At 33.9% G+C, this 70,852-nt stretch overlaps 7 protein-coding genes across 8 annotated transcripts; 2 read left to right on the forward strand and 5 right to left on the reverse strand.

The window, feature by feature from the left end:
• Nucleotides 1-2,224: 2,224 nt before the first annotated feature.
• LOC145581532 (uncharacterized) lies at nt 2,225-5,027 on the reverse strand. Its single transcript, XM_081638536.1, has 3 exons — nt 4,780-5,027; nt 3,963-4,264; nt 2,225-3,073 (listed from the first exon to the last, which is right to left on the reverse strand). The coding sequence occupies exons 1-3, from the start codon at nt 4,991-4,993 to the stop codon at nt 2,225-2,227; spliced, it is 1,365 nt and encodes a 454-aa protein (XP_081494662.1). The 5' UTR covers nt 4,994-5,027.
• Nucleotides 5,028-11,753: 6,726 nt separating this feature from the next.
• LOC145582656 (uncharacterized) lies at nt 11,754-18,320 on the reverse strand. Its single transcript, XM_081639642.1, has 10 exons — nt 17,881-18,320; nt 17,467-17,558; nt 16,024-16,131; nt 15,119-15,201; nt 14,710-14,843; nt 14,106-14,155; nt 13,834-13,926; nt 13,471-13,562; nt 12,582-12,688; nt 11,754-12,109 (listed from the first exon to the last, which is right to left on the reverse strand). The coding sequence occupies exons 1-10, from the start codon at nt 18,136-18,138 to the stop codon at nt 12,068-12,070; spliced, it is 1,059 nt and encodes a 352-aa protein (XP_081495768.1). The 5' UTR covers nt 18,139-18,320; the 3' UTR covers nt 11,754-12,067.
• A 3,432-nt stretch (nt 18,321-21,752) lies between these two features.
• LOC145582657 (putative methyltransferase PMT2) lies at nt 21,753-30,334 on the forward strand. The gene is made up of 7 exons (XM_081639643.1): nt 21,753-22,295; nt 22,850-23,498; nt 23,624-23,834; nt 24,056-24,347; nt 28,544-28,918; nt 29,050-29,127; nt 29,701-30,334. The coding sequence occupies exons 2-7, from the start codon at nt 22,857-22,859 to the stop codon at nt 29,933-29,935; spliced, it is 1,833 nt and encodes a 610-aa protein (XP_081495769.1). The 5' UTR covers nt 21,753-22,295; nt 22,850-22,856; the 3' UTR covers nt 29,936-30,334.
• Nucleotides 30,335-34,485: 4,151 nt separating this feature from the next.
• On the forward strand, nt 34,486-36,464 carry LOC145581533 (protein PHYTOCHROME KINASE SUBSTRATE 1-like). Its single transcript, XM_081638537.1, has 2 exons — nt 34,486-35,482; nt 35,624-36,464. Exons 1-2 carry the CDS (start codon nt 34,706-34,708, stop codon nt 36,329-36,331), a joined length of 1,485 nt encoding a protein of 494 aa, XP_081494663.1. The 5' UTR covers nt 34,486-34,705; the 3' UTR covers nt 36,332-36,464.
• A 2,177-nt stretch (nt 36,465-38,641) lies between these two features.
• Nucleotides 38,642-46,064, reverse strand: LOC145582658 (sphinganine C4-monooxygenase 1-like). Its single transcript, XM_081639645.1, has 2 exons — nt 45,523-46,064; nt 38,642-39,618 (listed from the first exon to the last, which is right to left on the reverse strand). The coding sequence occupies exons 1-2, from the start codon at nt 45,757-45,759 to the stop codon at nt 39,064-39,066; spliced, it is 792 nt and encodes a 263-aa protein (XP_081495771.1). The 5' UTR covers nt 45,760-46,064; the 3' UTR covers nt 38,642-39,063.
• A 1,928-nt stretch (nt 46,065-47,992) lies between these two features.
• On the reverse strand, nt 47,993-51,052 carry LOC145581534 (origin of replication complex subunit 6-like). The gene is made up of 10 exons (XM_081638538.1): nt 50,867-51,052; nt 50,729-50,775; nt 50,536-50,640; nt 50,373-50,453; nt 49,975-50,086; nt 49,807-49,869; nt 49,629-49,716; nt 49,470-49,540; nt 48,507-48,606; nt 47,993-48,413 (listed from the first exon to the last, which is right to left on the reverse strand). The coding sequence occupies exons 1-10, from the start codon at nt 50,984-50,986 to the stop codon at nt 48,334-48,336; spliced, it is 867 nt and encodes a 288-aa protein (XP_081494664.1). The 5' UTR covers nt 50,987-51,052; the 3' UTR covers nt 47,993-48,333.
• A 3,193-nt stretch (nt 51,053-54,245) lies between these two features.
• On the reverse strand, nt 54,246-61,301 carry LOC145581536 (uncharacterized). 2 transcript variants are annotated; one of them, XM_081638539.1, is made up of 9 exons: nt 61,167-61,301; nt 59,518-59,640; nt 58,662-58,859; nt 58,232-58,310; nt 57,117-57,262; nt 56,422-56,535; nt 55,534-55,665; nt 54,615-54,728; nt 54,246-54,508 (listed from the first exon to the last, which is right to left on the reverse strand). In XM_081638539.1, exons 1-9 carry the CDS (start codon nt 61,218-61,220, stop codon nt 54,482-54,484), a joined length of 987 nt encoding a protein of 328 aa, XP_081494665.1. In that variant the 5' UTR covers nt 61,221-61,301; the 3' UTR covers nt 54,246-54,481. The 2 variants fall into 2 exon arrangements, with proteins under 2 accessions (XP_081494665.1, XP_081494666.1); XM_081638540.1 differs by lacking the exon at nt 58,232-58,310 and having other exon boundaries at nt 58,682-58,859.
• Nucleotides 61,302-70,852: the final 9,551 nt, after the last annotated feature.

A 70,852-nucleotide genomic window follows, 5' to 3' on the forward strand; every position in this document is an offset into this window, starting at 1 on the left:
CCCCAAATTAAAGAGGGTGGTTTCGGGGGAAGTTTCATGGTAGGTTAACATCGAAAAATTATTGGTCAAAGGTAATTTTTTACAACTCTTTACCTTTTATTAGATAGTTTCTTATAACATGTTTTTTATTGGATAGTTTCTCATAAATTTTGGATTTTATTAGGTATTTTCTGACCAAAAAATCCTAAAAATAATCCATTTTTTAAGACTCCACGCACCTATTGTAGATCGGAGCTCCTCCATTTATACTCTATACATAATATTTAAAAACATAAACCAAAGCTGCCACATGTCTTTCTTTCCTTTTACCTTTCCTCATAATCATTTTTTTCCTTAATCCCTTTTTCCTTATCTTTTCAAAGAACTTCTCTTCATTTCCCCCTTTATTTCTAGTAATTTTTTTAACCTCTATTTTAAATCAACAAATTGAATTTTCTTAACCTTCTCTTCTTCTCTCTCCATCTTTCAATTCAATTTACTCACATTCTTTAATCAATTTATTGACCCCTTATCTTCCATAATCCCTTATATAGATACAAACTTCCAATAAAGCTTTTTTAACATCACTTAATTATAACTATACGTGTTATAACTATTCGCTCAGAAATATTTGATCATCATTATGTAATTATATTTTTGTTTTTCAATATGATTTTTAGGGTGATACTTTCTCATAAAGATTGTTATTACTAATGTATCAATTTAAAAAAAAAAAAAAAAAAAAAAAAAAAAAAAAAAATTACTAATGTCAAAATTTTTGTTTTTGAAACATTTTTTTTCTTATTTTTTGCTCAAAATTGTTAGCTATTTTTTTCTATTCTAAGTAGTTTTTTTTTTTTTACCTCTTTAGAAAAAAAAAATTTATCAAAATTAATTGATTGAATTTTTTTATTTATTTCCAATTTTAGCTTGATTAAATTTTTTAATTAGAATATACATTACATTAAAGTGATTTGACTTTATGGGGTAATTTAAGTAGTTTGATAGTTGGATATATATCAAATTTTCACCATCTTTTCCATTGGTTATATATATAAAACAACAATTCCTTCGATTTTCCATTTATAAGGATAATACGCTACTCCTACATTTTTTTTGTCTTTAAACTTTTAATTGGATTATTTAATTTTTCTATCACACAAGATCTGGACCATCGCCTTGGCCCCATGGCCATGTTTTCGTTTTGTTTTGTCTAAATTTTAAATCACTTTTTTTGACATGTGGATTCTACATCACTTGACAAAATAAAGAACATGCAATCTTTAAATAAAACACGTTTTTCATGATATATCAATATCAGTCTACTACGAAGGTTTTATCTAAATTCTACATCACTGAACAAAACAACGAACAATTAATCATAAATTGCATTCTCTAAAAAAACACATTTTTCGTCCAACCAATTGCAAACAAAGCCTTACACGTAGACGATTATCCAAGTTGATCGATTACACAACCAACACAACTAGGAACATAAAACCCTTCTTAATCTATACTTAGTATTTAAAAACTATAACCAAGAAACTAAGAAAGACGCATGTTCCCATCCATTCTATTACACTTCTCTAACCATAGTGCCACATGTCATCTTACACTATTAATTTTTTATTACACCATTTTTTTTAATTCTTTCATTAAACTTATACTTCATCTTTCATATACACTTCATCTCTCCCCTTTAATTCAACCTTTTCCTATTCTCTCTTTAATTTTAGCCCTTCCACCTTCTATTTAAGCCTCTTTTTCGATTAAAGTTCCAAAATTTTAATTTCTTTAATCATGTTTCCGATTACATATTATACCCTATAATGACTTACTGATATTTCCTCACTTATCTCTCAATACAATTTTATATGAATAACCCGTGCATTGCACGGGCCAGAAGGCTAGTTACTACTTACTACAATCAACCATAGAGAAATTAAACTACCCTATCAATAAAGATCTTAATTAAAATTCATCACAACTCACAACATAAATACATATCAAACCTTGACAAGTTTTGAAGGCAGAAATGGACCTCCTGAGCTTGTTCTTCTTAATTAAATTAAAATTCATATGCAAACAACACAAGTAGCATTTTATCACAACTAAACTACTGGTTTATCTCATATATATCTCATTAATCGATCAAAAATTAAAGAAGCAAAGAATAATTAAAATGATGTTACAACTTCTAAGATCTAACAAAACTACTATTACACTACTTATTATGACATTTTTACTATGACAAAGGTGGTGCACAATCCCATATCAAAGAGGAGGATGACTTCCACGTCTCAGGCATAGCCAACGGTGGCAACAAGTCCGCAATCGGAATTGAACCAATTGTCTCAATCCCATCCCATTGATGACCATTATCGTCAGCATACAACATACTATTCAAATTTCCCAACAAAGTACATGAAAAATCTTGTTGATCATCACCGCAAAATTCATGAATTCGTTCATCTTCGACGTTCACACGTTGCATGTGTTCTTGTGACAATGTAACCGGTGAAAAATCATGGCATGGTCCATTTACATTAGGCACCATACCAAATTCCACGTTCCCATTTGAATGCTTATCGTAATTTCCTAGAACTGAAGATGACATGTTTGGTAACATCGATGAGATATCGATGTTGTTCGATTTATTAGACGGATCAGACGGGTCCTCAAGTTGAGGCAAGGTGTAACAAGGTGGAAAATCTAACAAGGTTGCTATATTCGCAAACAAGGTACTATCGTTCGATATTATTGTTTCATCGGTGTTATAATTACTAGTAGTAGGGTAAATTGGTTTGAAAGTTGGTATTTGATCTAAGAATGATGAGTAATTATTAGGTGACTCCAAAAATTGGTCTAATTCATTTATGTTGCTAGAGTTTGGTTGTTGCATGGGAGAACTACAACTAGTGTTGATCATGTTATCAGGGCTAAAATTAGGGTTGTTGCAAGAACTAGATGGGTGTAAACGAGACGTAAGGTTCGGGTGAGTCGGGTCAGGTGAAGGAGATACCCAAGAATGGGAATGGGTCCTTGAAGTTATAGGACCTGTTTTCTTGAATATCCTGCATATTGCCCATGAATCCTGCATGTTTAAACCAAAAGAAATATTAGCTTAATTATTTAATTAATTTAATTAATTGTTTTAATTATAATCAAAATAACATTTACTCTAATTTTTATGGTCTTTCTCTTTGAGATCCATGATATTTTAACTAATTTATTTATTATTAGTACGTACTTCATTTGAATTATTTGTAATTTTGTTTCAATCAAGAAGTTTAGGTGAGCATGAAAAAGAGAAAATAATTATAAACTTGTATTAGTTCAAACCACAAAGCTAAGTTTCACGAAATTTCTGGGGTATCTTGGTTATTGCTCCATGCAAGGACGATTGTTAGGTTTATACCGTAACTTTTACTTGCAACGGTCATTTTTTGTCCATAATATTTACCCTTGGTTCTAGTGCTTTTTTACTTGTTTATCTCTTTTCAAACTTGTTTGTTAATTTATCTCTTCCTTATTATGAATCAACAACTTCCGTTTTTACCTCACCGACTCACTATTTCCAGTAAAACGTCGTTAGTACTTTAATGTTTGACGATAACAATAATAATGCATATACACTTACATGATATGTAAAAAATTAAAAAATTTGGTAACTTATTTTACACTCATTCTCAACAAAAGGTCCTAAACAGTGCGTTACATAATTTCTTTGCAAGTTAAGGTCGGTTTAATTAACTATGGGAGTATATATAATTTTCTTACATGTTACTAAAAATATAATAAGTACATAAGATACATTTATATTGACTAATAATTTTATTTTTTATCACTTCAATCCCCCAACAAAATAAAAGAGAATGAAATAACTCTCTTTGATCGAGTAGGATTAGTTTTACCATACTTTCCTCCATTGATCATTAACAAAGTAATAGTAAATATTATTAACATTGTATAGAAATACTTACATTAGCAGGAAGGTTTTTATCCACGCATCTTTTTGTAAGCGTAGCGTCGCCAAGAGACGGGAGGCGAAACTCGTGCATCATCCAATCAGTCTTGACCCCCTTGGCAGCTCTACCTTGGTAGAACACCAAGGACTTCTTTAACCCTATGCACTTGTTTCCCTCCGATGAGTAGATCGGACGGTCCGTTCCGGTTGCTTTCCAAAACCCTGCTCCGGTGACCCTATTAGGCCTTGCACTATTTCTATATTTTCTGTCCCTTGGACAATAGAAATACCACTCTTTCTCACCAGCAGATGCAAACTCTGCATGCAAAAACATAAAGTAATTGGTTAATCACTTTATCAGTATTATACTTTTTTGCCAATAAATAGAAGTTATATAATACAGTACGTAGTATGTTGATGTAAAAAAGATTTATTACATACTTATTAATCCACATTATTTTATCATCATTTTACTATACATAGAACATAAAAGTAATAAGTTTTCAACTTTCCTAGAGATAAATAAAATATAGTAAAAAAATAAAAATCCTTAGCATAAACGGATTGAGTCATAGATAAAAGGGGAAAAAACAGTCAAGATATATTTTCAAAACATAATATAGAACAAGTCTAAATAAGGTTTAAGAGTAGATGATAGTTATGAAAAAAGAAAACTAATTAAGAAAAATATATAAGTAAAACATGCATCAAGTTTATTAATATCATTTGATTAGATCTACTAGGTTTTTTTTTACTTTCCTCTTTAATTACAATAACATGAAAGGTACATACATTATGTAATATAAGTTGATATTTGATAAAATATATCTTACTTGGAAGATCCCATGGGTCAAATTTATATATATCAAGTTTCTTGATAAGCTCAATAGAAAGAGGACGTTGTTGAATCTTCCTCTTAAGGTAAAACCCTACAAGCTCCTCATCGGTCGGATGAAATCGAAACCCGGGAAGAAGAACCTCGTCTACCTTCTCTCCTTCATTTGTTTTCTCATTCGTACTATAATCTTTAATCATTGTCTCTTCCATTACTTTGGACTGTCTAATCCGTCAAATTAACTTTCCTTAATCTTTAAGGTATCTAAGCTATGAGAAAATGTTTAAATATAAATTTTTGATCTTGAGGAGAAGGTTTGTTTTAGAAGCTAAGAGTTTTTATAAGTCAAAACATATAGCATGAAACACTCTAAAGAGTGAGAAAAAGAGTGAAAGAAGTACTAAGTAAGAGTTAGCTTTGATTTCTAGAATGAGTAAACTTTACAAAGTTTGAAGCTCATTATATGCTTCCTTCTAAGGGAGCTAGCCCCGAAGTATCAGCCGCCTTTTCTGGTGACTTTCATGAAATTTTCTATCTTTTTTTTTTTTCTTCTTCTAGTTGTGGGCTCATGGGGTTAAGTGACAACTACCAAGAAACCGACTTTAAGTCAAATGAGATTGAAAACATAATTTGTACTAACTTACTTATTACTTGTTTCTAAAATAATTGTCGCATGTATTCAGGGTTTGTTCGGCAAAACTAGCTATAAATTTTAGTAGTGTTAAGGATAAAACTAATTTCGAGTGAAGAGAACATATATGATAGTTCTCTTGTTCCTAGCTAGTTATTTGTCTATATAACCAACTTTCTTAGTTCATAGTCTGTATTATTTATTAGATTATTTATAAATATAATTATGAATTTCCCTTGATTTAGGGCATGTTATGATTGACTGAACTGAACTGAACTGGACTGAACTGAACTGAACTTAACTTATTGGAGCTGAACTGAACTGAACTGAATATTTTATGAGATAAAGAAATTAAGAACTAAACTAAACTAAACTTATTGGAGCTGAACTGAAAATAATCTAAAGAGAACAGGCCCTTAGTATACATTATATACAATTCTACGTCTATACTAATATTAATATAACGTACGTGCATAGTCAAATATTATCTATCACTTTATCAGTTTTATGCGCATCGTGTATGATCGACAATACATATTTCTTCAAATTTATGTCATCTCTTATTATTACTCCGTACTTCTTTTTTTTTTTTGGTTAAAATAGGTAATCATCTCTAATTATTAATTCATATTACAATAAGCTATGTAACAAGTATTTAATCACTCATTTAATAGATAGAGGGAATCTTATGCTTCAAGTTTACACTATAACACGCATATGTACTTATGAACCTATTTATGTTTTTCCTTCATAAATGAAAAAAAAAAATGTTATGAAATTAATAATCATTCAATGGATGGTTTCAAAAAAAAATTATCATTTAATGGATGAAACAAGCAAATAAACAGCTCATTGAAATCACCATTTGTGTCAATTAGTACACAATAATTAATTTTTTTACATTCAAATTCTGATAAATAATTAAGGTTGCATCAAGACAAAGCAATCTCAGGAGAGTAATAAATAAAAATTTAATATAACCTAAGCTTTGAATATTAATTATAAGTGTGATGGTCTAAGGGTACGTGGACTTTGAGACACAAGAAGCCAAAAATCATAACCTAAATTTATTCAGTTCCACGTACTCTTGAACTTATGCTAAACGAAAAAATTAATATTAGTTAATGCCTTTAATTAATTAACTAATTACAAAATCTAAATTAATAGGTAGCTAGATATGAGTTTCTCAAGATCCGAAAATTTCCATTTCTATTCCATTCTTTCAGAGCTTCTATTCCACTGACTTGTCAGATTATTTGACCACTTTTATTTATTTATTTAATTATATCTGTCAAATTACTTCAGATTCCTTGCAGTGAGTTATGAGAGGTGTAGTAAAATATACAAAATTAGTTAATGGGTGGTAAGAGTGGCCCACAAATTACTCTCTTAAGCACATAAATAAAGAGTTATTAGTAGCTAATACAAGGGGTTTGCAGCAAATGACCTATGCTGATGCTAGTAAATAAATTAATTAGCCTTTGGGTTTTTGTAACTAATTACATAATAAAAATTAATGCTATTATAACTACCACCCCTCATGAACTGAGTTATATGGAGTATCTATATATTTATATAGGCAAGTGGAGTTGTTAATTCATGCAGATTATTGATTCTATATATTTACATCCATTCTTAAGTAATTGTATAAATAAATAAATATTATGGGCGATAAATAAATAAATAAATAATAATTGGTGGGTGTCTTTCCGACTAATATTGCTCGACCTTCGCATGGTGTTAAGTTGCTTGGTGGTACCGCTAGTTCCGATTCCGGTTTTGGAGGTGAGCTTGTGATGCAGAGGGTGACCAAGACCATTAGGCTTATGGATAGGGTTGCTAAGCTCGATGATTCTCAGTGCGAGCTGTTGCTTAGGGCATGTATCGGAGTTTCTAAACTCTACTTTGCTTTACATACTTGCATTGTCGGCCTCCTAGTACTTTTGAGGTGGCTCAGTGCACATTCAACGAGGCTCTTCGATCTTCCTTGGAGTGTGTCGTCACTACTTCGGGGCCTGGGTTAGGCGATTGAAAGTGGCGGCTTGTCACCTTACCATTTGCATTTGGCGGGCTTGGTGTTTATTTCGCAGGCGATGTTCGTCATTATGCTTTTCTTGCTTCTCCATTATAGTCTGTTGGGTTGCAGACAAAGCTTCTACGGCATATTGGTGTTGTTGGCCTTGGTCGAGCCTTTGAGGATGCGTTGAGTTTGTTTAATAGAACGGTGGAGCCTGATATTTTGAGTAATCTTAGTGAGGTCGCTGCCCTTAAACTCGACAATCAGCATTGTGGAAATTGCAGCAGGGAGATCACACCTCTGCTTGGTTTCGGGTGGTTCCTATTTCGAGGTTGGGTCAGATTATGAATGCAAAGACTTACCGATGTGTGTTGTGCTACCGGTTAGGTGTTCCATTGTTCATTGTCTCGACACCGTGCTCTGCTTGTTCAAGGTTTTTTATTGGGGTTATTTTCGGTGAGCACGCAGTGTCGTATTCTAGAATTGTGGGTATTAAACATCGGTATAATGTTAGTTGGGATACCCTTGTTGATATTTGTTACAGGTATGGGATTTCAGCGAGAAAGGAGGTTAACATTGGGTTGTCTGGAGAGAATGATGGGGCCCTCAAACCTGCAGATGTGTTACTTTATTCCTAGGATCATGGTCGTCATGTCTGTGTTGATCTGACAAGGTCTTCTCCTTTGATACAGTCTAGGCTATCTGATTTTGTTCCTTGACGCATTGTGACTGATGCGACTCATCGAAAGCAGGTCAAATATGAATCTAATTGTCGAGCAATTGGATATGGATTCCTTCCTTCTCCTTTTCTTAACTTGGGAAATTAGACAAGGACGCTGTTGCGTTATTAAAGCGGGTTCAGAAGTTCTCGATGACTCAGGATGTTGGGTCACGAGTTGCTGCTCATATTTTCACAAGCATAGGATTTGTTATAGCTAGAGGAGTGGGGCCCAAATTGTATCTTGGCTTCCCACTAATTAATTGTAGGTCGTATGACTTTGTTTGTTTTTGAGACATAATAATAATAATAATAATAATAATAATAATAATAATAATAATAATAATAATAACAATAACAATAATATAATTGATTGGAAACTATTTCTCACACAACAAAAAAATTAAAATAAATAAATAAATAAATAATAAAAATAAAAAATCTTTATGATATGTTTTAATTAGAGAATGCAAATAAATTGGGAAAATGGAAGAATTTGCATTCATTTGATTAAAACTAGCATAATTGCAAAAAAGAAAAATTAGGTTTTTTAAACAAAAGTCTCTAGCCACAAGAGACTGAATCTTGAAAATTTCTTAAATCGTGCATCGCTCGAGTATTAATCTAGTTAGATTTATTAAAGTTTCCTCATCATCATTAAAATCCCTTTATCCTCAAATCAGTGATTCAAAAATGGGCCACAACAAACAAATATAAACAGAGAGAGAACAAGATAGCTTTATTACGAGGCCGAGTTTCTGCTAAAAGTTTTTATACTTATTCTAGCAAAATAAGTGCATCGTTCACTTGATATATTGCGGATGAGCACAATTTATAATGGTAACTTTGATTGAATATTATTACTACTCAGTCTTTCCATTCCTATTTGTTAGTTACATTTAAAATCATTTTGTGAGAGAATGAACTATGATTAAAGATTCAAAGCGTAACCAACAAAAAGAGACGGGGGAGTAATATTTAAATATTTTTGTTATTATGTACGAGTAAAATCTTAATGGATTATTACAATTCAAAATTTCGTTATTTAAATTTGTACACTTCACTCATAAGCTTAGGTGAAGGTTCCAAAATCATAGAATAACTAATTTATGAATTAAAGGTAAAATGATTCACACCCAAGGTCTTGAAAATGGTTGACGAAACCAATTAATTAAGTTAAACAAATTATTGATTTGGGCATAAGTCAACTTACACTTAATTTGGTGGGCTTTGGAAAATGACCCATAAATGGCATGGGATTCCTCACATCGATTATACCAATTTCACATAACCCACATCATTATCGATTAATCGTACCAATAAGTTTGAAATTTCATGGTTAGATCAATTATAGTTAATGTTTGAAATTTTGTGTTTTTGCACTCCAATTTCCTCAACAATCACATTTATTTCATAAATATTTCTAGTAAAATGCGAATTTTCCAAGTAATAAACAATTATCCAATGGGTACACACCAAGTGTAGTACCAAAAAACCAAACATATTTAATGTGAAAATTAGACCCGGTTTAGTCAAACGGACCCAAACTTGGGAACTTCAAATTTTTTTATATTTGACAAAGATCTATGCCCCTCGTTTGCAACCCTTTTTGTCTGTTACATGAACCCAAGCGTGCAACCGAGTTTAAATATTGGGTCAAACTCTTGAATTCCAAGCATTTCTATTATTGATCTCTATGTAATTTCATTGTCTCATGTTTATTATTTAATGTCCAAATTATATGTCCAAGTCCATTTCCTTTTTGATTAAACCCGATTTGTCAAAGGAGTAACTCCATTCTTTTTATATTTTGATAAGTCAAAATAATTAGTTGGTTCATAATTACTCTCTATGTTCTTTTACAATACTCCGTACGTATGTTAAAAAAGGTAAGTGTGTGTAAGATAAAAGAAAGTAGAATTATGTAAGGCCCCATTCTTTTAGACTGAGATTTGCTGAACTGAATTTCTGCAGAGAAGTCTAAAAGAACAGGGCTAAGAATGATAATGTTAAATGGTGAGTGGAGTATAGGAAAAAAGTGAATAATAAAATAAAAGCTAAGCAAGTGTGTGTAAGAGCAACTCCAAATCTCTAATGACAAGCTAATTGTCAAATTAGCTTTTCATGCCGCATAAATTTTTAATCTAATTGTCAAATTAGCTTTTCATGCCACATAAATAAAATAAAGTGAGTAGAGCAATAAAGAACTAAGGGAGTTTTTCTTTTCTTTTTCTTCTTCTTCTTCTTCTTCTTTCTTCTTCTTCTTAATTAAGGTATAATGATTTAACTTTTATATTATCTATGTATAACTTTAACCGTAAACTTTTTTCTCAAAAAAAAAAAAAATTACCATAAACTTTGATTTACTATTAAAGACATCAAAATTAATACATACTTTAAATATTCAAATACTAATCAAACAATAAATCACCAAACTATTCAATGAATAAACATATTTTGTTAGTGTTTTAGACTTTTAGACGTATTAATAATAAACTACTTTATCGCTTAATATGTTTAGAATACTCAAGATAAAGGAGATATTTTAAAAAAGGTAAAGTGAAGGATCTTGATCAAACCTCCTTCACAATTTTTATAGTCTCGAACTTGCAGGTTAAACACTTTAAAAGTGAGGGGAAGGATAAGGAATATCCACCCTTTACGTGTTCCTAGTGAAATTGAAATCTTTTCCACTAAAATAAGCCTAACTTAATATAAGATACAAGAGTATGAAAAGGGTTAGTTTCTATCTATCCATTATACGTAGTACAACACATAAGTAATTAAGGGTTTATTCTGATTGACTGAACTGAGCTGAATTGAACTGAACTTATTGAAGCTGAATTGAATTGAACTGAATATTTTATGAGAGAAGGAAATTAATAACTGAATTGAACTGAACTTATTAAAATTGAACTGAACTGAACTGAAAATAAGCTAAAGAGAACAGGCCCTAAATATGGTGGTAAAACTCCACCTTCCCCATCCCAATAAAAAAACATTGAATATTAGTGAAATCCACTTGGGGTTTTTTTTTTCCTACTTTTTATTAGCACAACATTTATTGGGCCTACAAAATATGGAATGGGCTTTTGGCTTCCAGTTAGAGCCCATCTTTGTTACAAGTTTATTAGTGTAAACCTTCCTGCCGGAAATAATAACTCAATAAGTACGCAATAGTGTCAACCAAAAACTCCTTGTCTATATCCATTGAAAAGGAATTAGTGATATGTTCCAAGACTAGAAGCTGATTATAGGGTAATTTCAACATACTCTCCTCCTATGTGCACTTGTGCTCCGCCCAATAAAATTTATCAAATACCCAAGTAAATACGAAATACATTGTAGTTATATAAATAAAATTTGGCAAATGACAAGAATGAATTGTATATACATATGAAGTATTTGACCAACTTGATACACACCAAAGGTTGGAGCAAATATGAAATGTAAACCAGTACTTCAATTGATCCGCATGTTGGAAATTTCGATCTGAAGGGCCAGCATGGCATGGCAGCATATGCTTAAGCAAGTAAACTGTGGTTAGTTATGGATGAAACAAATGGGTCAAATATCAACTCTGACCAAAGTTCAAACACCGCCTCATAAAACAATAATATTGTACAATTAGGGCAATATATGACTTATTAGGCCACCAACATGAAATTTTCATGTACACCTGACTTATTAGCAGTATATACTTATCCATATACAGGTCTTGGCTTGAAAAAATAGTAGGCTGCCAATTAGATTCGCAACATAGCAAGATCTAAGAACAAGTACAAGACATGCACTTCACCTAAGTACGAAAGTCAAACGACCAAAGAAATGTAAGACCTAAGAAATTCAGGTAACCAAGATTGAGGTAGGATTGGCGTGAAAGTAGCGGTGTTGCACACCTGTTTCCCTACTGTATTTCCTTACTGAGACTGCAAAAGTTCTTTGATATCATAGCCTTGGAGCTGCAAAGAATTAAATATAAAAAAAAAAAAATTATGACATGGGAATGGAAAATATTAAAGATCCAAGACAAAGAGGTGTTCTCTTATTATCATTGCCCCAGTGATTTACATATTTGACTAATGACTTGCGAGTTTATCAAATGTTGTTCCATTCAACAGAAAATACAGAATGCAAGAAATGAGAAGATTCTTCATCTACAGATACTACTTCAAAGAATACTACATTTTCCCTATGAATGACTACAGATCCACGCTCTACTGTACAGGACACAAATTCAGTGATTCTGTGAAGTAATAAAAAATGACAAAGCACAACTTTTTTTTACTAGAGATAAACTACCTATGACAGTCTCTGAGGATATACTAAAATCAATAGCACCACAATGGGTAATTTATTATAAACATGAGCCCTTTTTTTTTCAGTCGAACCCATCAACCAACCATAAAGCAAGAAAAGGCATGCAAAATGTACCTGAAGAAATGTAAGGAGCAAGATAACACCAGAATTCCAGAGCGAATGAATGGTGATGGGAGTCAGCAAATTGCGAGTTTGAGCATATGATAATCCCAAAGCAGTACCTGCAAAAATATGCAAACTTGAGATGTATATTTCTCACTTGAGTAAAATTCAGCATCTCGATATAATTGAAGTTCTAGATGAATAGAGCAAAAAGGAGGCCATTACAAAAACCTGTTTATGCAATTAGTCGTGACTGATTTTTCCCCCATAGTCTCTAATCTACCCCGAGATTTGGCTATTCAGCATTTATTTTTATTTTTTTCAAAAAGCAACATCAATAAACATAAAGGACATCCTATTTGATTACCTAGAACACTATATATGTGAATATATATGAACTGAGAACATCCGTGGCACGCCAATTTAAAGCAACGCAGGAACTGAAAAATTATTGCTACAAAATTCAGAAAAACTGAAGGACTGCAATCTTCCATTTAATACACAGGAACCTTTTCTCCACAATACTAGGTACAGGTACAAATTGTAAAGGATTATGATGACTTACCATTATTAGTTGCTGTTATAGTTTGTGTAATCCCTTAATTTACTCATTTAGGTTGATAGTCAAATTATATCCCCAAATCTTAGCTGTTGTACCTAGTCAAATGTAACTAGTCGTATTTTATTGCGTACTCATGTACTATAGAAACTCATAGAGTCACATCAATATTATTAAGCTTTCTCTCATTCTCTCTCAGCTTTCCAACATATGGCATCATCTGAATCAATTACTTTAGAGCATAAACCACATTCAAAAACCATGGATCTCACAATGTATGACTATAGTTTGGCCAACGACATGAGTAACCATAGATAAAAATTGAGATAGGATGGGACATACCAAGAACAAACAATTGGGGAAATTCACCAGGAGTCAAATGAGCAAGTGCAAATACAGCAGCACTAATTACCACAGCTACCGGGGTTGGGATCCTGCAGCCAGTTAAAAAATATAAAAAAGACAATTATTTGACAGCTTCCTATATAAACAAGATAGAAATAAAAGCAAAAACCATCCTCAATTGTTTTATTTTTGTAAGGGGCCAAAGAGCCATTACATACTCACTTTATCAATTTAAGCGTAAATATCAAATATGCGGCATAAGTGCTAAAACAAATTATTCTAGCCACACATATCCAAAAAAGGAATAGAATTATTGAGTACTAAAGAAGCTGGAAGTCTAGAGAAATAAGTCCAGCATACCATTTTGTCATGGCTACCATAAAAAATCCTCTAAATACAGTTTCTTCAAGTAGTGGAGCAAGAAAGCCAGTGACTCCCAACAAGCAGACTGTGCTGAAAACAATTGGGAAAAAATAATAAATTAATGAAAAGGCAATAAATAAGAAGTTCAAAAGTCAAGGCTCTAAAACACAGATTTTGTGCCTATTAGACCATCCAGAAGTACAGCACTCCTGAATCATCATCACATAGTACAAGAGAAATATGATTAAGGTGCATTTTCTGAAAGTTACCTAACTTCTGACGATCCAATCAATGGCAACAAGCGAACCAGAGCATCAGTCTGAAAAAAGAACGTAAATTGGTAAGCATTCCTATAAAGATCAGAGTTATAATAACTATAAAAATCATGAGAAATATAATGAAGTCTCAAAATAATAAAGAAAGGCATCCAGCTTCCAGTAGGGTTATAACAGAAGGAACTATTGTGCAACATGAAAGCATGCCCCCCCTTGCTTACCTAATCATCATATAAGGTCATACAAAAATCTATAATTAAGCAATCATGAATGCAATAAAAAAAATGCAGGAGTATAACATACAAGAAATATTAAATAATAAGAAAAAAGTTAAAATAATAACATACATAAGCATTTCAGTTAGTTTGCAAATACGAATACTATTTCGATTCCAATGTGTCCAAGTTAACATTTTGATCAGCCCTACGAATCTTTGAAATAATGATTAAATTAGCATCTTAAAGACCATGAGAAGTTCAATGAGACAAATATAGTTTGATGAATGGAGAACAAATAAAGTAGCACTTCACTTCGCAGTTCAGGTGAGACGAGAAATTTAGAAATTACAGCAATATACAACATAGCATATAATTCTAACCTCTCTTTGTGGGTTCTCACCACTAAAGAAGGACAGAGCTACTCCTGTCAATGCAATGGCTCCAAGAGCCCCAGCAAACCCAATCCCAGCCCATAACAGCCATCCTTTTTGTAGATTGAACGGTTCTCTCAAATCTGACAGCATTCATTCACACAAAACTCTGAGTCTGACAGATACCAGAATATTATGATCTCATTCCAAATTAAAGCATCATTTCAAAAATCAGTGAAACAGAGTCTTAATCTAGAACATATATTCGAAGAAAACAGTAACCAGAAAAAAAAATTCTTATTTAAATATTTTAATCAATAAAGAAGCTTTTGTAGATCCAAGGAATAATCTTAGTGGTTAGATTCACTAGAGCCGACTAGAACTTGTAGATGCCAAAGAAAGAAAGTAAAAAGAATACCATATCGATAGAGGTCATCAGGAAGTGGCTGAAAGGACTTGGTAAGACTGAAAAGGACTCCTAAAACAGCTGCTGTAGTTATGCTGCACAATAAAGAAATGTCCTACATGTGAAAATCATTGGTGCAATTGAATTCTGAGATCACAAAGAGAAACCAAAATTAGAATCAATGGAAGTTCACCAAATGATTTTTTCAACCACAGGGTTCTCAACTTCTTTTCTCACCTAATTTTAATGTCTCAAGTCTCGACCTCACAAGGATCTAACAATTTGAATTTGAAATGGTGTAGGTATGACATTAAATTCATAAATGCAGCCATGCATTTATTTGCTATCTATACTTGCCAAGACCTACATATTAGTACCTGTGCAAAACTATCAAATCCGATCCGCATCCAATCCGATCTTTTGGATATCTGATCCGAGTTTTCATTTCAGATTGGATATCTGAACCAAAGAAGCAGATATCGAATGCGGATTCAGATATTAATTTCCAAATATTCAGATTGGATCCCAGAATTTATTTGATCTATTCATTGGCAACTTGATCTATTTTTAGATATTACTTAGCTTACTTTAAACTCTAATTCAAATGTTTTATTATTAAATATCCTTAATTGCATTATTAGGCCAGAACTTGAAATTGTAATGTAATGATGTGACTTTTCAGTAAGTAATGCACTATAGCAGCAACTGAAGACCTTCAGTTGAAGTTTATTGGTTCATATTTTCCTGCTAGATTTGTAGAATTGTAGCAATATGCTAAATGCTCAATAGAATAATGCTATACAGCTAATCATGGTTTTATGTGAAACAGAAAGGCCAACATAATATCGGTAGCAGAATACATGATACAAAGTTACAAACAGTGATATATATTCAATGATATATTTTCAAATTCTTACCCTTGATCCAGAAACAGTAGTTCTGCCTTTTCATCTAACGTCAAATCCCCAAAGTTAAATCCAAGATATGGCAATGCTTGAGCCTCTATCAAACCTGTTACCACAAAACTGCCTAAAATCACATCAGTTACACATTCACGTAAGATATTGTAGTAAATGAATGGTGAAATTCCACTGGATGCACATGAGCTTTTTTTTTTAATTATTATTTGATAAGTAAAAATTTTTAGGAGAACTACACAGAATAAAGTACAAAAAGAGGACAAGATGTCCTCAAGTAACTGAAAAATCCCCAACTACAATAGCCCAATATCTTTGGTTTTCCCAGCAAAATATATTGGGAGAGCCCCAACAGCCTTAGCCCACAAAGAAGCTTAACAATCTAACTTTACGCCACAAATTATCACATGTGACAGCCTTGTCATAGAAAATACATCGATTCCACCCTAGTCACAGTCCACAAAATAGCCATGCATATATGCAGCATGATTAACTGCCACTCTTACCAAAATAAAATTGACCTCAAATTCTCAATCAATGGGATTTTACATTTTACACAAATGATGTGGATATATGAAATTGAAATTCGGAGATCTACTTTAAACAGATTTCTGATAGAAACATCATTTCAATCACAAACCAGCCTAGGCTTTATCAATTGTATTTTCAACTCTATTCTTTCTATTTAAAAAGGTCAATAACAATACAGAAAATTCCATTTTGCTCCAAAATTAAATACTGTCATTGTCCTTACTCCGGAGTCACTAATGACTATCAGTCTTTCTGTTCTCTTCTTCTTCTTGTAAACATTATCTGTCATTCTGTCCACAAGAGTATCAAGATTTTGGCCACATTTTGTAATAAAGAACCTTTCCAAGTGTATTTCACATAATCACAGTTTCTAATTTCCATAGTAGTTGTTCCTTTACTCAATGTGCCCCCTCCAAGCAATTTGCATTAAAAATGGCAATGAAATGGTATAGATTCCAACACTCCATTACACCTCCTCAACAAAACACACACACACACACACACACAAAACAAAAAAAAAAAAAAAAAAAAAAAAAAAAAAAAAAAGGCATTCAACAAAAAGAGACTACCATGTAACTCCATAATATATTGACCTAAACACATGTACACATGGAAACAGACACCAGTCCAAATAGATACATCATCACCATTCACCTATCAACGTATGCGGTTGGGTCATAGCAAAGTAGCCTAGTGCCTTGATTCAATGATCTACCACATAACTTCCTTTCCAAAACCATTAATACCTTTGTCATCTAATTATCTCTTTCTCATGACATCCTCCAATTCCTACTAAAAGTGCATTTCTCCTCCACCACACCCCACTCCCCAAAAATAACACAACACCCACACCACAGAATATAATTCATAGATCAAAATTTAAAAGGGCATGAAGAAATGGGGAAAAACAACCTTATTCCACAAGCAAGCGACGTAAGCGAAACAGTTTGCCATGGCCAAGGCACATCCCAACGCTTCAAAATTGGCCAGTCCAATCCACCTCCCTGCATAACAACAACAATTACTAAAATTTCACTACAATGCCAAACTATCTAAACACATACACACCTCAAATAAGATTTCAATCCCACAACCAATCAAATTCGACATCGTCCGAGGTTATATACTTACATGCACATTCAAGAACACTTAATAATCAATCAATATATCCCACCAATTAAACAAACAATTCCTAAACCCAGAAACAGAAACAACTCCACCAAATTCCTCAAAATTTTATCATACATAATCCAAAAATTAAACAATTGAAACAATTAATCAATGAGGGATAAACTAATAATCAACATTTGATTAGGGTATGGATACCTTTGGTTGAGGATTGCCGTTTTGGGAATTGTAAGAGCAAGAAACTGATAGCAAACGTGATGAAGAACCCAGCTTTGATCTTCCATTAACAGTGAATTTGGGAAGTAAGAAGCTCTGAGGAGGATATGGATAAAGGGTGTGAAAATGGCGGTTAATAGAAAAGGGGGTGCATAGTTTTGGTCGGATTATGGAAGAAGTTGAGTTTAGATTGGATGAGAAATTGCAGGAAAAAGTAGAAGTTAATGGGGTTGACGCCATTAATGGTGGAAAGTGGAGGAGAAATTGATATGGAAGAAGAGTGGATGGCTGATGAGTGATGAATCAACTGGTGATGACTCTGGATTTGAAGTGCAAAAGGAAGGAAGATAAGGAGAGAATATACCAACTAGGCAACTAGTACTCTGAAGAATCGTGAGAGTAGTAATGAGCCGAGCTAACCCGAGTTTTACCCTGTTTTGGTTCAACTTCATTTAGCTTAGGTATGTCCAAATATGATTACAGACTTTCAAATGAGTTTAAAAATCTATTCAAAGCTCGATTCATTTAGAACATTATAGTGTTCGCAAACTGTTTGTGGACAGCTCGTTTGTTAAACGAGTGTTTTTAATGAACAACCTTATTTCTAAATGAACTTCTATAATAAATGAGCTTTGTACTTTTGACATTTGAAAATCTTAAAACTCGCATAATAATTAAATCTTAATTATAAAATTTAATATAAATTAATACTGGCTTGTGAATAAGTTAATAATTCATAAAATAATCAATTTATATCAAAGCTTTCACGTAAAAACACTATATATGCGCCTTTGAGATATCATATTTTATCACATAAAACGCGTAGCTCATGAACATAAATAAACGAGTAGTTTCATGAACTTATTTGAACGAGTATACCTTTGTTCGTGTCCAAGCTCATATATTAAATGAGTTTTAAAATTTGTTCAAGCTCAACTCATGTTTTAAATAAACAAATATGAATGAGTTTCAACCAAGCTCAAAACCCGAGTAGTTTATTGATCGGCTTCAATTCATTGACACCCCTAGTTAGACGGTCTCTCTAAAAATGTTGTATACTCCAAGTGTGTGATAGATCTACCACCGTCTACCATAGTGCAAGATCAATTTAATGATCATGGCTATAATAAACTAAAGGAAACCTTCATTTGATTTGTTTGTATGTATTTGTTTAATTTAATTTAGAGTTCATTTGTAAACTCCAGGCCTGTTCTGATTGACTGAACTGAACTGAATTGAATATTTTTATAAGAAATTAAGAATTGAACTGAACTTATTGGAGCTAAATTGAACTGAAAATAAGCTGAAGAGAACAAGCCCTTCATATACTAGTTTTTTTAAAGATAATTTTAGATAAGATTAGATGCATCACTGTATTTAACTAATAAATCTCTCTCATATCACATAGGCTCTTTTTATTTATTCTCTTTATCTCTTTCTACTCCAAAATTGCTTAGGAGACCATAATATCAAAAGTGATGCATTTTAAAAACGGAGGAAGTTAAAAAAAATACAATAATAATAATAATAATATATTAATTTACCATTTCTTGTCTTGTTGATATATGAGTGATTATTTTATTTTATTTTATTTTAACAAGGATTGATGTTGACTTTAGAAACCACACATGATAGAAGGAAGACATTTAGTGACCATTTTAGGATAATTTCAATTAAATTTGTACTCTTATACTTTCTCTGTTTTTTTTAGTTGACACTTTTCTATTATCATGCTTGCCAACGCATGTTTTTAACGATTAATATCTCTAATTATCAACATTATAAAATTATAAAAAGTGGATATTAATAAAATACACATTGAAACGATTTAAACAAGACCCCACATGAATATATTTTATCGTATCTATAAACCACAAAAGCGAGTCAAAGCGTGTTGTGTGAATAGTGTAAAAGTCAAACAGTGACAACTAAAAAAAAACGGAGGAAGTAATTAACTAGTATCTTAGTATTTGGACCTAAGCGATACCTCAGATCATTACATAGAATTAACAACTACATGTAGTGATGTTAATTTACATGACCAATTTTTTCTTAATTAATATTTTTGTAAAATTATCATTCACTACATTTTGATCATTTGTTGCTATAGAAAACATAAAAATAAATGTGATGGCATACAAGTAGCTTAGTGGTAAGAAATCTAATGTTAAGCCATGAGGTTGCATACTCGAATCTTATACAAATCACATTTGCAACTTTTTGAATCTAAAAAGAAACAATAAATGAGAGATGAGGAACGCCATGTGACATGCAGACAATATAAAGGTTATTTATTTATTTATTTATTTATTTTTATTTTTTTTATCTAGTTGCTTCATACAACGAAATAAATGCATCATTGTCATCTAATCTATCTAATCTTTTACAAATTTTGAAGCATGAATTATGTGCATTTAGATCTATTTACTATGTGTATTAAATTAAAGTGAACTAAATCAATGGTGTTTCATACATCCATGTTTTGAGAAAATAATTATCTATGAGAAAGAAATGTTTGTAGAAAACACTTTTTAAACACATGAACATTATATATTACCATCAACTCAATGTTACATATTAACATATATAGTGGGTTAGTAGGTGATTTGTGACTTGTTTTGATCTTGACAGTCTTGTTATATATCACCCATCAACCTTGTACTAAAATGGTCACTAGTCGTCTTTCTTTAATTATTATGTGGTGTCATGATCCTCTTGCATCTACACTAAATGAGATTCCATATGCAATTATGAAAACTCTTCCTCCTTAATCAACAAGAAAACCTTGTCCAACCTAATGAGAGAAATCCCCACCATCTACACATGCAATTTCCTAAAGAAGAAGATAATAACTTTGGCTAAAGCATTTCCTAATTTATTATGGCCCTCTCTGCACATCTATTAACTATTACTGAAACAGAACTTGCTGACGTCACCATTACCTAAGTGTCGCTTTCTCAATAAAAATTTTCCCCCCTAAATGCAATAATAATGTCTTTTTTTTTTTTTTTGGTAGAGCTGTTATATTTAACATTTTTGAAATTTAAATATTGGAAGCTTCTACATGACAACTAAAACCTATCAATTTATCGTAGGAAATTGAAACAATTTTAAATAGCACACTAATAAATGACTTCCTATATTGAACTATAAATTAGACAACGTTGAACAGATACCATATTATAATTTTGATTAAAATACAAATTCTTAAAATTACAAAATAAACGTAAGTCTTATTTATATTCATGTATAATAGCGATTTATTTTTAAAATATACAAATTAAAAATAGGCTTTATATAAATCGTGCATCGCACAGGTTCTAACCTAGTATAAGAACAAACTCACAATAAGCAAAACTTGCATGAGAATTAAATAACAATCTTTAACAACTACTCATCACTTCATAATATTCAATTCATCATAACTTTTCTCCATAGCCCCAATAGGGCAAAATTCGTGCATAAATTTATAGATTTTTTAATTGTTCAAATGGATCGAAAAAAGTATACATTAAAAAAAACTCACGGAATTTTCAAGAATAAAAGTAAAACTTGATACGTTGTGGCAATCTGTAACCATCGACTTGAAAACGATTTATAATCACCAAACTTCAAAACAAACCAAAAAACTAGAGGTGAAACCACCTCATTTACAAAACCAAGCATATTGATTTGGATAGCACATGAGATAAGAATCATAAGATACTAAATTGAGTACATTCATTCATTCATCCACTAGTTGTATAAAAATAGAATTGAAGCGACAGTAGTAATGAGTAATGTAATTAACAATTTAACATAGGAAGACAAGTTGAGTGTTAAGTTAACAGTGACAAATATCTCCCAAAAACATCCTAAGAAAAACCAAACCCTTGTTTCACGCCGTTAACTCCGATGCCTTTCTCTCTCTTCTTTCTCTCTCCTCCATCACTCTGTAATTAACGCGTGGGACCCACATCCCATACAAATCAGATCTGCTTTCATCTTAAAAATTCAATCTTTGCTTTAAAACAAATATAAAAAATCAATCTTTCATTCTTCAGTTGAAAGCCACTATAATTGTACTCCACTCCCTTCTCAATTCAGCTCTCCTACTCTTTCTACTTATAGTTGTAGTAGGCAGGAAACAAAGTTTGGGGATAATTTATTCAAGAAATAATTTATTTAAAAAAAAAAAAATTTAGGGTTTTTATTTTTTGATTTGATATCTTTTTGATTGAATTTGATTGATTATACTGATTTAATTTCCCCCAATTTTTCTGGGTTTTCCACGATTTTGATTTCATCGCAATTCTGCGTCGATCTTTGTTTTTTGAGTAGCAGCAGAGGAAGAAGAAGTCGCCAATTGGAATTGTTCTTTTGATTGAGTCCGCTGTTTCTCTCTCTTGATGCTTTTGGTAAGTTTTTTTTATTTCAATTTATTGCATATTTCTGTTCAATTATTGTTTATTTTTGTCATAAAATGAGGTCTGTGAATTGGGTTGTTAATTTACTGCATTGTTAATTTCTTTTAATGGGTTGTTTGTTGATTGGATATTGCAAGATGGGGTTTTTGATTTGTAGCTTAGATTTGGTTTGATTTGATCTCGATCTGGTGGGGTTCAGCTTTGATTTGTCTATATGTTCATTAAAAGTTATTAATTTGGTTATAAATAGAAAATTAGAAGCATAATTGGCAATAATTGAGTTTACTGATTGTTTTTGTTGTTTTCTTCTCCAACTTGTTTTAGTATTCAATTTGTAATAGTTTTGGGTTTTATTAATATGGATGATTTGTTTGTTAACCGTCAGCTAATTAGATTAACATTTAGTGAATCGAAAATCGAAATCAACCCAGGATCAGTATTGGGTGATTGGATGATGTTGGTGGTTCTAATAATATTGGTTTTTTGATCACTTTTTTTTTAATATTTTGACTGATTGAAGTTGAAATTATTGGGAACAATTGCAGGCGGAAAATGGCAAACAAAACATCTGGTGACAGTAGGACGAGGAGTTCTATATCTATATTTATCGTAGTTGGTTTATGTGGTTTCTTTTATCTATTGGGAGCATGGCAGAGAAGTGGGTTTGGGAAGGGAGATAGCATTGCTATGGAGATTACTAAAAGTGGGGCGGATTGTGCGGTGCTATCAAACTTGAATTTCGAGACTCATCATGGTGGAGAGGTTAAGACTGGGGATTCTAGTATTGATACAAAAGTGTTTGAGCCGTGCAAGGCTAAATACACCGATTACACTCCATGCCAAGATCAAAAGCGTGCGATGATGTTCCCAAGAGATAATATGGTTTATAGAGAAAGGCATTGTCCCCCCGAGGAAGAGAAATTGCATTGTCTCGTACCAGCACCAAAGGGATATGTAACTCCATTTCCATGGCCTAAGAGCCGTGATTATGTACCATTCGCGAATGCTCCTTACAAAGCTTTGACAGTGGAGAAGGCGATTCAAAACTGGATCCAATATGAAGGAAATGTCTTCAGGTTCCCAGGTGGTGGGACACAATTTCCTCAAGGAGCAGATAAATATATTGATCAGCTAGCTTCTGTAATTCCAATGAAGAATGGGACAGTCAGGACAGCACTAGACACTGGATGTGGGGTATGTTCAGGTTTCTCTTCTTTCATTAGATCTCCTTTGTCCGTATAGTTCATGTTTAATCTGTACGGAAAACATAAATTTTCTTAAGTGTTAGTATTTCCATGCTGGCTTTTGTGATGTGCTAGGTTGCAAGTTGGGGAGCATACCTTTGGAGCAGAAATGTTATTGCAATGTCATTTGCACCTAGAGATTCTCATGAGGCTCAAGTTCAGTTTGCACTTGAAAGGGGAGTACCTGCTGTTATAGGCGTTCTTGGAACAATAAAAATGCCGTATCCATCAAATGCTTTTGATATGGCACATTGTTCTCGTTGCTTAATTCCATGGGGTGGAAATGGTGAGATTTTGGACGCTGTGCTGTCATTTAGATTGATGAATGATCATTTGGTTTGTAGCTTTGTGTTCCTTGAAATATAACTTGTGGTCTCCTTGGTAATTGCAGCTGGTTTTGTAAATATACGAGCCATACTTGAGGATCTCAACAGATTTTTTTCCAATTAATACTGCCCTGTACTTGCATTAGCTAATATGCCACATTTTTGTTCTTTCCTTTTGCAGCTGGAATGTATATGATGGAAGTTGATCGTGTTCTTAGACCAGGTGGCTACTGGGTGCTTTCAGGCCCTCCTATCAACTATAAGAATAACTACAAAGCATGGCAACGTCCGAAGGAGGATTTGCAGAAAGAACAAGATAATATTGAAAAGGTGGCTAAACTTCTTTGTTGGGAAAAGAGACACGAGAAGGGTGAAATAGCTGTCTGGAAAAAGAGTCTTGATGCCGATAAATGTCGTAGTAAACTAGAAGAGTCCCAGGCTACTGTCTGTAAATCCAATCCCGATGAAGTTTGGTACGCTTCTGTCTTAAAATATTTTACTTGTTTACCGCGTTTTTCTCTATCCTACTTTTAATTTGTAGTTTTTAGGCCTTTCAGTTAATTATTGAATCTAATATCTGGTTTGGGTGCTGCATGGTGCTTTCAAACTCGAGTTTTTCTAACTTATCGATTTATGTGTTATTGTGTTGCTCTAAGAGTGCTGTATGGAAGTGTCTAGGAGTTATTCAAACTCCGTATTAACATTGTTGTCATGAAAATATGAAATATTGAACCCTTTTAGTGGCATGGTAATTGATGCGTGGCTTTTGGAGTTAAGGGTTCAAGGCCTGTCTAACCTTTGTTATTTTGAAGTATGAGCCTATGAGGAGCATGCTAGGAATTAGCTTGGTTACAGCACTAATAATGGCAGAAATTAAGAAGGAAGAAGATGATTATAGTATTAAGATGAGAATTACAACTAATAGAAGGATAATTCCACTTTCGAGAGGTGGATTCTCTCCTAATATGAGCTTTTGAGAGGCTCACACTCTCCCAATAACAATCCTCAATAATATTCAACATGATGATTATTCCTCCTAATGAGGCCTATATATAGAAAAACCCTCCTAACAAACTCTAGCTTATTCCCCAAGTCACTAATAATAGACTATGATTAACATACCCTTCCCCTAAATATTGATTCCTTGCATTACCCGCCCCCCCAAACTTCCACCTTGTCCTCAAGGTGGATAGTAGTCGGCACCAATTCTTGGCGGTGGCAGCAATGATGATGATCTTGGTCACACTTGCTTAGCTTGCTGTAAGGCTCTACAACCATGAGGTTGTGTTCATCCTTCAACGAATGAGTGAACTGTGAAAAAACAGTTCTGGTATTTGCCATGGAACGATGTCAGATGTAGGATGGGAGAGTAGAAGGCATAATAGCTTGGTTTGGGGGCTAAAGGATGGACAAAAATCCTGGGTTGGGTGGAGTGTTTAGTGTTGGAGTTGGAATTTTTTAGGCTAAACAATTGGGTGTGAAGGTTGGGGCTAATAAATGGATCATGAAAAAATGTGCTAGGTTGGGTTGTAAAAAGAGGGGTGGGATCATGCAGGCTGACATTTAGGGGCTGCGAAATGGGCCTATTATCATTAAGCCCCACTGTTTGAGTTTTATTTTTAAGAGAATAATAGGGCTTACATAATATGGGCCTTGCTTCTAACATTACTCCATCAATTCTAATTGGATCCTGCTAGCAATTCCCCTTTTTGAGCTGCACGTGACCTAGCAGTGTTTCACCCTTGTCATCCTTTTGGTCTTTTACCAAATTGCCCTTACTAGCATCATCCTCTAGAGTTGTCTTCTTCCCCAAGTCAGACTATATCTTCTGGAAATTTCTGCAGCAAATCCCACGGTTTCAAGCCTCCCAAGAAATCACAACTACCAGCATGCATACCCAGGCCACCACCGGATCCGCTCCCTCCGGCACCACCACGCTCGAACATACCTCATGGTGATTTTCTTGCGAGACTATTACATCCAACACTCGGTTTTTCGCCGGCGACACCTTGATCACTGCTTTCCTGGCCACCAGATGCTCCGGTGGTAAAACCACCTCCACCAGTAAACTCGATGTTACCACTACCACCAGATCTGTCGTTGCCTCTACAACCCCTCACCGTCAATCTGGGCCCCTGATTTGAGCTCTTCTTCAACCGGAAGCCAAATATCCCACCACCACCACTATTATCGGCACAACCTCCTTGACCACCACCCAAACCACAGCATTCGGCGCCCCCTCTCTCAAATATTCCACCATACAAACCACCAACAAAACCACCTACCTTACTCCTCAACCCACTGCTCTCAAAATCACCGCTAACACCACTCGCAAAAAGCAGACCACCAGTTTCGCCGGTGCGATCACCTTGGCCTCCGCTGGTAAATCCTGCAAACTCACCATGGCTTCCACGAGATCCTCCACCAAATTTCCCCACGAGCAAAAGTTTTGCTCAGATGTGGAAATGTCCTCACCTATGGACATGGTGGCTGGCTGCAACTCCTCGCCGGTGTGGATGTCCTCTGGCACTTCCTCCTCCTCCATTAAATCTACCTGGTTCTCTTCTTCCTCAAGCTCGTCTTCCATTTCCTTCAACTCCAATTTCATGGAAGAGAAAATCGGAGAAAAAACATCATCAATATATTTCTCCAGATTTCTTTGAAGGTTATCAACAATTCTCTTCGTGGATTCCTCCATCCTTTCGGAGAATTGCTCAAGTGATTGTGACCAAATCGGAGCTCCGGCGACCTCCATTCTCTCTCTCTCTCTCTTTTTTTTTTTTTTTTTTTTTTTTTTTTTTTTTTTTTTTTTTTTTTTGAAAACAGAATTGCAGTAGCTTAATCCACCAGGACAGAACTGCTCTGATACCAATTTGCTAGGAATTAGCTTGGTTACAGCATTAATAATGGCAGAAATTAAGAAGGAAGAAGATGATTATAGTATTAAGATGAGAATTACAACTAATAGAAGGATAATTCCACTTTCGAGAGGTGGATTCTCTCTTAATATGAGCTTTTGAGAGGCTCACTCTCTCCCAATAACAATCCTCAATAATATTCAACATGATGATTATTCCTCCTAATGAGGCCTATATATAGAAAAACCCTCCTGACAAACTCTAGCTTATTCCCCAAGTCACTAATAATAGACTATGACTAACATACCCTTCCCCTAAATATTGATTCCTTGCAGAGCACTACTAAGAAATAGTCCTCTCGTGCCAGATCAATTGTCACGTCACACACTACGTAATGTGTTATAGTATTGATACACAAAGAGAACTGGCTGATTGAAAAGATGTTAGGAAAGGGAACACCTTATAAACGTGATTCTATATAGGAGTGTAAATGTCATTTTTTTTTTCTCTTGCCAAATAAGATTTGAATTTGATGCGGATTATGTTTTTTGTTCTGATCTGCTTTGCTGCTCTATCAGTGAAGAGAACCTCTGGGGGTTAAAGAAACTGCTGCTGTTGGGAATTCCTTCCTATCCATCACAAAACTAGTACAAAGCCTTTTTGTAATCTCTTGTAGGAATTATCCTTCTTATCTTGACTAATTTCTTGATGAAAATAAAGAGAGTTCTATCTGCCATGTGCAGTCTATATTCAATCTCAACATAAGAGTATAAGACATATGCATATGTCAGTGAGGTCCTTGATTTCTGATTCTCACCCAAGCGACACCAATTTTGGTGCATAGTGACTTGGAAAGTAGAAATAAATGTGAATGTCCTTGTGGACTTTTGGAGTCCAGGTTTATAGTTATATGAGTTGTTGTATCCTCTAGTCCAAAGTTTTTTTTATGGTGTTCTAATACTGGATTTGTCAAGACCAACTGTATGAAAGCATTGAGCTTCTTTATGTTTGTTGATTGAATTCTAATTACTCCCTCTGTTTTTTTTAAATTCTTCACTTTGACAATTGCACTATTCACGTACCATGGTTGACTTAATTTTTTCACCTCTAAAAAATAAATAAATGCTATTATATAATATATCATTAGATTAGTCATAATGTCTAGTTTCATAATATAATTTTGTAACTATTTTCTAATATACAATTGAAGATATTAATGGTCAAAGTTGCGTCTTGGAAAATGTGTCTGTCAAATTGATGCATTTAAAAAAAAAAAAAAACAGAGAGAGTATAAAATAATCTCTTATGGGGAAAATAAGTAGTGTGATAAAATCATGTGGACAGAATCTCTATTGGTATCCTCTCTTTCCTATCTCATTAATTCCTTGATGAGAAAATATGTGAGTGATTTGTGTATATGTGTGATCTTCAAATTACATACTAATACTATACATGGTCTTTTTGGGAATTCACGAGTGTCAAAAATGGTAAATGAAAGTGATTAAATTCAATATATGCTTATCTAAGCATTCATTGAACCTTGTAGCGAAAATGGTGATTAAGTTGTAGATAACTTATTACACTGCATACTAATACTATATGCAGGCATTGAGTATGCGTAAATGATGAATTATGGCGATTTGAAATGTTAAGATAAATATTATGTGTAACTAAGCATTCATTAAACTTTATAGCAGCAAAAGTTGGTTGTGACTTGTAATTTGTCTAATAAGGTGTCCGTGTCTTTATGTGCAGTGAATCTCGCTTTTATTGGCTTGGTTTCTTAGCTTGCTCCTTTGTATTGTTTTCAGGTACAAGAAAATGGAGACTTGTATCACTCCATTTCCTAATGATGGTGCTGGTGATAGGCTGAAGCCATTCCCTGAGAGGCTGTATGCTGTACCTCCCAGGATAGCTAGTGGATCTGTTTCTGGAATATCAGTTGATGATTACTTGAAGGACAATAGTCAGTGGAAGAAGCATGTAAAGGCTTATAAAAGAATCAATAGCCTTCTTGATACTGGAAGATACCGCAACATAATGGATATGAATGCTGGGTTAGGAGGTTTTGCTGCTGCAATTCATTCTTCCAAATTGTGGGTTATGAATGTCATGCCGACTATAGCTGAAAAGAATACCTTAGGCGTTGTATATGAACGAGGACTAGTTGGCATCTATCATGACTGGTTAGTGATGATTTCTAGCTTTTTAACATGCAGAGTTTCTTTCTCGACTTTGCTGTCTACGGTGAATATGTCAGAATAGTTTTTGCTGGTATATTCTAGGTATCCATTGACATGAATCCTTTTTGTTGCAGGTGTGAGGGTTTCTCTACATACCCGAGAACATATGACTTGATTCATGCCAATGGCGTCTTCAGTCTATACAAAAACAAGTAAGTTTTTTCAATTTTCAACATCACCATTGGATTTGAAGCCACTAATATTACTATCTCCTCTTTTGTGAACGCTGAAATATTGGTTCCTGAATTCCTGATCACATTTCTTTCCTTTCAAATACTACTTATGTATGTAATCATTCTACTATGTCTAAAAATGTTGGATATCATCTTAGACTCGTTAGTATTCCATATCAAACATGTGGAGTTGCAATTTTATGGGGTACCCTATGGTTTCTATTCACAAATGTCTTGATGAATTAGTCAGGAATATGTACTTTTATATCTAACCCATTCAGTTCGTAGTATGTATTATATAAACAAAATTGCTGATTTGTTATTGGTGTGACCACTTCTTAGTTCTTACTTTGTCCGGTGGTGTACCAGCTGTTTGTTATTATTATCCAATTTAGCTTAACTTGAGCACAGTGCAGTTACAAACTAAGTTAAGCTGTCTGAAAGAGACTGAAAGATTAAAATTGTTACCAAGGCATTGTGGTCTATAGTTACTGGAAAGTCGTCGTCTACTTTGACTTTATAATTCTAAAGATTTTCATCCGATGAATGCAGGTGCAACTTGGAAGACATACTTCTTGAGATGGACCGTATATTGCGTCCTGAAGGTGCAGTAATAATTCGGGATGAAGTGGACGTGTTGGTAAAGGTGAACAAGATAGTAGCCGGGATGAGGTGGGACACGAGATTGGTGGATCACGAGGATGGTCCATTGGTTCCTGAGAAGATACTGGTTGCAGTTAAGCAGTACTGGACCGTTGATGGAGGTAATAGTACATCCACCCAATGATTATGCCAAAACAAAACTAGTGAGTCCCCATGCAATTCCCTCGGCATCTCATAATTCAAATCGGTTATGAACATTCTGAGTTGAATATCACATTTGTGCTACTGGGTGTGTGCACTTCTTTTCATTGATTTGCTTTAGCAAATGTATTTTTCCAACACCCTGCTAGATGCCCTGGTGTGTACGTCTGCTTCGATTTATGGTTTACCCTTCTTAGTAATTAATGTAGTTTCTAAGCAATAGCTGATTATAGTACCGTTTTGTTAGGAGAAAGAAAGTGGTTAATTAGTTTTGATTTATGTGTCACATGTACTCTATACTCTTCATTTTTTGTTGAATCTGTACTAGCAACTTATTTATTGTCTTGTCAAAAGAGAAAAAAAAAAAAAAAAACTTTCTGAATTATTGGTGCTCATATCTGTTTTAATGATATCCTTTCCAATTTTCATTAGGTCTCCCCTTTATCATTGTACATTAAAGATAAAAGGACAAAAGTAAAAAAAAAAAAAAAAAAAAAAAAAAAAAAAAAAAAAACGAGTATGTATTAAGGAAAGATAATTGGTTTACAGTTGAGGCTGTTCTACCTTGGATGGAGCAGTCCATTTGAGATATGCTGAAACTCAATCAATGAGCCCTTACATGGTGTACCGTCTCACTTGACAACCTAAAAGATATTGAAAGTTTACCCCCTAAAATTGGTAAAATGTTGCTCCAATATCACAAAAAGCTTATAGCTTTATAGGTTATGTCAATTAGGTTCCTCTCCAATTTTTAATCTCTATTTCCCATCATCTAATAAATACACCTAAGCTAGCAAATCATAGACCTAGCAAAACTAATTCAAACCTAATTACTCAATCCAAAATACCCGACTCGAAACTCAAACTTAACTAGAAATCACTTGCTTAATTTTGACCCATCCTGACTCAAATTGACCCAATAAAATTGAAAATGACCTGATTTGAGCTCGAATTTGACCTAAACAAGTTATAATGAAATTAACCCAACCCAATATAACTTGATCCACACCATCTGATTATCACCGCAAATTGTTTTTCCAATTTTGCCTATTTCCCCATTGTGCACATTGATTGTCATAGGATAGCACTCCATACTCAATTTCAAAGATGTACTTGTCTAGCCAACACTCAAAGCCCATCTTCATTGAGGCAGGAAAGGGTGCAATTTTAATGATGGACCAAGATGTGTAGTGCTTGCTATGCACCCAAAAAACACTAGTACAATTGTAAAAGAACATGATATTATAATATAAGATCATGATGTTTTAATATTTGTAGCTATAATATAATATTATACAAACTATGAAGTATGAAGTAATAAATAAACGAATCTCCAACGTACTTTTTATTTTTTATTTTTGACTTTTTTTATTTATCACAACGTTTTGTTTTTTTTTGCATATGCACATGTCGGCATGCAATGTGTTCCTTGCGTGTACAATGAGTATTGCACACTCTTGTCTATATAGTCTACTATTCGAGAGTGAGGGTTTGTTAGAGCAAGGGTTAACAACAAAATGCAACTCCTGTCAATGAGAGCCACAAAATCAATTTTGGGACCTGAGAAAGCCAGCAAAGCCTTAAAAACTCTCCACACTCAATCAATCATTCATATTTCTACACTATCTTTTCCCCTTATTTCTCAATTTTACCCTAAAAAATGTAACATTACGCATTTAATGCCATGTTTTTCCCTCTCCATTTCATTTCATTTCACAAGCAAAAGTGGGGAAGGCGGCCCTCCTTATCTTTATATTATTTCTACCAATTATGTTAGTCCGTACTAATAGTTTTGTTCGATTGTTCCTTTATTAGTGACAAAAATACCCACTAATATGCTTTACCATATATTATATGGTTTTCTCCACTTATATATGGTCAAAAAATATATGCTTGTTGTGTGTTTCTTTTGGAGAGAATAGCAACAAGATTGCTCGCATTCTTTTTGTCATTTCTGTTGCCACATAATGACATGAATACATTATCATGTGAAGTTTCTTAATATAGTCATATAAATACAAATTTGTTTCAACTATTGACAAATGTGGGATGTTTTCTTTACCATTTATATTACGAAAGGTGTTGTTAAAAAGTAAATGAATTTACTCTGATACCTGTATTGAAGAAGTGATTTAGTTTATGTTCATAAAAGTAGAGTGTAAGTAATTTAAACTTCTCTCTTTAGAAGAGAATTAGTCAAATATAAAGCACAAATACAATCAGCTAAGCAAACAAGTCAAGTAACTATAATCGTGAAACTACTTCTTGCTAGTCATAATTCAAGTAAACAACTAATACCAATAATCAATATTGAATAAGGTCTTACCTAGTTACCCTATATCAGGAATAATAACAATAATGATCTCTTATCAAATACAAATTTTATAGTACACTCGAATGTGCTTAAAATAGATGCATTTAAACATTACAAATGAGCAAGATATGCCTTTAGGTGTACGAATTCAATTCTAGCTTCAAATCGACACCCAACATTACAAATGAGAATTTACTTCAATTCTAACTTGGTAGGGTTTACAATTAAAAGCAATTTTATAATGAAGTAAAAGCACTAATAATGTGGTTCATGGAATTTTTGTTAGGATTGGATAGTATTTAAAGTAGAGGACTGAATCTTGAATTTTGATGAAGTTTGTTTCACTAAGAAACAAATACCAGAATTCCTTGGACAATACAAGAACCTGCATTTCTTCTAAGAATAATGACCATATAAGCCAGACCCACGTATCACGGGCAAGCATAATAGTATGAATTATATTTTGAAAAGAGGAATAATGATTTCAAAAATAGGAGAAACAGGGAAATTGCATGGCTAGAATTTCATTAATCCATTTGTTTATCAAATTTCTCAATTATTATTTGAATTTGGAATCATCTTAGATTAGATGATGACACGAGGTAATATAGACAGAAACGATAGACCATCATAAACGAACTCTCCATTATATTAGCAATGTTATTAAAGTTTCTTGAGATTGCCACAAGTTCTTCGATCTTATGCTTGCAATATTATATACTCCGTATTTTCATTACCATCAATTATCATTGAATACCAAATAGACAAATAACATCGATAATATAATAATTTTGACTAACATGTGATAGTATTCAGACTAATCACACCGATTACTTTTTATTGCCGTATGTCTCTCTTATACAACCAATAATATAATTTCGTTCAGCCATTCAATTTTTTTTTTAATAAAAATGCACGTAAACAAGTATAGAGAAGTATATAACGAACATACAACAAGCTTTATATACGTTGGTCATCGAAGCTAAAGTGTAATTCAGGGACCATATTATATATTTAATCGCATTAAACAGGTTCTTTTTGTTCTATTAGTTGTGCATGTCATAAGATCATGTCAACGATAATAACATCAAATATTAATATAAATTGATCAAGTGTAATTTTTATTCTCATGATAAGGTGTTGTCATTTTCATGCATGGTAAAAAAAGAGCAACATATCACAATCAAACTATTAAAAGCGCAAGGCCAACGTCAAAGCTTTCAATAACTTAAATGTTTCTTGAATTTTTGTAAACACATCCAACTGTCATGATGCAAATCACAACAATTCAACTTTATACTCTCTCTCATTCCCTAGCTCTATAATGTGAGTAATGTAACACCACATGTTACAATTTTTTTTTTTTTTTTTGGCATGTACCTCCAATTTTCACTTATTTTGGTGTTTCAAATTAAAGATGGTCGAAAATGTGGATAACATCTCCTTTTCTTGATGTGTATTTTGAAGCGTGGCAAAACTTACCTCAAGGAAAAATGTTCGAAGTGAATTATTATGATTAAAAGTGATTAACGTCTCTAAAAACACAAAAGAATCTCGTGTATATAAAAACCTGACCAGATTTGATCATTGAGCTTGAATCATAAAACTCAACATTCGAATGGGACTCAATTAAATGCAATGCAATCCAAATGAATAATTTGCAAGGGAATAGTAGTGCTTTCATAGTTTAAGTGAAAATATTAAACTAGACATCTTATACTTCTATAGGCTCAATTGCCCCGCAACAAAACCAGCTTACTTGAAAAACTTGGATGAAATTGACTATACGCTTTGTTTGTGTCTAACTGTCAAGTGTCTTTTCTCCATGCACAAATTGTTGAAGCCAGTTCATTGAATTTAATTTCAAAGTGTTTTTTTCAACCATCTAATTCAGGTTCTTATTGATTCAACTTACGAGTATTATTAAAACTTGTACTATCTCCATTAATTGTTATCTGCAATTTTGGGTATTATTTATGAGATATAAAAAATTCCAAAGTTCCTAATAACAATTACGGAGATAGTATAAACTTATTTTATCTAATTCAATTAAACTAAAAAAAAAATATTTTTGTGTGTGAACTTGTTATAAAACACTTGTGTTGTTTAAAATGAAGTTATATTGTCTAATTACTATATTTTTTTACGTATAAAATAAGTCAAATTAAGTTGAACAAAATGAGGCCTTGACATTATTTTGGTGATATTTTGCTCCTTTCTTGTACCTTTTACTCTCTAGACATTTTCAAGGTATAGTCATTTTCGGCCTTCTTGTAGCCATCAGCCTGCTGCAATTTGATACGAGTATGTTTTATATCCCTTTATATAATTAAACTCTCTTCATTGTTGAGTCATTATCTCCCAACTTAAAGTTCTCTTCTTTACCTCAATCTACAACTAATCCTAATACTACACCCTGATCTTGCTGATACTCCATTTATGGCCTCACTATCTCCCACCAGCACCCGCCTAAGCCTACCGCCTTCTTGGTCCTCGGAAAGCAACAATAGTAGCCTTCGTGAAGCCTCCTTTTCTTCCTATCTCAATAGCTCCGAGGAAACGTACATCCGTAGCCTCATTGAGTCCAGCCAAAACCAACTACTGTCAAAGCCTCCGCAGCAGCAGCAGCATGATCATCTGCATAACTCGAGGCAGAAGAAGGTCGAGGATAAAGAAATCGACGTCTTCAGTGCTGATAAGTACTTCAGCAGTGGAATAATAGATCAGGAGCGTAGTAACTCAGCAAGGTCTAAAAGTGCAAGATTTCAACTGTCAGAACTACATAATCATGAAGAGCGTCCTGAAGGACCTGAACAGATTTTCAGAGTTAACTCAAATAAGCTGAAATCTCAGTTTCGAACTCCTAGCAGTCAGTCAGAACTCAGCTCGAATAGCCAGAGCGCGTTATTGAGGCGTCTGCATAGGACTCCGTCTAGGACTAATAATGGCAAGACTATGTCATTACTGTCCTGCTCTTGCTGTGTTAATAGGAAGTCTGTCGATATTGATCGAGAGTTTACTAACCACAGTAGCAGAGGCAGTATCATTGATGGCAGACCTCCTGCAGGATACAGTAAAGGAACCTACACAAGATCGATTAAGACAAGCTTTGACACGGCTGAAATCACACGAATGAACAAACTTCACCCAAATAATACCATAGAACCCTTTGTCTTCCCGGTCACAGATTCTGCCAGCCTTGCAGCGGTTAACAAGGTTTGGCTTATGGGGTTAATTGACCCTACTTAAATTTCGGATTTTTTTTTAAAAAAAAGTTGTCTACTTATTAAGATTTCGTATGTATAAATTTTGTTTGGCCTCCAATAATTTTCTTTTTTGTTGGAATTGCCCCTGCAGTTGATAAATGTCGAAGAAGAGGAGGCAAGAAAGTCACTAGAAGTGTTCGGGTTTAGTGATTTGGATGATGGGAGCAAGAGGTTTAGCCTACAAAAGAGGCTTAACATGCTATCATGGGATGCTATCCCAAGAACTGATGAGATCAGCACTTCAGGGGCACCTAGTGAGACATACAAGGACACAGAGAGCGATGCTAGTTCCGATTTATTTGAGATCGAATGTCTATCTTGTACTTCCAACCCGGTGATTCAGAGACCTCGACTAGTACCCTCAGATGGCAGCATCACCCCAACAACTGCATATGCACCTAGCGAGGCTAGCATCGAGTGGAGTGTTGTAACTGCCAGTGCTGCTGATTTCTCTATTGCTTCTGATTCAGAGGACCAAAGATCAAGGGCAGTACCCTCAGCAACTCGCCACAAGTCATCAGCCTCAAAATCTAGTCCATTTGCTAAACGGGGTATGAGCAAGGAGGTTCAAAAGCCGGGTTCTAGCCTTCTTTTAGGGTGTAAGAGTCAGAAAGCAGTGAATGTAGCTCAAGAAGTTCATCGAAAAAGTCCTGCTAGAGGAATTTCTGAGAGTCAGAGAAAGCACAGGCTATCGGATTCATTCACTCCAGTGACTAGGTTCCAAGTAGAGGCTAAGCTGCCTGGATTTGTTCATAGACAAAGAAAAAGCTTAAGTCCTGAACTTTTGTACATTCAATAGCTTTCAATTTTTGTAAAATTTATCTGTTACATACTGTCCTTTGTGTTTATGTACTACCTGCATTATTTTTGCCCTGATAATTAACTTCTTAACAACCTCGGATATTCGACTTCTTCATAACCTTCTGATTAAATCAAGCACTCTTATTTTTCATAATGTACTAATTTTGTCAATCACTATACTATTTATGTTCGTGTAAGTTCCTCCTCGCCTGAGTAGTATAGGAAGAATGGTTGCTTAAGTTTATAAGGGGTCTAATTAGAAAAACATCACACGTAAGATGAACCTATGAACCTAGTTTTAGGTGAAAAATAAAGAATAAGGTACAAATGTACAATCTAATTGTTCATCAAGCTTAAATTTATAGAGTTTTTTGTCAGGAGAAATTTTTTGAACTCAAACATGGTGCGTTTGTTATGTAATTGTGCAGATTATCATCCATTTTTTGCGGGTATAGAGAGAGCTACATACGTATATGTAATTCAATATCAAGTTTTCTGCCAAGACGACTAACTAGCTAAGATAGTTGACAACCACGGTAATTAATTAAGTATTTATTTATAAGGACTAAGGTCATAACTCATAAGTTAAGTTTTAATTTTAAAGTTTTAATTTTCAAAATAAAATGAGTCTAAGTCAATTTTATATTTTTTTTTTTTAAAAAAAAAATAATACATACAAAGAAAAAAGAAACACAACTTAATGAGACAAATAAAAGAGTAGGTTAGCATGCATGAAGACGTTAATTAGTTGCAGTCTCAATCCTGAACAATACTGGCTAAATATAATAACTTTGCATCTACCATCTATTAATACATACTGTATAAAGCTTGGATTGATTTGATAGCTAATGTCAATTTTGTAACCACCTAATACGGAGTATAATTATTTTGTATGTAGCAATCAGCGTTTTCCAGCTTTCCACCATCTATGGACTTTGGAATGTTACGAGTTTATGACGCTTTTTATAAAAGTAGTCATCCCACCTTTATAAAGGTTAGTCACTCTAAATCTCATAAAAGTCAAGTTTTCAAAAGATAAGATGTGTAATAATAACATCACTCGAGGATATTATTGAAAAAATTGGTGCATCAAGTATGATAGGTTTTAATAAAATAATCCGTATTAGATACTTGTATATTTTCCTTCTTGTCTTAAATAAATATGTTTACATCATTATCCAATATTATATGCTACAAATTTAGAGGAATTTCACAATCTAATTTTATTATATTATCCCAAGTCCCCACCAATTAAAATTGCTCAATTTAAATGCCTAAATAATATAACACCAAAAAAATATATTATTAAATTGGTATTTCAATTTTGAGGAAGCCCATTATTTTACGTGGAAAGAAAATGAACCATATAACAATTTAAAAAAGTAAAGGCCATGCAAAAACGTCGGCATCTAATTAATAAATATAACAAGGACTAAAGCTTAAAGAAAAGAGAATATTTGTCAATGTACTCTAAGTTCTGATTGTTAGAGCAGTAACTAAGATAAGGATGGTCAGCCTTCGATTATACTTGTATACATGGCTGAGTAGTTGAGTGTGGCCATCTGCCTATCTTGATTGGATATATGAAGATGATCAATTATTATTAGTGTATACAGGTGGCTTCGGACTATTTCAGATTAGGCTCAACCAGACTAGATAAGACCAAGTCAGAGAATTAGGGCATATACATATCCTAAACAATAGAACTAGGTGAGGTGCGTGGTTGTCACTTGTGAGTGGGTCTAACTATTAAGCTAGTCTAGGTCATTGACCAAGCTAAAGTTTGTACTTATAAGCACTTCAAAAATTAGTTGAACGATCATGAACATTGAATGGTTTGTGATTAATGCCCTATAGGCTATAAACTTCTCTTATCATGTATTTCATTCATTATTTTTTGATTGCAACATAGAAAGTGTGATATTTTAAGACTAGAGATATAGAAAGAAAAAGAAAAAGAAAAAAAAAAGGAAAAATGAGCGATATTTATTAAAGATAATCATTAGCCACAAGATAAAAAAAATAATTCATGGAGACAAATATTTATATTCCCCGCCCAAAATTAATCTCACATATTGAGAGACATTTAACAAGGTAGAACTATTCTAATGTCTTTGAAAACAGTAATGCCAGGCATTTGAGGTGGAGAGATAAGCCGATGCTAAATCAATACAACAGACGTACATTTACGAGGCCATATCTCAAAGCAAAGGAGGTACGGGAAGGGTTTCCATTCGACCTTGCTATGCAACTCGAGTATTTGGGTGAGCCTGTACGATGGTTATAACGAAATTTATAAGATAGTATCTGACAAAAATATGTTGATCAAAGAGTAACAAAGCATACAGCTGATATGTGCTTCAGAGATTACATTCCTTAAAAAATGACTCCCTCTATAGTATCCAGTGACAATGAAAATTAGAACTTTGACACTTGATAATCCTTATCTAATAACATTTGAGCTAATAAAATTAATACACCATCCAACAAGGAAATGCCTGAATCACAAAGGCAGTATAAACCAGAGGCTATTCCGAAAAAGATAATGCTGAAAGTCCCAACTCTACACCATTTAAATTCTGCTCAAGCGTCAAAAAACTTCATATAGACACAAATTAATAAGATTACAAAAACCAGCATGTACATAGAAAACACATTCCAAAGGTAGCTTAAATATGACAGTAGAGGACTAGCGAATAGTGGTACATGTAGCACATACAGTGGGTTATATCAATCATCCTTGCACTCCTTTGTAGGTCTCGCCTCAAATCCACCACCTTCTCTATGCTCTAGAGAATAAGGCATGTGAGTCCCAAGAATTTTGTCCCACATAACAAAGAAAGGCTGCGAGAAGTTGTACTTGCTTCCATAAAGCTGATGATGCACATCATGATATGCGGAATTGTTACTGAACAAGATATGGAACAGGTTACCCGGTAGCCAAAGACCACAGTGATCGTCCACTGTTTTGATGGTTGCGAAGGAAAAGAAGAAAATGGAGGTCCTTGGTGACATCCCAGATACGAGAAATGACAAGGCCCCACCAATAGTATCAAGAATAAGCCCCTCTAAAGGATGGTTGTAAAGAGCCCCATAAGCATAAGGGACAACAAGCCGGTGATGCTGGGAATGGATATGTCGGTACAAGAATTTGTTGTGATGCATGTATCGGTGCATGAAATACTGCCAGGTATCCAAGACCATCATGGCAGTTACAAATTGGCATACAAGAACAAATATAGAAGTTTTTTGATTTTTTGCAGCCTCTACAGCACTTCCCGTTACCTACATACGAGCATTTCGAGTCAGCAATCAAGAGATTCAAAATGGGTAAAAACGCTAAATACTCATGATAGGAGCTCAGCAAAACCTGAATAACTGAAAGATTGGTAGGGGGGTCACTAAGTTATTCATTTACCATAGAAAAAGACAGAATATACACATGCTACTGCCTACAAACACTTACTGAGGAACTGTCACAGAAGACCCACAGAAATGACTTATTTCTAAACTGTAAAGCATCAAATAGTTGTAGAAAACAAGCTTTTGGAACCTAGCAAATGGATATACATTATAACAGGAAAACACGGGTTGCCTCTCAAGAAACTTTTGGAACCTAGCAAATGGAAGCAACACGCTACAAAGGGGTGTTTGGTTTGATGTAGATGTTTTCATGGAAAATGATTTTCCCTCATTTTCCTTTGTTTGGTTTAAGAAAGGGGTGGTAAACAATTTTCCTAATGGTGGTAAACTACATTTTCAAAGGTAGAAAATATTTTCCTTTTAAAAAGATGAGAAGCTCAGAAGCTACATTTTCCTCCCTCTTCCTTACCTCCTTTATACTATTTTATCATCCATCCTCAGCTTTCCAATCCTATTTTCAATTTCTCTGACTTTTCTGGTAAGGAAACAAATAAAAGGAAAATTAATTTGCAATTGTAGTTTTCCTTGAAAACATATTCTCCATGAAAAATCATTTTTCATTGAAAATGTTTTACGTCAAACCACACGGAGCCTAAGTGCAAAACATGGGTTGGCAGGTTGCCACTCAACAATAAATTCAAACAGCAGCCCAATAGAGAAATTAAAAGTAAGGCAGTATAAAAAAAAAAAAAAAAAAAAAAAAAAAAAAAAAGTCTATGTACACATAAGCAACAGCTTAACAATCAGAATCGTTGCTGAAAGGCCATAAGCAATTAGCCAACATGTAATAACAATTGACCCTTATTGCGTAACATCTGCAATGCAGACAAATGAATTAAGACCAACAAAACCAACAGCAAGACCTTAAATACAGTCCTTTAAATAGCGTCATTCTGACACATCTTTGAAGACCTATGAACATCAACTGCCCATGCAGAGACATCTGATTAACATACATAGCCAATTTAGGCTACAATGCCAAGGCAACTTGGGCCCACAAACAAAAGCAAGGCTCTAAATAAACAAAGAATCAACTTGTCATTTAGTTGACGACAATTAATTCTCAAGCAACCCTGTCCCAATTCACTTGATGAATTAACTAATCCCAAAAGTAAATGTAGAATTACCTTCTAGCCTCAATAGCCTTAGACCCCTCTTATGGTATGGATCCTTGGTATCAGGTGAGAAATCACATCTATGTGTTTAACATTGGTGATTTTTGGACCTAAATACCAAAAAACAAGTGACAACAGCCTTAGGTCTCTTTTGGTGGCTCCTGGTATCCAGTACCAAATTGGGAAAATAAACCCCCTCAGATCCTAGTCTCAAACTTCACTGCCAGCGCTCCTCCCCCTCCACGCCTCTCCTTCAACTCTTCTCTTGCAGCGGCATCTCTCCCTCACTGCCTCTGTATCTCCTTTCCCTCCACCCGTGTTCTCCTTCCCCTATGGAGTCTCTACTACTAGGAAAAGGTGTAATAATGTAGATCAATTAGATTATCTACACCTCTTCAAATGTAGGTATGGATGGTCAATTTTGGCTACCAGGTTTGGGACTGGTGGTCAATCAAAGGTGCAGATCAAAGAGGTTGATGTCCTTGATGAAGAGATTGAACATCATGGTAGTAATTATTGTTGGCAGCAGTGGTATTGGAAGGGAACTAAAGGGTGAAGGTCACGTAGCAGAGCTGTTATGGTGGTTTGGCGGTGAGGGTTGTATTGCTGGTGATTGTATTTATGGTGTTCTGCCTCTTAACTTATTTAATTCCACAGTGAAGCCATGCGGGTTTGGAAAAAACCCACAAATCCCATGGGATCTGGAACCTTAAAGTTTGCAGGTAAAGAGGGTTGGCCCCTCACACCGATTTGGATGATTCCATATCTGTAGATGATACCTGAAACTTGTGAACCAAACACATGCTTATAGGATTTTCCGCGTATTTCTCATCCAGGGTTATTCATTGAAAGATTTATTACATAATTATTTTTTAAAATAAAAGATTTTTCATTTCCAAATATAAGATATGCAAAAAGAAAACCAAGTATTACCAGATCTAACACACTCAACACACACCAAAAATTCCAAATTGGTGGAACCATGGAAGAATTACATATACTGTATAAAATAAGTACAGACTATAGACTTTGAAACATCAATAAGAACAAGATCTGATTTCTCAAGTACAGGGCTGACATTAAAAAAATTACTTTTATGAAAAGACTAATCAAATGAATTCACTGCACATGATCAGACTACAACAGCTTTGATCAGACCGCAAAAGAAGGTGCTCAATTAGTCAAATTAGAGGTTTGAGGTGTGGGGCAAACACAACATACACTAGCACAAGATTCAAGGTTTCAAATGGTTATTTATCACCTCATAAGATTATTTTTACAAGGAAACACATAATTTCTATTACATTGAAAGATTTAGGTTTCTTCTACTTCAATCAAAAAGTGCAAAACAGAATTAATAGATTTGGGTCACATGTGTAATTAATGCACTGAGGTACTGAGGTGTGTGCCTCAGCCCATGGCCCCATGCTGTGCAACAGTCAGTAGCTCAGCATAATATATTGAAGCAAGATTTTTAACCAGATGGACATCATGACACGCTATGGTATCTCAGTTTCATACTCAGACACTCAAGAAGAATCAAAATTGTAAGCATTGGTTCATGATGGAGTCTTAAAAGAGTAACTGACTGAACCAACAATCGCATGTTGAAATTAAATGGATGTCCCGAGTATCATGAGAGACGATAACATTTCCACATGCTCACATACAAGAGACTGACAATTCTTGTACACCATAATAGTTAAGCCACATGTTAAGAGAACAACAAAGCCTAGTGTAGTGTTTTTTCCTAATCCACGGTGCGATTTAACACACCAAATGGGTACGCAGAACGCAATTCACTACTTAATTATGTTGAATTAGTCCAAAAAATTCCATTATACCAGTATGTGTAATATCCAATATAATCGTGTTCCCAATACCAAAAATCGCCCACATGAGGGGGGGATTGGGTAACACTACCAAAGCCACATAATCGCATAAAAAGAGTTATAATATTTACCAAACAGTTGAATAAGTTATATGCCAAATCTCATAATGGCATAAATTGATTCTATTCCATAGAGGCAGAGAACAGTACAGCAAAATATGACCATTTATATCTACCATATGTCCATATACACTTTAATACTCCAATCAAAAACATCTACGATTAGTCAGACACTATGCCAGATTGCCAGCATCATTGGGTGATGCCTTTATATTAAGAGGCAAAGAACAAGGCCTCAAATTCAAGGTGTAAGGTGAGGGTGAGGCAAGTGTGTACCTGTCACAAACTAAAGACACTATATTTTGCAGCAGTGGTTATAGAACATTTATTTCATTTATACTAAAAACATATACATTAATACTATGCCCTCCGTCCCTAAAAAGCCAAATGTATTGCCCATTTTTAACAGAATTGTCTGGTGAAAGTCATTGGTTAGTGAAGATTTAATAAAGAAGCTTTTGCTTTATACTTCCATTGTTCCATATTCCTACTTGCAACATAGCACTTAAGCAAGCATTTTAAGGAAGAGAATTGATGGTGTAAACGAGCATATCAATTAAAATAATTGAAGCTCAAGCAACTGAAGCAAGATGGATACTATATGCTATCGATGTTAAATTTATTTTGATTAATTTGATCGTTTAAACCCTCAAATCTCTTCCTTAAAATGTATGTCAAAGTGATACATTGCAAGTATTATGTTACTGAGGAAGTATTAGTTCTATTAATGCGAGAGGAAGTGAAGCAAAATTTTAAATTAAATAAATAAAAGAGGAAAAAATGGGATTTAGGTTACTCTTTATTACATTGAGTGGACCCAGCATCCCAAACCACAAAAAGAAGAGGGCATTCCTTTTGGAACCGACTAAAGTGGAAATATGACTAACTCTTTTCAGGATGAAGGGAGTATCTTATTACATTTTTATTCAATTTTTCATAAGCTTAACATGGAGAGGAGCCAAACTTAAGTGATGGGTTTTGGTCACATGAGTTGTTTGGGAAGATTAAGGTGCCTGCCTCTTCCCATGTGATGTTGACATGCTTAATTGAAGTAAGGACATTGCAGTGTGACTATGGTATGTGTCTCACTGTTAAACTCATTCATTTCATAAAAATTGCAAGATGATACGTCAAGTGTCAATATTCGTGTTAGAGTAATCAAGAAAAGAAAAGCTCAAGTATCACAGGAGACACTAAACGTTCCCATAAACTCCAGGACAAGAATACTACTACTGTTGTTTTCTTTTCCTACTTGTTCCACTTTGACACTGTTCACATATCCTACTTGACCATATTACTTTTACTAATATTTACAACAATAATTCATTACGTAAAGATGTTATTGCCTTTGTCGGACAGAGGTAATAAACTACTCTTTTTCATTAATCAGTACTCATAAACTACATAAGAGGCTATTCTGTATTCAAGACATCATTAAAGAATCTGATAGAGGAAACAAACTACTCTGTATTCATATACATAAAAGCTATAAGTTTTGTCACAAGGACCTATGTATAGCTTGGTACAAAGTAACATGATTCCATTATTACACAAAATGGTAAGCTACAATGCAAACAACATAAACTTATCTTCTTAATGAGAACAACTGTTTTCTTCTCAAATCCGCAGGTAGGGGCTAGCAAAATTGGAACTTTCACCAAAAGTTTATCCCTCTTACCAACAACAATGTCAATCATGTTGTGGTTGCACATTTTTTTTCCCTCAAGCGATATAGAACTACTTCCAATTTCATGTGCATCATTACTAATAAGCTAGCAGTAACAATCTACAACTTCCCCTGATATCCTAAATTAACATCTACTCTACTTGCCAAAAGTTATTGTGCCTGTTTCATTGGAAGTTAGGGAAGTATAATCTATAAGCTTCATTATCTTTTCATATATCAGTTTTAAACCAGATTATTGAGCTGTCATTTTCCCATAAAAGAGGGAACAACATTTTGTACTTGGAACTTCACAAGGAATCCTCTTCACAAGGCTTTTACCCAAATATCACATCTCCTAAAAACCCAAATATCAGACCTCCTAAAAAATGTCCTCAGTACAGAGCTTATTCTAAATTATCACTTCTCTTGGAAAATAAATACTTTTCTCATATCAATAAGCCATAATTTCTTAAAGGGGAATTTCTCTATCTCCAAATGTGAAAGTTCTAAAATTAAGCTCAACTAAACGATAAAATGATATCAAACACTCCTCTGAAGACAATTTTTGCCACTCAAATTCCAATAAAACACCAACTCGACGAAGATAGAACAAAAAGATCCTTCTATTTTTCAGTCAAGACAAACTATAGCCACCATTGACCACATTTCAAACACACTTCACAGTGTACACTTATAGTCTTAACTAAAATTTTTGTCAATTGCAACACTTTGACAATAAAAATCAATAATTTCACAAATTACTCAGATACAACAGAAAGCATTATCATGCAATTAAACAATAATAGAAAGTTCCCATTCAAATTAAACTTGATTTCATCATTATAAGCTCAAACCCCACTCCAAATTAACCAATTAAATTCAAAATTAGCAGTTAATACCAGAAAAATATCACTATAATCAAAATTAATTTACTGAAAAAAACACAATCAAACCCACAAATCAATCACTAAACACTGAAAAATCACGAAACCCAGATCAAAATTGAGGCGAAAACAAAGATCAAAACGACTAACCGCGAAAAGTATGATAGCAACAACAGCTTGAACAGTCTGTTGAAGAAGAACACCCTTAACAACAGTAGATTTCGAGACCAAATTCTTCTCATCTTCATCCTTTCTCGAATGCAAACGATAATTATCAAAAGAACCAAACATCAAATAAATCCCAGAGTATACCCAATACACAATAATCGGTGCAAATGTCCCCAATATCTCATCGGAAACCTCAAATTCAGCACCCATCATCTTCATCCTTTTTCTCAAAAATGAAGAAGAAATTTAAAAAATCTTCAAAAATCTGGAAAAAATCGCATACCCAGAAAATAATTAATGTCGATTAATGCAAAAATTAATGGGTAATTATGATCTGACCCAGATATTACGACGGGTGAAGGAGACAGGGCTTGGAATTATGAAGCTGGATCAAATGATTTGACTGGAAAAAAGGGAATTATAATTTGTGGAATTTGATTCCAGAGAGAGTAGGAGAGAGAAAGTCAGCCACGATAAAAGGTGAAAGAGATGAGTTGCTGGTAGTTAGGGTTTTATAATTAAATTGGGGAAAAATCAAATAGGGGAAGAGTCAATGAACATATAAAGTACCTAGCCAGATCGAACTGTCAATACTATATGGACGGTATATGCGAACTCTGTATGTTTGTACGGAGTAATCGTAGGTCAATAATTACACAAGGTACAAAGTAATAAAAATCAAAAAGTGAAGAAATCAATGAAAATATAACGTATAATAAAGTCCCGTTTACTTCACCTTAATTTTAAGTAAACTGAAATTATTTTTTAATTTTCTATTATATTTCTTCTTTACACTTACTAAATTTCACTGAAGTGATATGATTTTTAATGAAGTGAAATTATTTTTATTAATGTTTTTTTCAAGGTAAAGTGAACACTTCGAACAGGGCCTGGAACATAATTGCCGATATTATATTGATGGAATATGCATATAGAGTATGTCGGTAGGTAATACATCGATAATCAATTGATACAATTAATTTGAAAATTAGAATAGAGAGCTAATGAGATATTTGTTTCTAGAAACTGTGGTTTTGTATGGTTGGTATTGGTATTATTATGATAAGAAATAGTGGTAAATTAATCTAGAGGTTAATAAATTGAATAATATTCAAAGATGTAAGGCGGAGAATATTTGGGGCTTGAATAATTTGATTATGTTGTCGTAATTGACTGGGTTAGTTTTGGTTGAAAGGTATTGCCATTTGCCAGTAACTTGGGGCATCACGTAAGGAGTACATAATTGTACGCAATACACTACATGTGAATATGTGAGTGTTGTAATGGTGACATACTGACATTGCTACTGCTGAAATTTACTAGTACTAGTACCTCCCTACTAGTCTCTAGTTGTCATACTCCATATTTGACTTAACTCAACAAGAAATAATCTCGGGTTTAATTTTGTGCTAAAACATTCGGGTTTTTTAATTAAAGATAATGATACTTGTATACAAGTACCTACTCTGTATATAGATGAAGATGGCACTATCGATCCAACACCAATCAAGGACATCACAATATGAGCAAGAATTAGGCATGACATGACGGACTATTGTGTGGCAAGTTGTAAATTGAGCTTAGACTGTGTTATTTCAGAAAAAGCATGACAAAACACGATAGAATAAGTTAAATTTAGCTTAGGCACCACACAAAGGCATGTGGGCTTTGATCCTTGGCGATGTTTAGGAATTTCCACACCTCACGACATGACATGTAGCTAGTGGGCCTAGTCATGGGCCAAACTTAGTCAAATACAAGGCACACAAGCCCGACACACAAGTTGTTGATTAGCAACTTCTTGTATCTTATAAGAAGTGTTACTTCCTAAAAATTTATCAATCGTACAACTTCTCGTGTCCCACTTTCTAGGAAATTTCCATTTTCCATGTATTGTTATGTCAACTAAACAAATATTATGTTGCACTATAGTACGCACATGTTAGTATGTGGTATTTATTAATATCAGTTAAACTTACACAAGTTTGATATTTTGAATTTTTACTTTGAAACAAACCTAACACAATCTCATGAAACAATTCTTTTCTTCTGTAATTCACTGAATACAATCAACATTTTCTTAAGTTAGCCGCTTTAATTTTTTTGTTTGTTGAGGGAATTGTGGATTTAATTTTTAATATCAATGTAATAACAACTCTTTAGTCTATAAGCACAACATTAAAAGAGTATTTGAGTCCAAACTAGATCTACTAATCAGATTCAGACTGCAATTGTCTGGTAATAAAACATGATTTTCCTTGAATTAAAACATGAGCTGTATGTAATTGTTTATGCTTTGGCTGTTAGTATAGTGGATTCTTTTATAAATGATATAAACCTGTGGAAAGCTCCAATATCAATGATTGAACCACTGTCAACCAGTAATAAACTCTACATGATTTGATAACATATCAGAATCTAGCACATGCATAACATTCACTAAAAATGGATTCACCCATAATTTCTTAATTAACTTATAGAAAACAATCTTATCTATACAGATTTATAAAAAAGAATAGAAGAACCTGATGTTGCTTAGGCTCATGTATGTTGACTGGCAGATGAATAATTTTATTATTATATCAGCTCTGTCATGTTAAATACTTAATTTTATATGTTCTGTACATTGTAACATGAAAGTTCAGAAACAATTACACCTTTGGTAGAAGTGGATGATAAATCAGAATCATATAGCAGATAGAAACTGAATCCTCGCCTCTTCGAACAGAAAACAGGTGTTATGAGCAACTTCAAATTCTAAAATCTTGACACCGGACAAAATTGTGTACATAGCTATGTAACCTTCAAATCCTGAGTATCATGAGCTATCGTTGGAAAGTTCAAGCGGGCTTGCTTTGTCCGCTTGGTAGTAACTGAAAAGGAATGTATGAAACAGTCAAGAAAAAGAAACATCATAATCGAGCTAGATTGTTCATCTTTCATAGCATTAGAATCTGAAATCATACCCTCTTTATCTTTTATCTGGTTAATTGATGAAACCACAGTTGATTTCCACTCCTCATAATCATGTTTCTCCATTCTCTTTCGTTTCTTGTAGCTTGAAGGCTGCAAGTAATATTAATGATAAATTAGACACATTACCAGGTACTGATTTAGAAGTAATAACTTTTCCGAGGTCAACATATTAAATTTCTACTAGATATACTGTGTGATAGCTCTGAAGCAGCCAACGTGGCATCTATTGTAAATTTAAGAGATCCATTTAGACATAATAGAGAATATTTTAGTTAACCACATTACATTAAAAGATTGGCTTTTACTAGATTGGTGAAATGTAGAAAAGATTAATTGCTTCAGTAGTTCGGTGCATGAGTCCTTTCACATGCTCATTATGATGTTTAATATACAGAGCTGCGGAAGTTAACTCAGGTACAATTAACATCCACCTAGAAGAGTGTGTGTGTGTGTGTTGTTGGGGGGGGGGGGGGGGGGGTGTGCTATTTAGCTATTCAAGTAAATTCACATTATACAAAAATCAAAATCCCAAGGATCAAAACTGATCAACAGAATCATGTTTTATACTTATGTAGCAAGGGACTTAGGTGAGTTTGTGGAATGCCTCGGGTGGTCTGAAGAACTTATTAAAACACAGAGTACCTCTCCACAAATCCAAATAACTATTATCAGCTTGGGTTCTCGCACAATCTAATATTCTATGCTAATTGGAATTGTGTACACTAGTAGTCCTTGTATTAGTACACTAGTGAAACACAATCTAATATTCTATGCTTTTTCAATTTAATTCTCTCTGTGTCAAAGCCCATGATGAAATATCGAGGACCCAACAAAGGCACTTGAGGTGGTGAATTGAACAGTCCAAGTAACATAGCTAGTGCGATGTGGTTAGCTCTTGACTATATCTGTAACTTGATCTATATGTAAAAAGTACAAAAATTATTCAAAAGTACCTCATTGTCCTCATCAGAGGTATATCCACCATCATCATATCCTCTTTTTTCAGGAAACGCATCCAATAGTTCTGTTAGTGGCAAAATATCAGAGCAATTCAGTTTAGTAAACCAAATAACGAGTATTAAGAATCATCAAAAGAATAACTGAGTTTGTACCTCGGTTCCCTTTTACTTCTTTGGGGTCTTTTTTCTCTTTCAAGACTCCAAAAACATCATGACATAGGTCCTTCATCGAATTAGAAACCTACAATTGAATCTTCAACTATTAGTACACCCAAAACAAAGCAAGTTAAAAAAAGATTTCAAGGATGTTCAAATACACAATAGTGCTTACACTAGAAAATTCTGATTCTGAAGTGCCACAAAGCTCGATCAACTTAACTTTGTCAGCTTTAAGCTGTCAAAGAAAAACAAGATACAATTAGCAACGATTGCTCAAAGAAAACCAAACGCTCACATTACACTTATAGCACCGAAATGGGCTTGAACAAGAAGTGCATACCTTATGCTTCTTAGCACATAGATAAAATGCCACTGCCATAAACACGGGTCTACTGAAATCAGTGCTACTTCGCCTACTAACTGGGAGTGAAGCAAAGAATCGGGCTTTGTACCTAATAGTAATATCAACAAAGCACCACAATTAAAACTCTCAAACACAACAATTTATACATATTTTTACACACCCTAATTTGACAACCTATGAGAACCTCATCTACATAAATACCAAAATTATCAATTCAAACTATACTCGAACAAGAAAACATCCCATTGAGGCATTTTATCAAACATTTGATGGGCAAATCAATAAAGTTCGTGAATCCTCAAATTCTCATTAAACCCAACAATTTTTCATTCACACAAACAACATTTTTCTGGAAAGAACACTAAAATACTTACATTTTCAATCCTTTCTGCACAAAAGGGATAATCCTAACGCATCCAAATTGAATTGCCAATTCTCTCACATCCAAATTATTCCTAAACAAAATGAAATCAAATTCGTTAAACCCCAAAACATCCAATCAAATCATAGAATAAATCAAATGTAAAAGAAACCCACTTGACATCAAGAACATTCTGCAAAGAATTAAACGATCTGGTGTAAGCTTTCTCTGACATCCCACTCAATTTAATCGCACTTTGCCGATCAAATATAACTTCATATCTACAAACAATCCAATCCAATAAATAATCAATCCAATTAACAAAAATCAAAAATTGATTATGGGGATAATAATTGGAGGAAAACCCACTTGTTGGCGGCAATTTCTAAGCAAATGATAGCCTTGCAAATCTCACCCTGAACATTAAAAAAACTGGGTTTCAACAATCTTAAAACTTATTAGATGATACTAAAGAAAGAAATGCGAAAATGAGGAGATATAACATACGATGCCGAGAGCAGATGAATCGAACTTGACATCGGAGAGGCGGCGGAACTCAGCAGCTTTACGAACGACAGGCTTGTTACCGGCAAGGTCTAGCTTCTTTGCTATATCAGTGATGTCCATTGATCGATCGAATCGATTATTAATAACAAATGATAATTAGGGTTTGAATTTTGTAAAGAGGGTTGATTGTTGAAAGAGGAGAGAGAAAATGAGGAATGAAGGAGGTTGAAGGAGAAGGGTAAATAGAGGTAAAGATGGCGGGAATGAAAGCATTGTCTTTTGAGTTTTGAAATTTTTAGTTGGCGGGTGTTTAGTGGCGGGAGACTACGCCAAGCTATAAGCCTATATAAGTTGGGAGTTGGACTAGGTTGTAATTTGAAAGATGGAGGGGGTGGGTGAGCCCATGTGTTAATGGGGCAGTGGATTAGTGGGATAGGAGGACGGTTTAGAGTGCGGTCTAGACACCAAATTTGGTAAGCGGTTTACTTTGGAATTTTTACCAAATTGTGGTTTGTGGTCTACATATTGTTTTAAACTAAATCGCATTGCAAACTCCAATTTATAACGATTTGTGGTTTAAAGTACAAATTGCAAACATAAGCTCTATTTATTTGTTATATAAAAGACTTATAACAAAAATTTACCTTGACCATACCATTATCGCCTTGTTTAGCAGTAGCATTTAAATTAGCAGTTAGCGTTTTGATTAGGTCAAAACACTACTACTATATATATATATATATTGTCTGGTAGTGATTCATGTAACAGATAGTGGTAGAAGGAATTATATATATTTTTAATATCTATAGTAGATAGGCTAAGTTATATAAAGTACTTCCTCTGTATTTTTATACTTGCAACACACTTTTTATCACGCTTATCGATGATGTGATTAAACTAGGTAAACGAATCAATTAGGCTATGAAATTTAAACCGTAGCAACTTATTCCTTTCTTCTTATATGTGTTAAAATTTTATAATTTAATTTATCCGTTTACCTAGTTTAATATCTTCCTTAACATGTGTGCCAAAGAGGTGTGTTGCAACTAAATAAAAACAGAGGAAGTATATGTTAACAACTATTTACCGAACACTTATACTTCTTTTAGCGTTGTAGAATAATCACTGACTCACATAGTCACATTGGTTGAGAATACTATGCTTCAAGTCTTCAACATACAATTTGCATGAGTGTTCATGCTAACATGCTATAGTTGATTGCATTAGACTTTGACTCAAAAAGTGTATCATGCCTTGGTGAATGCCTGAGAGAATCTTGTATCATGTGCAATATGCTGAAGAATGAGTGTTCGTAGTCTTTGTACATATAATCCGAGGGAGTTTAAAGGCATATGCATAAATAAAGACATATTAGTGGCAATTTTGTAAATAATAACAAATTGAAAGTACTACTTAAAGGTAAAAAAGTACTACTAAACATTTTGAGTAGTGTTTTTCATGCTCCCAGTAGTACTAAAATACCTGTCAGTAATACTACTAAACAGTAACACTGGTACTACTGAGAGGTGAAAAAGTTTGTTATGTAAATTAGCTCTGCATAATTGTTATGCATTACAACTTCCTCCATGTAATCTATTGTATTAGTATCCTTTGTTGCTTCAATGTTGATATAATTTCGTAAATTGTTTTTTTTTTTTATTTTTATTGGTGTTTAGAGAGCCACAAGGGCAGGGGTGAGAATAGATCTCAAGATCTCCTGGGACCAGGAGGAAAGGTTTAACCAATTGAACTATCCCTCACTCTTTGGTAAGCTCTTAGGTAGTTGAGAAATTTGTTATGATTCTCAAGTTCATGTATAAATAATAACATACATATAGGGGTTGTTTGGTTGCCAAAGAAAAACGTGGGAAGTTGCAAATCATAGGAATTGAAATTCTTTGAAATTGTTTGGTTAATAAATTCATGGGAAGTAGAAATTCCCATGAATTTCCATTTCCCACAAAATGGGAGAAGTTAATTACCTAGGGGGACCTAGGTAAGTGAAACTTCCCATGGTAATTTCCACTTCCCTTATTTAACCAAACACTTTTTAGAATTTCTTAGGAAGTTCAATTTCATGGGAAATCAATTTTCCAAGGAATTTGCAATTCCTACATTCAACCAAACGAGTCCCTAGTTTAGCATTTCATCACACAACAATATAAATATATAATCTCCCTTACTATATATATATATATATATATATATATATATATATGAAAACAATGATGAAATTTTTTGTTATGGTAAACAATTGAGAGCCTTAACATTGATCTATGCTTAAGCTTGATATTGGATAACAATGACAATCCTAATTCTATTGCCCGTCGTGCCTCATCCGCAAAGGTTCTCTCTCTCTCTTTCTAGGTCTTGTTTACTACTTGTGTTACAAATTAATTATCAGTTTATTACTAATAGTAATTATTTGTAAAATGTACTCCTCTATAATCTGTATCCCTATTAGCATGTTGTATACTTCACTATCTTTTATTATCAAGTACTGTAGATGAGTAAGGGACTAAAGAAAAAGTTTTTACATGCATGGTTTCTACTTTCTAGATACTAAATATTTCTTAGCATGTTGTTTAGCCAAACTGACTTTGATTTGAAACTTACCAACGCTTTGTATATAATATAGTTTAAAAAACATTTACAAAATGTAACTTGTGGAGCTGTCAAGTTATTCATGAATTTTGGCAATTTTTCACAGCCTTGAGGCAGAGCTTGTCTATACACAAGATGATGACGATGGAGACAATGATGAACATCACGAGGATGAGCATGACGATGTTGAGGATGATGAAGACACAAACGATGAGGATGCTCGACAAGATTTTGAGGATGATGGTCCCAACGACAGTGATATTGAAGCTGAAGAAAATGATAGTAACTCAAATGATAATTGCCCTGACTATGACGAAGAAGAGGAGGACAAGGATGAAGAGGAGGAAGGCGACGACAAAAAGGTGGTGGAGGATGAAGAGGAGGAAGGCGACGACGAAGAGGAGGAGGAAGGCGACGACGAAGAGGAGGGTGAAGACTAGGAAGATACGAAGAACGAAGAGGAGGATCAGATCATCAAAGGATGAAGAGTAGGAGTACATAGATGACAACAATACGAAGGAAAGTTACATCTATTTAGAATAGACATTAAATGTTACTAGGAATACCTTCTCTCAAGGTCAAATGATTAAACCCTAAACTAATTTAAGCAAGAGACCAAGACGAAAAAAAAAAAAACTAAGTTATCTTGGGCAAATTTTGATGCTCTTTATATCACTGCGCAATATGCTACACAATTTGCTTCAGGATATATACGTTGGACTTTATGTCTTTATGTTTCACCATATATGTTGGATTGCAAGAGTGCATAATAAAGTATCCAAATTGTGCAATAACAAGCTTTCAAGATAATTGATAATGTCACAACAGTTAACATGAGAGGCATCCATGAACCAATTTTCAGATCTTTCACACAATGACACGATTTCAATTTCTAAAAGATCAAAAACATGTCCGAGCTTGAAAATTATACCCTATGGCGAAGTATAATATCCTTGTGAACACCAATTCTTGAATTGACATGTCCATGTATATTGATGTTGATGTTGGCCATTATTCTGTCCCACTCGTATCAACCAACTGATAAGCAAGTGATAAAAAATGTAAGGTTAAGTTCAACCCCTGAAAGCAAGAGAGTGAAAGAGAAAGAAAGAAAAAAAGTTATAGGAAGAATGTGGTGGATTACCAAGGCGCCAACTCTCTCATAGGCTTCCATAACTTTTGGATCCTCCTCATCTTCATACCCTAATTGCAAAATCCTTGGACCATTAACTGACCAAAAGGCCCTTCGACCAGCTTCCTGCAAATACAATACAGACTACAATGCTTAAGATGTTTTCTAAACATTGAGGTCTTCACTCTTCCAACAATAAAAAATTAAGTAAAACAAAAAACAGTTGAAAAGAGGCAGCATATCCAATTTTATGAGATGATATATCTGTAATGGGAACTCAGTAAAGCTAATAAAATAACACTTACTACTCACTACTGTGCCTTGTGTACCTTGAACAGTTGAACTCTTCATTTTACCTCAAGTATCCGTGTCGGATCCTCAATACTGGACTACTTTTACATGAATAGGACACTTCCACCCTTTACTCTTGACCAAATTAAATAATGATTTTTTCATGAAATAGCCAGGTCACACACTGACAAACTTGGACACATATCCGAGTCAAAGCAACTTAAGCCTTGGTATGATTCGCGTTCACTAAAGAATTAGAAGGCAAATTCAGTCAAGAGAAAATGAAGGGACAGAGGACAACAGCTAGTCTTCGGGGGGGCATTAAATATAATGTAAGAAAGAGCCAGTGCAATTCCAAGAAAATATATGTTGTATCCATCCACTCTCCTATTGTCCGATTATGCTCTGCTGGGGTAAAAGGGGAGAGGGGAAAGCTCATTCTATCACCTTTCTTCAGATAAGGGACTATCGATCTTACAGAAATAAAATAAATAAATAAAAAACATCCATTTTTTGGTGAGTAGAAAAGCGATATTACAACCTAGTGATTCATGTAGGCTAGTAAGTACTCAGTAGTTGCATAAGGTCAATATAGAAAAAAAACAGGTTTGTATTTTTCAGTAAAACATTTGCATTTTACCTGTAAGACAATCAGATAAATTGCCTCTAATGTTTGAACACGAATCTCAACATCAGTAACTCGATCACGCTCAATTGAGAGAGCATTTCCAAGTTCACAAGGCATCTTGGATGTGTCCTCCTGGTTGTATACCTGAAGCAAAAGGAAAAATACAAGCAAATGAAAATTAAACAATTTATAAGACAAACTAAGGAAATGAACATATGCTGTACAAAGTTAACATGAGGCAAAATCAAATACTATCTCATGAAAAGGTAAAAAGTGGCCAACATTCTGACCTAGATAAGCACAGGCTGAATGTATATACTCTTCTCGTCCTATATTGACCTTTCCACTTCCCTTTTTGAGAAGTCCCCGCTCCCCAAACAAAAAACTTCTCATTGACATTTTCAGGGTAAAGTCACTTTCTCCATAACATCAATTCTTGTCTCTATCACGATAACTTCATACTACTTTAAACGCAATTTCTTATTATTGATGCCACTTAGAGTTACTTTTAACATATCTTCTTATTATTGGTGCAACTTAGAAGTGAGAAGTTGAGTACATCTTACAATGAGCAGTTTGGTTAACTGAAAGTGCAGAAAGTTTAATGCTAGGTTCATAGCTAAACCTCTACTGTATATGTGGCATTTTGTATTCACCCAATTTCATATAAGTTCATAAAGGAGATACAGAGCTTCTTATATCTAACAAAAATGAAAAGAGTAAATAAAAGAATTTTAAAGGAAGATAGAATTACTGATTAGAAGCATCAGATATTCAGATTACCCTAAAGAAAAGCATCCATAAACCACAAACAACAAAGAGAGTTTGATGCGAAGCAAATCAATGACAACAGCCTCATAGAACAAGAGATGAAATTCAACAAGCTACACCATAAGTTACCTTGTTTCCAGCAACAGGCAATAGAAGAGCCGGCCACAAAAATTCTGATGTTAACAGCAAGTTTGCCAATTGATTTTCAGCATCAAAGCAGCAATTTCGAATAGTCCCTGAGACCTGATTTCAAGAAATAAAAAATTTACTGCTGATAAATTAAAATAAAAATAAAAATAAAAATTAAAAATTAAAAAACTCTTTAACCAAATAGGTGTTGTCTGATCATGTTCCTTTTAACATGAACTTGTTCTACTTCTAAATTAGAGGTCCAAGCAAATTAGATGCATTCTAAAGAAAATTACATCTCTCAGGAAACAAAAAAGATCATCAAACTAAACAAATAAACTTCGAAGAAACCTTATACATCCCATTTAGCCCCTCTGATATAATATTATAATGTAATAATAGCATTAGTAGACTAGTAGATGCCTCTATTTATAAATGTAATAATAGCATATCAGACCTGACATGAATATAGTGTCACAACTTTCCAATGTTTGTGCATCTATTATTCTATTAACTGAAAAGCAGTACTCAAATCTCTCAATTACAGGGAGATGCTTTGAAACTGGAGTCTCAATCTTAAGCATTTTCAATGTTATCCAGCTATAAGATATAAAAAGACTTAATTAAAGCACCAAGTAGACGAAAGCATGAAGTCATCAACAAAGAGATAAAACACTCAAATTTATTTAACATACCCCCCTTTTCCGTAGTAAACTGGTCGAGTCAAATTGCATAATTATCTGCTTTAAAAGTCCACGTTTGGGATCCAACAAAATTTTCCTTCCTGCTTCTTTCTTTGAAATGTTCACAAGTATAGAGCCAACATGCTCAAATGGATCATCTAAAAACACATGCAACACAACAGAGATGTAAGATGCCAACAATGGGGAAAACATACACAGCAAAACAGATAAAAAGCACAAAAAGGAATAAGTGGTGAGGAGAAAGAGAATCAAGAAGAAATCTTAACACAAGAAATTAGAAATTATTTTAATGCAGAATAATTTTTGGATCTTGTTACTTTAGGCATCAAAGGAGATAATCATTCCATTAAATTATTAAAATATCACTTGTCCATTTAAGTAAAATTGTCATTTTTACACCATATGTCTTAATAGTAATGAGACATTACTAATAACAAAAGTATTAGACTATCATTATCAGTTATCACTCATCACATCGTAATAGTAATGTCATCATAGTAATGGGATATTACTAGCGGGTTTTTGGATATTAATGTAACCAACTACTACTTCAACTAACAAGTCTAGCTCAAAAGGTACTTACAAAGGAAGGAGTATACTGCAAATATTTTAGAAATGTTTTGCTCTGATTAGAAATGAGATTATAAAATTAGATTTTAACATAGCATAAACTTTATAGTTATGGGATATGTTAATGACTTAAGTAGATCAAATATGTCGGCAATGCTATTCTTCTTGAAACCCGCTAAAAATTTCATTGTTCAATTCATACCCTTCACATGCCTAATTTGTTGTGTTTGTCATTCTTTTACTTATATCCAGTTTATGTCTGTATCTCATTCATGCAAACTCACATCCGCACACACAACCTAGTAATTTAAACTTTGTCCCACTCCCACAACTAGAGTGGTCTTCAACAGTATTCGGAAATTTGATTGGTTATATAGAATGGACATTTTTAGTTGGTGATCTACTCATTGGGCAAGATCAAACTTCTATACTCTAAAGAGACAAGGATAAGATTTATTGCTCCATGCTAACTCTTTGCTAAAATTGATAGCTGTGTGAATAAAATTAACATCCAGCTTTAAACTAATCAAACATACCTTTGCTCCCATCAGGAGATCTACAAAACGACCTCACAAGCTTCATCACATAAAGCCCCTGCACTTTCTCATCATCAACCTGGAAGCAAGCAAAGCATAATCATAAAGATCCTCACCCACCAAAAGAGCAATAAAACCAAACCCCATCATCTCCAAAGATATAGGACAAAATGCTGAAATCTCAAAATCCTCACCCACTAAAGGAGCAATAAAACTAAAGCTCGTCTTCTCCACAAAAAAAATAAAAATAAAATATAGATATTGAGGCTTTTCATAAATTGAGCTAGGAAGTTTCGGACTGTTCAGAAATTCAATCAAAGTAAGAGATACCAAGAAACATGTGGGACAATTTAAATGTGCTCTTAATCTATTATAGATAATGAATTGAAATTAAACATTGGTGACAGCAGCATAAATTAACTCAAAGCACCTGAAGTAAGGAAGCAATACCAGCATCCAGCTGCGTAAGATTTACTAGAAGCATAACCAGCAATCTTCGAATAGCAGACTCAGGCTTATATAAGAGGTCCATAGCTTTTTTAACCATTCCTATAGATACCATCTGGCCTGCCAGATCTAAATTTTGTGATAAATTTACAAGTGATTCTGCGGCAGGTTCTGATACTTCCTGCAATTAGAATAATAGTAACTAGTAAGCCTCATACATACACTTACACAGTACTGTATGACTAATTTCACTGCAAAATTATTGTTTACGACACAGTTAATGACTTAACGTGAGACACCATGATAAGAAATTATGCTTTACCTAATATACAAACAAAATACATAGCTCTCAGATAGAAGCACAGAACATTAAGCCCAATAAACAGAATGTAAAGAAACAATATAAGATGACCATGAGCCCATTGAAAACAATATACCAATAACTAGGCAGCAAATAAGATACCATTATTTACCAAAACTGACAAACTGGACTATTCACATTTCCCAACCATATTTATTCTTTCCTTCATTTATTGAGGAGTTTATCACACTATGATTATGCATCTTCATAACACTCCCTAAATAACTCAACCATCATTAACAATGACCATGTATACCCTTACATAGAGGATAACATGAACAATTGAGTATTTCAGAAGTGGACTCATGCTCTAGATTTTAGAATTTGGTCAATTCTTCAATATAATCTCCCAAGCAATTTGAGAGTTATCTTCCATTGCTCTATTTTAGCTATTCACAATACACCAAGCAAGCTTTAGTTCCAAGAGGACTAAACAAAAAAGTTAAAGTCTTAGAGTCGAGGGAGTTGTTCACTTCACCTTTGGATCCCCCAAAAGGTCAGATAGTTTCTGCAGAACCACTTTGGAATATTGGGCAAGGGACTTTATACCATCTTCAGACCCAGTTAAGCTACGAACAATGTCCACAGCGGCCCTTTTCACCTGCATATTTTTTAATGGGTCCTTAGCAGCCACACAAAATAAAACCGGAAACACTGTGAACAAATCTATATCTATATCTATATCTATACTCTATACTTTATTAGTATTTAAAAACACAAACCACAAATTTTTCATATGACACATGTCATCACAAGCCACTACTCACCCATTACCCCATATGACACATGTCACCTTTCTAAATCTTTTTGTTTAAGTCTTTATGCATTCTATAACTTGCAAATTCAATAAAGAAAATAAAGTGTTTTATTTCCGCCATAATAAAATCAAGTTGATCCAATTAATACAAATCACATAAACATATGAATTATAATGAAAAAAAAAAATGTTTTTTCAACTCCTATACTTAAAATATAACTTAAACTAATATGTCATTTCATATCCCACGATCTTTATGTATATATAACTAACTAAATTTCTTCATCTTCTTCTACAGTTCTACCCTCTCTCTCTTTTTTTTTTTTTTTTCTTTCTTTTAAGTTTTAGCAATGAAACAATTACTTCGTATTTCATATCAAAAATTTCAACTATTAAAAAGCATATCTACATATGAAATAACCAAGTAACAACCCGTGCATCGAACGGGTCAAAAGGCTAGTTCAAAATTAATAACAAAACAGCAACATCAAAGGCCCCTCAATGGAACCCAAAGATAGTTTCTTGAATTCAATTGTAAGATCATGTTATTTGCTCAAGTTCAACAGGACAAATTCAAAAACAAATTATATGTTCAAGCTACTTCCACCTCCATCACACAATTCACACATTAATTGTCTCATCAAAACTTTTTGAGGTATCCCAAAATTATATCCTGGCTGATATTGGCTTCGCAATCCCAAGAGAGCATAAAGTATCTGAATCAAAACTCAGGTGCCTGTCGACTCGTGATGTACTTTACACAAGCGCCAAAAAGATCAAACATTCCGACATTTGCAAGATTTATTGCCTCTTACAACATTTCCTTGCAGCCTGTTGCAACCCAATGTAGCTTCAAATTACCTTCTCAAACCTCCCTATTCCTCCCCTTATTCATTTACTGCCATATATTTTAATAAGAAAGGTTTTCGACATCGGCATGAGTACTTGCCTAGTTGCTTCTATATAAACCAAAAAACCTACTATGGTTTGGTTTCCACCTTATGGTTATTGGTGTATAGGGAGCCACCATGGGCAATGATGTAGACGGGATTCGATCCCAAATCCTTGGCACCACTCCCATATGCTTAACCAATTAACTAAGCTACCTCGCTTGCACCTGAGTCAAACCATTCTAGTATGCTAACAATTAAAGGGTTTTTCACTACTAGATTTTTGTCACATATTTATAACACTACAGCCAAATCCGAAGACTTCTTGACAAACTTTAAATCATTTTATAACAATCCTATGTTTTAGAAGATTGTAGCCGATTAATTTAGCAAAAAGGGTTTTCACTAAATAGTTTGGTGAATAAAATTTGATTGAAGAAAAAATAAAAGAATAAGCAAGGTTTTGATTGAGAAACTTACTGGAGGAGAAGGGGCAGATAAAAAATCCAGCAATTCTTCTAGCTCCGTCGCCATTGATAAGTCTTTAGAGCTCGCCGCAACCAAGAATTAACCACTAGTAGAGTTACGAGTCTATGAGAGAAAAAGAAATAGAAAATACAAAGTTAATGAGTAATAAAATAAGAAAATTTGTCATTAATAATATAATCTTTGGCCTGTTCATTTAAAATAATACATAGCACAACTTTTGGATTATATCTAAATATTACTACTTTGGGAGTTATTAACTTTAAATAAGACAAAATCGGGTTTAACCTGAACATGTTAACAATGCCACGTGTCGCTATATAATTGGATTAAATAAAAAAAATAGTACTCCCTCCGTCCCATAATTACAGGTAAATATACTATTTTGGGTGTCCCAAAATGTTCCTCCTATTACTAAAAATAACATCCAATCATTACTTACTTTACCTTTTCCATACAAATTACACACATACCTAAAAAATCATTACTTACTTTTTCACCTTTTCATACAAAATACACACATACCTAAAAAATCATTACCTACTTTTTAACTTTTCCATACAATATTCTCTACTTTTTATCAACATTCTTCACTTTTTAGCTTTTCCATACAATATTCCTCCACTTTTTTCATCCTCCTTAAAAACCGTACTTTTTAGAGTTATTTGCCTGTAATTATGGGACGGAGGGAGTATTATTTTTTCTTTTCCTTAAACACTACCACTGCTCCACCCAACCCCACCACCACTGCACAACTCCAGTCCCCATCCCCACCACCAGAACATGCGCCTTCCCTTCCGACCACCGCTTGCAACCCCCAGTCCCCCACCACCAGTCCAAAACTCCCCATCCAATCGAAGCAGGCCCGATTCCCGACCACTGCTGCCAAATCCCATCACCAAAAAACTCTCACACTCCCCGATTCCTCCCCTTTTAAGCCACAACAACCACGATTCTTCGTCTTCCTGACCACAATAGCCCTGAGTCCTCCTTCCCGCAATTGATTCCACCCCTTTCATCTATTATCGAAACCCCTTCAAATTCCACAAAATTCACGCCGATTGAGTGGGGAAGGTAAATTCAATAGTCGCCGATTAGGTGAGGATTGGGCGGGGAAGGGTGGAGTTGGGGTGGTCGGAAGTCAGGTCGTCGGGGATGTGCATGAAAATAGCTAGGCTTGGGGGTGGGGGGAGGTAGACTAACCACCATGGCTAGCGGGGGGGAGGAAGTTGGGAGGGTTTTTATTTTTTTGTTTTAAATAAATTGTTTATTTAAAAAAATCAAATTTAATATTTAGACCAATTACACGACGCCGTGTGACATAGGTAGCTGGTTTATTAGGTTACAAGTTTTTTATCTTGTTTAAAGTTGAGACCTCCCAAATATTGTAATATTCAGGTATAATCCAAAAGTTTTATTATTTAAAAAAAAAAAAACGGGTCAAAGGTTGTATTATTAATGACAATTATTCTAATAAAATATAAGTATTTGGCAATGTAGTGGTTAGGGTAGCTTCGACAACTAATATTTTTAATTTTTTGATAAAAGCTATCTCCACTAGTAAAAGCTACTCCAACCACTACATGGTCAAACACTCATATTTCTTGTTAGTCAAACCACTAAGAGCTACTTAAAAACTAGCGGCGAACAAGCGCTAAAAGCTACTCAAAAACTAGCACCACTCACACCCATAATTGACGAAATAAAACATATTATAAGGTTAAAAGGACATTTTCATGTCATTAAAAGCGTTAGCAAAGACAAATCTGCACTAAGGACATGTATGAGTAAGACAAGGTATAACAAACTGTGTTTATAATAAATTAACTAGTTTGGAGCCCGGGCGACGCCCCAAATTATGTTTAAATATAAAATGAAAAATTACCTCGAGTTTAAATAATATTTTGAAACCATTACTTTAAGTTTAAATAATAAAATAAAAATGGTAAAATTAGTTAGGGATAGATAGAGAGATGCAATAGTATTTGTTTTACAATTAAGTAGGGAATTGCAAAAAATGCTTAACAACTTTTAGAATCCTTAATAAAAAGTTACAATTCATATACGAATATTAATTAAGTAATAAAATGACATTAATAGAGTAACAATGAGTTTTATCTATAGTAAATCAAAGTGAAACTAATTAGTGACCCGGGCGATGCCCCGAGTTTGTTTCTCCTTTTTTTTTTTGGTATGGAAAATTGTGGATATCACATAAATATTGTTTTTGTTGGTATAATACTTTTTCGCATCTGAAAAATATTTAATAAATCACATTAAATACATATCGGTTACAAATTAAATGGGTCAAAGCAATTTAAAAACATTGTAATTATTTATCGTTCTAATTGAGCCTAAAATAATCCAATTATTAATGTGTTGTCATGTCATCATCTATGTGGCGCTTTGTCGTAAATTTCATGATGATGACAAAATATAACACATATCGTCAACATGTTAATCTCTTGAATTTTAATAATATTATATATGACGCAACAACCACCCAAAATATAGATCCATCTCTTTCTTCCATCCTCTTCCCTTGAACCTTGCTTCCTCTTTTCTCCATTGAAGCTTCTTCCTCCTCTTTCCCTAGTCACTGCCATTTCCACTATTTTCGACACCTTAGTTTTAAAAAGTGTGTCATAGGCGCAAGGTTACAAAAGCATAGGTTAGTGGCCTTTAACTACTTACAAAAAGTGTGCTCCTTGGTGCGCCTTGATGTGTCTCTTCTAAGGTGGGCGTAGCGCCTTAGTTGCTTTTTTGTTTCAAAACACTAAAAAATGGGATTCGAATGAAAAAAATCTCAAAAATACCAAAAAAAAATTCAAATTAAACCTTACCCAGTCTTTAAAATGATAAATCAAGCAAAAGCTCCTTATTAATTGAATGAAATTGCTTTAATTTAAGGAAAATTTGTAAGTAATAATCCCAACTTTGCTCTATTTTCTTTTAATAATCCCAAGTTTGAATTATTTTAGAAAATTCCCAACTTTAGGGGAAGTTTACTGATATGTCTATTTTATATAGTATTTTACCCCCGTCCCTTGGTTATAATTAGTAGTGTTTTTAGCTCTTTAGAGCCACTTTTATTACTAATATGTGTTTTCTAGTGTTTTCGTAGTTTTGGTTGAATTTTGTAGGGAATTGCACCTTTGGAACATTTTCCCGGGATTTTATGGAGCAACTACGAGCATTGGAGGAGCACGACCATCTTTCGTAGCCCAAGATCGGTTAGAGTAATCGAGCCGGTGATTAAGGGCTCGGTATTTGGAATACCAAGGTTTGGACCGAGTATTCAAGACCCGAAGAGGAGATCCGGATTGGGCCGAGGAGTCGAGCCCAATCGGAAGTCCAAGCCTCGAGGAGCCACAAGGGCCCGATCGGGCAAGACTTAGCACGATCGGGCGAAGTGCGCGGCAAGGGAGTGCGAGCATAAAGGCGCGCCCGATCGGGCGGCCCTTAGCCCGATCGGGCGCGTGTTTCTGGAGGACGTTTTAAGCGTCGTTTAATTTGTTTTAACTTAGGATTTTCTAGCTTAGTATAAATACGCTTTTGTTAAGCGAATTTAGGGGGGGAATTCTTTTCTCCCTTCCCTTACTCTCTCTTTTCTCTCTCTAACTTTTCTCTTTCTCTCTTCTCTTAAACTCTTAGTATTATTTTCTCTCTCTACAACTCTTGTTCCTTTTAACTTTGGTAACGATTTCTTCTCTTTTAATCTCAGTTATTTATTTTATTTCTTTACTCTATCATGACTACTTTTATTGCTTCGTTTAGTTTTGATTTAATTATGTCTGAGTAGTTTAATTCTAGGGTTTATGGGGATCCATAATTAATATGAAGGGATAATTTGTTATTATTGATATTTGATATTGCATAATAATTTCGTGTTGAATTGTTTTAATTCTTTGCAATTAGATTATGAATCGAGCAGACGTGATTTGATTGTAAAAGTATAGCAATATTGAATTGATGAATCGAGCAGATGTTAATTTGATATTAAAGGCTATTTTCAATAGGAACTTAGATCTAGTAAATTGCGAGAGCCTGTTAGATCTATGTTGATTAATAAATTGCGAGAGCCTGTTAATCATGTTATTTGTGCAATGTTGATTATTGATTGTCATGTTTTATCCCAGAATATTAATTATTGGTGAACCTGTGACCCTAGGCCTTCTTATTATTGTTTTTCTCCCTGAACTTGATCTCCGTAGTTTAATTCCTTTTTCCAATAACAATATTGGTTACCTTGATAATTTAGATTATAATAATTAGTTAGAAATAGAAAGACTTGTTTCCCTGTGGATTCGACCCTACTTCCCTATCTATATTTAGTTAGTGGTTTTAGGAATTACTTTTGATTAGGGGATACGACTTTACCCTGTCATTTACTTTCTTCAATCCCTAACCAGTCAACAATAGTCAATGACCTATTATATGAGGTTACTTGACACATGTCAAGTCCTAATTGGTATAAAAAAATTAAAAAAAAAAAAACCAAAAACCACAAAACACTAGCAGCCTCCCCTCCCCCACCGGCCCACCTAACCTCCACCCACTACCCAGCTTGCCGCTCGCCATCGTTGTTTCCTCTTAAACCACCACCCCCGAATTTCCCCTGCAACCAGCTGCCAAGCCCGCCGCCTGTTTCGCTTCCCCTTTCGTTTACTGATCTATTTAGAGTAAACCTGAAGATGCACGGAGGTTGCTACGGTGCCTCTGGACTGATGACTTTGATTGTGGGTTGTTGGAGGTTGAGGGAATGCTTGGGCAAAGGTCTAGTGATGTTTGACTCTTAATTTAATCACAAATTTGAAAATTTCTAATTATTGGAAAACAATTTATGGGTTACTATACAATTGGAGAAATTTACTGTTAAAGACACGAAATTGGTTTTTAATACCAACTCCTTAAAAAAAAATTGTTTTGCCACCACAAAAAAAAAAAAAAAAAAAAGGTTTGTCACCACTTTTTGTAAAAAAACCCGAAAATCTACCATTTTTAAAAATAATTCTTCGATTATCTTGCCAAAAAAATGATTTGTAGAGCCTTTTGGAGTTTTTGGGGTTATTTCAATCTTGAGGGGTCCAATTTGGGGTCAAAATTGACTAAAAAATTTATCGAAAATGCCTCATTTTACATGCGTCACACAAACTTAGGTCACAAAACGAGGCCTTTTCAATAATTTTTTGTCAGTTTTGACCACAATTCGAAATCTTACCGAGGCATTTGGTGACAGTTTCGTGAAACTTATGGGTATATGGTGAATTAAATGATAACTTAGGGGTATTTCGTGAAAAAATTGTTAAAGCTTTTGTGATAAATGAATCAATTTCTCTAATTCTTCTTTCCAATATAATCCAATTCATAAATCCTAAAATTTTTTAGGTCACAAAACGCGAGGCATTTTCAAACTTTTTTGTCAGTTTTGACCACGATTCGAAATCTTAACGAGGCATTTGGTGACATTTTCGTGAAACTTATGGGTATATGGTGAATTAAATGATAACTTAGGGGTATTTCGTGAAAAACCTGTTAAAGCTTTTGTGATAAATGAATCAATTTCTCTAATTCTTCTCTCCAATATAATCCCTATCCATCATCAATCATCAATCAATAATCTATACTTAGTATTTAAAAACTATAACCAAGAAACTAAGAAAGACACATGTCCCCATCCATTCTATTACACTCTCTAACCAGAGTGCCACATGCCATCTTACACTATTAATTTTTTATTACACCATTTTTTTTTTAATTCTTTCATTAAACTTATAATTCATCTTTCATACACACTTCATCTTCATCTCTCCCTTTTAATTCAACCTTTTCCTATTCTCTCTTTAATTTTAGCCTTTCCACCTTCTATTTAAGCCTTTTTTTCGATTAAAGTTCCAAAATTTTAATTTCTTTAATCATGTATCCGATTACATATTATACCCTCACTTATCTATCAATACAATTTTATATGAATAACCCGTGCATCGCACGGGCTAGAAGGCTAGTTACATAATAAAAGACACACCTACAATGACACGTGTCATCTTCTGGCGTGTCGTTAGTATATTTTTTTTATTTTTTTTTTTATTTTTTTGGTACTTTTATATTTATAAATAAAATTGTAACTTTTAAGGTAGTCATTTTAATATCTAAGAAAGCTTAATGTTCAGTGTTAAATTTTTTTTATTTGAAAAATTATTAGTTTTATCTACTTTGGACAGCGCTGAAAAGTTTTATGTTGATTTTAAACACGTTTAAACATCGCAATAATCACCGGCAAAGATGACGACACAATATTGTCAACTTCTTGCTCAAGGATCCAAAAAGGGTGAGAGTTAATTTTTCACTTGAAAAGCATCATTATCAAAATTTTAGTCATGTAATTATGTAAAAAAAATAGCTAAATTTGGTCTTATGAACACTCAAGTTTTCACGTTCGATGTTGGTAAATAACTCATGTGAATGTTACTTCGTTTGCAACTCATACGTGACGATGTCTGATGGTATGATGCACATCCATTATAATCTTTTGCAATGTGAATGATATGTATATGCATAAATGTACTATTAGTAATCTCGAACTTTAATTTTTTACCAATCAAATAACCTCCAACATTTAGGTCACAAAGGCTATGAATGACCTATTTACAACACTAATTCGGTAAACAAATACTCGAATCAAAATATAAGGTTGTCCAGATAAATTAATCAAAATGCATGAGTGTGCTAATTTGATTGCCATAAAAACTAAATTACAAAGGGTTTAAATTAAACATATTATATAAAAAAATATTTATAAATTAACAAATTACATGAAACTATTTATATATTATATTGAACACTATTGTATGTAATTATTGGTATCGATAAATTATTCATAATTTTTATATCATTTTTCTCATATTAAACGTGATAATAGATTTTATTATCTCACATACAGTTGGAATAGACTGTCTTATTATTCCAACTGGAGTTGTATCTAACTCATGCATTTGCTGATCATTAATCTAAAATATAATGTTACAACAAAATAATCCAATGTCTGTTATGTTTACCCAGAGATTGTTCCGGTACACTATCGAGTTGAACAAATCCGCAATACATCATTCAATATCAAGGCAGTGACTCATATCCAACCCGAACCTTATACATCAATGCAGTGACAAATACAATCCTTGTCAAGAACCTCCTTACGAGCATCACCGTAGCTGTAAGAGTTTCAACTATAACTTTATTCGAAAACTAGATTTCTAGCCATGACTTATTGCTTAAGAGAAGAAGATTGAGGCGGGAATTTAGGGTAGAGAGGCGGGGATTTGAGATAAAGATAGATTTAAGAGTATTAAGTAAATAGAATTGGGAATTAGGGTCATAAAGTGGGATGGAAATTAAAAATTGGGAATTGAATTAGAAATTGAGATTAATTAATCCTGTTTGGAGAGTGTTGAGAATATGTAGGGAATACATTATTACAAACATACCCTTAATGAAACTTTTGACAACTTCATATTATTAATCATTGCAGGACACATATTTATAGGACTTGTTCACTTTAACTTATTTTAGATTTTTATCAGATCATAAGTGATCATACTAGATTAGAAATATTCATATCATACTAGAAATATTCGTATCAAACCTCCTTATTTCAGGCGAAGAGAATAATTCCATAATAAGACCTAGCAAACATTGGTTAGGTCGAGTCAAGTTCGACTTTTGGGTAGATTTTGGGTCAACATATAATCGGTTCAGGTCAGGTATCATGTATACAACTTCAGGTTGGGTTAATTTTCAGGTTCAAACGTTGGATCATGTGCGGTTCATATTCAAATTAGTAAATTTATTAATGTTAGCGCTTTTTTTTTTAGAAAATATAATTGTTAGTGTTAAGATCGTTGTTATTGTTAACATCATTATTACTTGATACAAGATTTGAGTATGTTCAAGTAAGTTAATTCGGGCTTAAATCGGTTCGATCACTTTGGGTATCAACTTACTTAGGTATATTTTGTCACTTTGGGTATCATCTTACTCAGGTCCAAACAAGTCTAGTTCAGGTTGGTTTCCAAGTCCAAGCCAATTTGTGTACACCCCTAACTATAACCACCACCAAAAACTCCTTTCCACTTGAACTACCACTCCACCCCTACCTATTGCTACTGGCTTCCTATAGGGAATATTTCAAGCATTACCCCAAACTTGAACCCTACGGTGATAATACACTTAAGCATGGTGGCGTCCAAAGGGAAGGAAGCTAGAACAAAAGAGTCGCCAACAAGTTTTAGGAACTTGTAAACCGTTCACAGGGTGAAGGTTACACCCCTTAACGATCCATGAGATCGTCAACTCCAAAAGGTCTTGAACCAAGTAGGGTTCGGGGATGAAGGTACAAATCCAACCTAAAAGAGATTGAACCTGCCCTAAGAATAGGCCTCTACTTTATTCTTCTCGTATTCATGTGCGCTTTCTGACTAACATGCAATCAATAGATTAACCCTAAACCTGTTTATCTATGTTGGTTGAATTTAATGTACAAGCAAAACTATTATTGGCGATCACTTGAATTATAATCATATTAGCCTAAACAAGATTATTAATTATTTTATTAAGCGTGATTACAAGTACCAATTCCCTTTAAACATGCATAAAAGGCGTGACCAAGCAACAACAATAAATAAGCATCAAGCAACATAATAACAATCATCATAATAATCATAACAATAATTATAACAATAATAATCATGATTATAACAATCATAATCATGTTAAAGCATAATATTAATAGCAAGATCCTAGGCATGATACTAACAAGATTAATAACAAACCCTAGCATGTCACTAAACATAAAAATCAAAGCTTTAGCTCTAACATGATACTAACATGATATTAGAAAAGAAAATAGGAAGCATCGTAAACATGATACTAGAAAGCAATAGAAACATCCTAACATGATACTAGGAATTAATAAATAATAAACATGCTTTCTACAAGAATAGAGCAATAAGATTACATACTTTGATGCCTTGTATCTCTTTCTAATAACAAAATACACGCGTTAGTAACTTCAAGGAAAATATAAAATCAAACAATTAAATTAAATAATTGAAATAGAGATTAGGGACCAAACCCTCAGAAATTATAACCTTTCACGTCTAGGGCGAAGGCAACTTCGAACTCGGCTAGGTGTTTCTAGGTCTCGTGTATGCGGAATTGTGTTTGCGAAAAGCTAGAGAGATGAGAGCTTAGAGAGAATTTAGAGAATAGATTCATTGTTGATTGTAGATGAGAATTGATGATTAAAAACGGAGGTTCAGGACCCTATTTATAAGAAAACAGTCCGAAAATAGGTAGGATTTGATAAGGAATAAAACTCCACGCTGTCGCCGCAAAACCAAACCTGTCGCTTGGCGACAAGGCTTGTCGCGTAGCGACAGGCCTGTCGTTTGGCAACAGCTTGGATTCCTACGCGCTTTCAAACACGGAGTCCACTTATCAATCAAAATTGACTTGTAAAGTCCGTATGAAAACTGAAATCGTATTTTTCATAAAATAATATTTTATTCCAAGTAAAACTTATCAAAATATAATTATTAATTCTAATTTTATTAGGACTTAAAAGAACCTTCTAGAGAATTCTAGAAGACTATAATTAATTCTAATAACTTTAGGAATAATAATTA

This window comes from Chenopodium album, chromosome 15 (genome assembly GCF_948465745.1).
Source record: "Chenopodium album chromosome 15, dcCheAlbu1.1, whole genome shotgun sequence".
Lineage (NCBI taxonomy): Eukaryota > Viridiplantae > Streptophyta > Magnoliopsida > Caryophyllales > Amaranthaceae > Chenopodium > Chenopodium album.

Excerpts from the sequence above, each read along its gene's own strand:
- LOC145581532 (XM_081638536.1), bottom strand. The coding sequence starts at position 4,993 with ATGGAAGAGACAATGATTAAAGATTATAGTACGAATGAGAAAACAAAT. Across the intron at positions 4,265-4,779 it reads TGACCCATGGGATCTTCCAA|AGTTTGCATCTGCTGGTGAG; the intron begins GTAAGATATATT and ends TTTTGCATGCAG. Across the intron at positions 3,074-3,962 it reads ATAAAAACCTTCCTGCTAAT|GATTCATGGGCAATATGCAG; the intron begins GTAAGTATTTCT and ends TTAAACATGCAG.
- LOC145582656 (XM_081639642.1), bottom strand. The coding sequence starts at position 18,138 with ATGGCGTCAACCCCATTAACTTCTACTTTTTCCTGCAATTTCTCATCC. Across the intron at positions 15,202-16,023 it reads CTACTGTTTCTGGATCAAGG|CATAACTACAGCAGCTGTTT; the intron begins GTAAGAATTTGA and ends TTTATTGTGCAG. Across the intron at positions 13,563-13,833 it reads ATGGTAGCCATGACAAAATG|GATCCCAACCCCGGTAGCTG; the intron begins GTATGCTGGACT and ends AACTGGCTGCAG.
- LOC145582657 (XM_081639643.1), top strand. The coding sequence starts at position 22,857 with ATGGCAAACAAAACATCTGGTGACAGTAGGACGAGGAGTTCTATATCT. Across the intron at positions 23,499-23,623 it reads CACTAGACACTGGATGTGGG|GTTGCAAGTTGGGGAGCATA; the intron begins GTATGTTCAGGT and ends GTGATGTGCTAG. Across the intron at positions 28,919-29,049 it reads GTTGGCATCTATCATGACTG|GTGTGAGGGTTTCTCTACAT; the intron begins GTTAGTGATGAT and ends TTTTTGTTGCAG.
- LOC145581533 (XM_081638537.1), top strand. The coding sequence starts at position 34,706 with ATGGCCTCACTATCTCCCACCAGCACCCGCCTAAGCCTACCGCCTTCT. Across the intron at positions 35,483-35,623 it reads GCCTTGCAGCGGTTAACAAG|TTGATAAATGTCGAAGAAGA; the intron begins GTTTGGCTTATG and ends TTGCCCCTGCAG.
- LOC145582658 (XM_081639645.1), bottom strand. The coding sequence starts at position 45,759 with ATGAAGATGATGGGTGCTGAATTTGAGGTTTCCGATGAGATATTGGGG. Across the intron at positions 39,619-45,522 it reads TTGCTATCATACTTTTCGCG|GTAACGGGAAGTGCTGTAGA; the intron begins GTTAGTCGTTTT and ends GCTCGTATGTAG.
- LOC145581534 (XM_081638538.1), bottom strand. The coding sequence starts at position 50,986 with ATGGACATCACTGATATAGCAAAGAAGCTAGACCTTGCCGGTAACAAG. Across the intron at positions 50,776-50,866 it reads ATTCATCTGCTCTCGGCATC|GGTGAGATTTGCAAGGCTAT; the intron begins GTATGTTATATC and ends TTTAATGTTCAG. Across the intron at positions 49,541-49,628 it reads AGAAGTAAAAGGGAACCGAG|AACTATTGGATGCGTTTCCT; the intron begins GTACAAACTCAG and ends TGCCACTAACAG.
- LOC145581536 (XM_081638539.1), bottom strand. The coding sequence starts at position 61,220 with ATGGCGACGGAGCTAGAAGAATTGCTGGATTTTTTATCTGCCCCTTCT. Across the intron at positions 58,311-58,661 it reads GTATTGCTTCCTTACTTCAG|GTTGATGATGAGAAAGTGCA; the intron begins GTGCTTTGAGTT and ends GCTTGCTTCCAG. Across the intron at positions 55,666-56,421 it reads TGCCTGTTGCTGGAAACAAG|GTATACAACCAGGAGGACAC; the intron begins GTAACTTATGGT and ends CTTTTGCTTCAG.